Genomic DNA, 72089 nt, shown 5'->3' on the forward strand with positions numbered 1-72089 from the left:
AAGTTGTCTTTAATTAAAAGCGCATCAATTCGAGACTCTCTTTGTTAGGGAGTAATGTAGCATGTGTGGGTATTTCATGCATATCTCAATATTGGCACTTCGGGAGATTCATGTTACTCTGTTGAGAGTGAACACTTAATCGTCATGTCATGTCAATAATGAGAGTTCGGCTGAGAACATAGCATGGAAAATACTAGACAAATCATGCATTAATTAATAATGCTAATAAAATTCACAGAATATTTGGGATTGCCGTTGCAGCACCATTCGAGGTGAATTTCATGTTTATATTGAATTGCTTCAAATAAAGTGAAGAGGTTTTCTGCACTCATCACTTCTTAAACGGCTTTTCCCTTTGCAGGGTGACAGCACATAAAATACTGGTTTTACAATTTTAGCCCTATTCGAAAAACCACAATCAACATTAAGTCCCTTGCTTAGCACGTAACAATGACATTGTTGCGGGGTAAGCAATGGATGGTGACGGCTAAATATAAAACTTATGAGGCAAGGTAGACAGATGTTACCAGGATAGAGGTCGGCTAGGTCTTTGAGCAAGATACGCTTAACGAAGTATCAAGGCTTGCAGTGATCGTCCTCATATCATACGTCAATTTCCTCCAGGTAGATTTCGAAATTTTCTAAACTCCATTACGCTCTATTGTGAGAGTACTTGACTTAAGTTGCTTGGATTCCGGACTGCTGATTCGCAACGAAAATCTTCTTTAAAAAACTGAACATTGACCGGAATAGAATTGCGTTCATTCTGACCCTTTATCTCATAGGCTCATTGTTTCCCTTCTGATTACGATGGTGAAATGCTTAGAATGCTTGTATCGGCAAAATCTTCCGGAGTCCTTGAGTGAAATAAACAAGCTTAAAGGCGTTATGTGCTGCTATCAAGTCTTCAAGGACTTCGTTCTAAGAGACATCCTTTGAACCATCTTCTGAATCTTGAATGCTTGTATGGAATGAGATGCGAATGAGAAGTCCCCAGTTACACTTCATATTCGATGGCGTGGATGGATATGTGAAACCATCTTCGAATTGTACTTTTAGAGTCTTTAATGCACATGTACATCTTCATGTTGAGAATTTTCTGAGGCTCGTAAAGATTCAACAGTGATGATGCTGATATTATAAATAAACCGGTTGAGGAACGTGAAGGCATCCTGGCAGTCCCCAAGTGTAAATATCCCGAGCTTATTTTCTCTTGAAAGACGTACTTCCATTGCATTTGCTGGTAAGATTGGAGTGTCTTCAGCCTCTGAAGAGAGCGCTGAAGCGGCTTCGAGGGAGAGTGCTGAAGCAGCTTCGAGAGAGCGTTGAAGCGGCTTATTCTGGAGAGAGCGTTGAAGCAGCTTCAGGAGAAAGCGTGCGTTGAAGCGGCTTCTTCAAGAGAGAGCGTGCGTTGAAGCGGCTTCTGGAGAGAGAGTGTTGAAGCGGCTTCTTCTTCAGTTTGATTTTCCCTTGTAAATTACATGCTTCTTGATTGACCGTCTCTTGTGTTGAAGAGGTCCTTGACTGACTGAGAAGGAATTTCATGCTAAGCCTCAGTCCCCAAGCGTGATTTACCTATGTACGTCGTGGTTGTTGCTATGGTGAAGCTCTGGATGGTATCAATCAATGAGAAACAACGGTTCTTGGCAGCAGCTGTGATCAGAAGAGACTGGCAAGGATAGGCATGGTAGATACTTGCACGATCTTGGCAGTCTTCATATAATGGTAGAGATCGTCTCGTTATTAGAGGGAGAAGCTGATGATGGAACCGATAGCTTCCTTGATGTTTCCTCATGGAACAGAAAGGAGGGAAACAGTCCCCTGACCACGAGTATCTACTGAGCGTTCAACTTCATAGATGTTGTCACGCTGGGTTTCTGAAGAAATAATTTGGGAGAATTGGAGTTGAACCCAATGTTGATGAGGGTAGTACGAGTTGCTGATCATGAGGTCGTCTTTGTGCCTACGTTGTGTTTCATAGACATCCAGGCATATCGCTGATCTTTAAACAATACATATGATCCCTCGAATACGTCTACGTCTTTGGGCATCTTGGAATCATAATGACAGCGGGCTTGTGTCTCTCCAAATTCAGCATCTTTGAGATGGGTAGTGCTGAGCAGTCTCCAGCGACGCTCCTTGTCCTTTATCATCTTTGGATCGTGTCTTTGAGGAGTAGGGAAGTCTCCTCATGCGAATGACTTAACTAATAGGTTCTGCAAATATAATAAAGCTCTTGACATGGAGAGTCTGTGTGTACCTCTTAAGTCTCAGGCGCAACCTCCTTTGGTGACGCAACTACTTCTTCTACGGGAGATGAAATTATGAAAGCGTCCCTCATAGATGTTGTTGCCGTCGAGCCAGATATGGAATAAATTGGACGTTTTTTTATCATTGTGGCAGTCGTGCATGTGATGCTGGAGTTGAAGTTGGCGATTTTAGACGCGCAAGATGTTGTGTCTCCGTGGTTTTTCTCTTCCTGCTTCAGTGAAACCGCTTACAGAAGGTTGAAGGTTGTATTGCTTGTTGGTCCGACGTGTCGAAGAAGATTTATCCTCCATTCATGTCATGAGCAGCGTGATTGGGTACACTGTTTCTGAGGAGGTGGTTTCAAACTGGGAGTTCCACTGAGATGTGTTCAATGCTTCCTGGTTCTATGAAGGGTTTTCTAAAATCCAGAAGCTGCAAGATTAAACAAACGAAGTTCCCTCCATGGACTTCATTGCAAAAGGAGGAGATCGAGAGGCTATCCTTGGAATTGAAGCCGAAGCAGGCTGTTCTCCGCAAAATGAAAGGTGCTCTTTCCAAAAAGAATGAGTTGTTGCTGAAAGACTTCCCTTGAATACTTGCGCATTTTCTTTTATATTTCCCTTTTAGGTGTCTTGAGTGATGTAAGGAATTCCTTTCACAGTTTGATTTTCTGGTTTTTGAACTAGTAGGTGATTGAATTTTTGAATTGGTTTATTTTTGAGATGATTTTATGAATGACTTTCTGAAAGGAATTATGTTTGAATCGGCTGAAATCCGGCATTCTGGTTTTGAATACGATCATTCTGAGTATCTCGTAAAAATTGCAAATGTTGCATAAAAAGGGAAACATATAAAAGGAAGATAATGTGGTGTCTAAGAACAACTGCATCATTGACTCCCTTCCTCGATGTGGGACGCATGCGTCAAGTCTCCAGGCTTTTAAAATGTAAAATTGTTTATCAAAACTTACTTGATCACAAGATCTCGGTTGAACGAGACTTTAATTCTCCAAGGGTGATCGCTTCGAATCCAAGTTGTTATGGCACGCCTCAAGAAACCCGTAGTTGGTTCGATCACTTAGATGAAACTCGGGTCCGTCATCTCTTGATCATTTGGAGGACGCCATACGGGAGGTAATTGAACTTCCCCGTCTCGCACCCAAACTTCTAGTAATTCCAGAATCTTCCTTGTGGGAAATGGGAAGTGTGGGTATTCCAGATCTGGTTTCTCTTGCGTTAACGGATGGCGTCGTGAGAACTTCCGTGGACTTTGGTACGAAGCTCGTTTCAAGGGAGGAGTAGAGACGCGAGCGTATGTTGACGCAAACGCAGACAGTTTAGATCGGAGATCTTATAGACGCATAACTTTTATCAAGGACTCTGCATCGGTAACAATAGCACTATGAGGTGGTGGAACTAAGCACCGTTCATTAGTGCAATCTTTGTTTTCTTGAAGGCCTTGGTTGATTTCTCCTTCTTCAGGTGCTTCTATCAGAGAGTATGAGCAGTTGAGGCTGCGCATTGTTGAATAACCCTCCGGACTTCTGCGAGGGTCTATTGATACATATTTTTTAACAAATCTTCGTAAGCTGGGTGCTTATCTTTTATCTCGATGGTACCATGACTCTCTTAGCGAGTCGTTCCCCGTGAAACTGTTTCAGCTCCTTGTTGTTGGTTGAATCTTGTGGATTGTTTCCTTTCTACTCATATTTGATGGTTATTGGAGATATACTCATGCAAGATGACAGAGTTATCGCATTCTACAACAATCCACTTGGACCAAGATTTGATGCCTTATCCAATTATGAAAAAGAATTACTAGCTATTGTGGAGGTTGTGACTACATGGAGACATTACTTTCAAGGTCAACACTTCATTATTAAAACAAATCATCAAAGTGTAAACTACTTCTTGGAGAAAAATATTTCTATTGTCTTACAACAAAAGTGGCTCATGAAGCTACTTGAATTTGACTATGAAATAAAATACAAAAAAGGTTCAGACAACAAGGTAACTGATGCTCTCTCTAGAAGACCTCATGCAACTGCTGACTGCAACTCCATTTCCTTGTCACAACCTGCTTGGTCCAAAGAACTTATTGACAATTATGTTGATGATACTAAAGCAAAAAGTCTTATTGCTCAACTTATAATCACTTCAGAGACTGATCATAAATATTCCTCCATCAATGGGATTCTGAGATATAAAGGTAGACTATACGTGGGAGCTTCAGCAAAGATAAAAGCACAAATCTTGGATTCCATTCACTCTTCAGCTGTAAGTGGTCACTCTGGTATGCAAGTAACATATATTAGAGCTGAAACATACTTCTTATGGCCATCAATAAAGAAGGAAATCCTCTTATATGTCTCAACTTGTGATGTTTTCCAAACAAATAAAGGTGAGCACACTTTTCTTGTCGGGTTACTTCAGCCTTTACACATTCCAGATCATGCTTGGAAACACATCCCAATGTATTTTATTGAAAGGTTACCAATGAGTGAGAGAAGGTATGTTATTCTGGTGGTAGTAGACAGACTAACTAAATATAGCCACTCCATTGGCCTTCATCATCCTTATACAGCTTCTTCTGTTTCTAGAGAATTTATTCATCATGTCTTCAAACTTCATGGTCTACCTGCTTCCATTGTCTCTGATAGGGACAAGATATTCACCAATAATTTTTTCCAAGACCTGTTCAAGGAAATGGGCATTCAACTGGACTTGAGCACAACTTACCACCCACAGACAGATGGCCAAACTGAAAGGGTCAACTCTTGTATAGAAAGCTACTTGAGATGTATGTGTGGTGACCAACAAAAGAAATAGCCTTTATGGCTTCCACTTGAAGATGAGTCCATTTCAGGCTATTTGTGGCTACAATCTTCCACACCTAGATTTTCCATCTACTGCCACCACCTCGGTTGCTGTTGTTGAGGAGTAGAGATGATGTCATTATTATCTTGAAGGATGCTCTTCATCACTCTCAAGAGAGGATGGAATTTTTTGATGACCGGAAAAGAACAGAGAGAACATTTGAAGTTGAAGATAGAGTTTTACTTGAAGATGCGACCATGCAAGCTTATGTAGCTCTAAGAAAAAACTTTAAGCTTGCAGCTAAGTACTATGGACCATTCACTATTGTGCAGAAGATTGGAAAGGCAGCTTACAAGTTACCACTCCCCGCAGAAGCAAGAATTCATCATGTTTTTCATGTCTCACAACTAAAGAAACATATTGGTGTTCATCATTCTCCATCTCCTACAATGCTAATCCTGGATACTAATGGATAAGTGCTTGTAATTCCTGTAGCTACTTTGAACTCCATAACCATATCAAAAATGAAGTTTTTGTACCTCAGTTACTTATTCAGTGGAAAAATGCATCGGTAGAGGATGCTACTTGGGATGATGCTAGCGATATTGCACACCACTTTCCTAAATTTCATCCTTGAGGACAAGGATTTGGTGATGCGGAAGGTATTTTCATGTACCTGTACATGGTTGCCTTTACCTTAATAGAAGGGATAGTCTTAGGTGCCTTGAGTAATGTGAGTGTCTGCTTTAATAACTGACATATAGTTTAGTTATTTGGCAATTGATTGCCTAGTGAATTGTTGACAGGTGGCCAATTAGGATTGATTACTTCGTTAGGGTTTTATTCCACTTCCAGTTGCATTTAAGTAGCTGGTTCGGTAGATGGAACGGATTCTGGTACACTTGATGAGCACGAAAGTGCGACGCATTTTCACCCATAAATACGTTAGCTGGGACTCATTTTATCACTGATAAACTTGTTTGTATGTGTTTTTTTTAAATAAGCTCTTATGGAGAAAGTTGCTCGAAAAGTGGTTTTTGTACCCCGGAGGACACATGCTATTCGAACCCAACTCAATTACTAAGGGGCACCCAGTTGATATTCACACCCCAACTGTTGGATAAGGGTCGACCTTCCTAATCGTTTGAATTTCCTGTTTTGGCGGGAAATAGTGTTCATCACTAGCAAATATTAGGGTTTGTGTTTTGGAGGTGATTTAAGCAGACTCAATGGATGAAATTACTTGTGACGACTTGATTAAGATCAACAGGCAGGGTATGATCAATGGATTGGATTAGATTTGGCCGGAGGTTCAGATTGAAGAAATCAGGGACTTGCATGTTTCTTAAAAAACCGACTTTACTGTCTTGATTTTGGACGACTTCCAGGGAGATTAAAACACTACAATATATTGGATTTGGCCTTTTGCATCTGCACAGGACTGGTAAGTCCACCAGAACTGGTAAATTTGGGCTACATCGTCGTAGAGAAGAAATCAGGGAGTACGTGATGAGAAGATATTCTCCATTAAACCCAAGCAGAGTTGGTGAGATTTTATTTCCGTATTTGTTTGAGAACGAGCTGTCACAGTCAACAGAGGATGGTAAGATGTGTAGAATCGATAAATAAGGAATGGTACGTGGAGTTTTCATTCAACAGAGGGTTGGAGTTATTTTCTGTTATATTTAGAAGACTGGCGTATGCTGTGAAGGAGTTGACTGGTTCTGAAACTTGTAAGCAACGTACTAGAGTGTGCTAGATAAAATGAAGTTGCGTGGAAAGAAATAAAATCCCAGAATTCAGCTGCAGACACGGAAAATATTACCGAGATAACTATCATTACTGTGAGAATATTTGGAGTTATTGTCGTAAGATTTTGGCACTGCTGCAATATAAATAGGGGTTGGGAAGTCAGTAAGAGGATATCGAGAGTTGGGATAGGCTACAGAGAAGAATAAGAAGCTGCAGAGCAGATTTCTCTACTGCTACAGAGAAGGAGAAGCTGAAGAACAATAAACTGATAAGAACTGTCGTTCTTTCCCGTCACATATCCAATACATAAACGGCAGCTCTTCTGCGACACCATATAACAATAGTTCTTCGCAACAATTCTAACAGTGAGTTTTGTAACGACCTTGCAGCGTTGAAAACTCCTTGTTTATATTATTTTCCTCCCTTTTCTTCTTTGTAAACACCATTTGAGCTATAAAAATATATTTTGAGCGTGTTTTTCACTATGTGGAGCTAAACCTTTCTCTGGGACGACGAAAGAAACCAAAATTCGTCATGTGGTAAATTCATTTAATTATTTATATGATTATTTTCATTAAATTAAAATTAGAAAAATATTTTCGTAATTAATTGTCATTTCGTTTGATGGTTTATGCTTAGGATTAATTCTTTTGATATGCCATGCTTAAGATTAACAATTAATATTTTAAGAATCTACCTTAGGCTAAGAATAGAGTCAAAATTCTTATTGAATGAGCTATAATGGTTTAGAATAAATAGGTGAATCGCATGAATTTGAATATTTGGTGGAATCCTAGTCCCAGTAACTCTCTCTTTTGTTTATATTTATTATTTTCATTAAATCTTTAAAATTAAAATCTTCACAAGTCTTAGAGTTCGAATCTTATTTACAACAACGAAAATTACAAAAAATCAAATCAACACTCTTCCTTGCAAATATTGCACGAACAATTATTGATGGTGGCTTTTAGTTCAGGGCTAAAATTGTAAAACCCTGCATCTAATAGGCCGACACTTTGTAAAGAGACGGAGCCGTATGAAGGTGATGAGTGTTTAACCTCTTCACTGGAACACTTATTGAGCAACTCAATATTCTCTCATAAAATTTACCCGGAATGGTGCATGTAGCAACAATCCCAAGTATTCTGTAAATTTTGGCACCTTGCCTACATTCAATTAATATAAGTTTCTTTGAATGCTTCATGTGCTATTTTCCCCTGTTGAACCTTAATATTGATATGGCATGGAAATTTGTGTTCACTCGCAGCAGAGTAGCACGAATTTCCAAGTATCAAGGATAAGGTATTCAATCAGAAAGCATGCTGCTCTATGGCACTGAACTTAAAAGAACTCTGTGTCAACACATAGAGTTCAATCAATTATCATGACTAATTTGCAAAAGTTAGGGTTTTGCGCCTTGCGCAGTATATCAGACCTTGCTTGCCGAAATTAAGCCTAGGAAAACTAGGTAATTAATCCTCCATGGATTAGCGGGAACAAAATTTTGCCCAGAATAATAAAACAAGGAGCCGCAGGATGGGAGCAGCAGTAAAGGGAGGCGTGGCCATGCCTAAGGCCAGTCAGCGCCATTGTCCACGCACCATCCTAAACCGGCCCCATCTCCCTCGACCAATCAGGTTACTCTAAAGCCGCCACGCTCACACAAGAAGTGTAGCCACGCCCATGCTTGGACGGCCCCTCTCCTTTCTACCGACCAATCAAGTCACTTTAAAATGCGCCACGAGCACTAGAGGTGTGGATGCGCCTTATGTTTGGTCGGCCCCTTTTCTTGACCAATCAAGTCGCTCTAAACTCGCCACCATACAAAGGCCAAACGCACCTCGTCGCGCCACCATACTAACCGAAAATCCAAACGCGCCCTGCCACAACAACATATTAATCGGCACGCCAACATGCCATTCTGCCGCGGTAACATGCCAATGTGCCACAAATGACGCCACTACGTGCTAATCCACTTTCTATTCGTGTCCAATACCATAACAGACTCCAATTAGGATTTCATGATCGAAACAAAACTTTTGCTTCAGTAGCGTTAGCTGAAACCCTAATTTTTGGTCATAGTCCACAATATGCCACGAGCCATTTTAGCCTTGGCCATGCTGCCAAGCCCTAACTTTGGCCACGGCGCCAAATCCTGGCCTTGGCCATGCCGACAACCCCTAACTTTGGCCATGGAGCCAAATCCCAGCTTTTGCCATGCCACAATGCCACAGACGCGTCTATGCCACCATGTCGTAGGCGCATGCCGCGGCTATGCCATTATGCCACTAACAAGTGCCAACAGAATGTGGCCATAATCAACGACCACTCTCTCCCCTGGATTACAATCTCAGACATCCAAGTTTTCCACCAAATTTCCATACTTGTGTCAACTTTTAGGCGACCCGCTGCCTAAATCTAGTGGCCATGGCTACGCCAGGCGCCACTTGCACCACCGTGCCACTGACATGCACGAGCCATGCCAGGCATGCACCAAAGGTTCCATTGCGCTATTACCAGGCGCCAACAGAAGGTAGCCATAATCAACGGCTACCCTTCATCATGAGATGTAATCTCAGCCATCAAAGCTCGCCACCGAGCTGGCAGGCTTGTGGCAAGTTTCAGGAGACCAACCAAGACAAGCCTAATAGCATCACATGTTATTTTCCTGCGGTAAAGCCTCTTTATTTTAACTTTCCACATGTAGCAAAGTGCTACATGTTTTCCATGAAAATACTCAAGACATCAAACATGTCACAAACTGGGGGATACTCGTCAGGGTATTGGTCTAGCGGTTTACAGTGTGTGGCGTGCAATACGCCCGTTACAAGAAAGTGTCATGAAGAAGGGCGGTTAGTAATGGCAAGAAGTCATGGTGTAAACGTTTCCTTTATCATGGAAGCATAAATTCTGACGTTACACGTTACTCCAATCTTCCACTACTCAATCGTTTCCACTTCCTACGAGACCAGGGTACGTTTTACTACGACTTGTATAAATAGGTTTCACCTATTTCCACCAAACAACAAGTTTTGGTCAGGAGAGCAACACAGTATCCAGAAATCACCTAATAGATTTTCATTCAGCTATCCAGTCATACTTTCTGATACAAGTCGTAAACAACCACACCTTCAGAATCAACTATTCTGATCTCAACACTTTCTTCGCTTCCTTCCCTAAGACCAACCCTTCTCCTTCACTTTGTGACCGAAGCAAGCCTGGAACGGAAATTTCTTCGTTTAGGCCAGGGTTTTACAGATTGATATCTCGAATCAAAAGTACTCCCGTGCAGTACATTGTTTAGGGTCTAGACTCGTTTATCATCCACACACACGAATTTACCAAAACCAACAGAAACCGTTTTCACCCTCAAACAATTGGCGACCACAGTGGGAGATTAATCTTTCGGTTGCAATATCAATTTCCAATTTCCAATTTCATTTTTTAACACTAGCAAGAGCTCATACTGTGACTCACCCGGCAAGTCTCCTCCTCAAGCGTACGTACCAAACCGATCCATGGCGCCGATTTCGATAGTTTATGATACAAGCGACCTGAAGATAATTTGCTCAGACAATGAAGGATGACTGAGGACTTCTCACATCCAGGACGGCGTCACCATAAAGCTCAGATTTGCGCTATGAAGATCCAGTTTTGTTAAAAACTCTAAAAGCGACTTTTCTGGAATAATTGTGCTACTCACGGCGATCAGGGTGCCAATATCTTAAAAGTAATAATTCATTCAAAAAAAACACTAAGAAAAGGAAGTTCGGAAGACATAAGATATTCAAGGGAAATCATTCAACAATAGTTCGTTTTTCTTGGAGAAAACATCCTTCGTACTTTGAAGAGCCGCCTGTTTCAGCTTCAACTCCTGAGACAACCTTTCGACTTCTGCTTCCTGTTGGTTGATCACATCCGCAGAGGGACCTTTGATCGCTTCAGTCTGCAACTTTTGGATCTCTGGAAAACCTTCACAGAACCAAGAGACGTTGAACTCAAAGTCTACGCACACATCCCGGTGAAACTTCCAGCTCGAAATTACATCTCCCGAAATAGTGTGGTCGGTCACGTTGCACATGTCATGAATTGAGGACAAGGCTTCTTCTACACGCTTAACCAACGCAAATCGGCTGGTGATCTTTTTAGTTGTTGCGATATGTCCATACCTTTCCCATATTTTGGTATACAGCTCCGTGTATTTTTATTGGCACACTGAATCCTCCAATCAACACGTGACCCTCAAAAAGAGCCTCAAACGGAGGATCGAAAACAACACCTGCTGCTGGATGTGCAATTAGCAAAGATTCTTGGGAAACAATCACGCCCGTAGTCACAACATCTTTTTCCGCCATTGGGAGCACAGCAGCATCTTCACGACGATCAATCTCCATCTCTGGATTACCAGTGGGTACGACTTCCATGACTGGAGACACAGTTATATCTTCATTGCCATGAATCTCCATCTCAGGGTTATTTTCAGAATCGGCTTCTTCCTGTGATATCACCAATTGAATATTTGCTCCATATAAATAAATAAGTCCAAAAGAAAAACGTGTGAAAACTCACTGACTCACCTGTGGGCCCGCTGGAACTAGAAAAAGACTCGTTGCTGCGTTCTAAAGTGCTCTCCACGTCATCACTGGATTCTGAATCTTCTTCTTCTTTACTTTCCTCCTCATTGGACGAAGGCTCAGTATTACCGGACTTTTCTTCATAAGTCATTCCCTGACCATGTGCAAGCTTGGCGAAGGTGTCTGAACTGTCGAGACCCTGAGTAAAAAGAAGAAAATATTTTCAGTGGAAACAATCCAGAATGTTCACGCAATTCAAGAAGAGAATCATACGTACTTGCATGTTGGAAGAACTGAAGGTCACCGGAGCTGTCGAAGCCGATTGAAAGCCGCCTGCACGACTTTTCGACATTCGCTCCTTTTTATGGGGACTGTCTTCACTTGAGTTAGAATATTTCCGCTTACACGGAGAAGGAAATCTCAACAACTCGTGCTTCGCCAAAACTTTAGAGGAGGGCTTGCCGCGTGGATCCGTCACAACATTCTGCACGAATTGCTGGATAGAAAGGAACTCTCCCTGCCAGAAAGCATTATATTTAGGGATTGCCACCGATTTTCCCCTTGAAAGCAGAAAAGGAAGGCTCTTATGCTCTGCCAGGGCACTGCTATCAAAAACAACTGGCAACAGTTTTTCTGGAGGCGTTGATGGACGGCAGAATGGAACCCCACGATCTAAGCCCATATGACGAGCGGCCCTGTCAATATTATATGGGATCGCTTCCAAGAATTCCTTGAATAAGGATGGTACGTATCCAGGTATGCAGCTTCGCATGAATATGACTTCTTCAATGGTTATATCCACTCCATCAGAATGCAATGTTATGTCCGGGGAGGAAGCAAAAGTGTTTGGCTAAACTATGGACGCGTGACCGGAGCCCAGGGACGGAAGTTTATTGCATTCACGTTGTCGAGAAAATCGACGAGTTTCGAGCTAGGTCTTGGACGATTCTTCGACCACCGAAGTATCCTAGAGCCGCCATATGTGTCAGGAAGTGAAGTTATTGGATTAGGAGCGTAGTGCTTAAAATGCTCCCACAACCATGCTTGGAGAAAGGCGACATGGACATACGAGTCCACCTTCATGTACCCATTAGAAGCATACATGTCTACTGCTAAGAAATCCAGATGGGTGTACAAGGATCCAAGGAACAAGATGCCTATGGTAAGGGCCACGCCTTTCGCCAATTTGATAGCAAAGTTGATGAGATTCCGTCTTATTTCTTTCCTGCCAGAACCATCATCAAAAATATCTCTGGCTAACCACAAGGCTAAAAATGCAGCGACATGGAGCGTATCTTCCAGCACCAAAGCCGGCTCCGGCTCCTTGGGGAACCATTCAGACACCCGCCAAGTATAAAAGCACTTTTTCTCATTGTCCTTCCGAACATATTCTTCCGACTTCCTAACCATAGTAGCGTTCATTTCCTCTTCCTCCTCGGACAAGGCGACATCAAGATTCCCAATTATTAGAAGATTCAATAGGACGGCTACGCTCTCCAAAGTAATAATCATCTCTCCCCACCTACATATGGCAGTATGAGTCTCCATACACCACCTAGAGATGAAAGTGATCATACATGCAATGTCTTTCCTAATCTGAAGTACCGCAGACGCCATGACAACATTCATGATTTGTGTTGTAACCAGATTAGCCTTGACGTGGTCACGAATTATCAAGAATTTCATCCATCCTTCGTAAAAGCACAATGGGCTTTGGAAAATTTTAAAGTCGATAGAAGAAGCCGGATACTCTTTCTTCTGGAGACAAAACCGTATCACACGCAATGGTGAAATCGACTGGACCTCTCCTTCGTTCTCTGAGCCAGTCAGAAAAGTTGCCACATGACTGGGATCGGTCCTTACAACTGTGCAAGATTCTGTGAAGAATTCATCATCCATATTCGGCTTGTCCTTGGAGTTGTTAGCATTTCTCGGCACGACGGCAGAACTTTTTCCAGGTGACATCTTAACAAGAATCTCTTACGCTACTTTTCACTTTTGGAATAACTACAACGGAGCGAAAAAACAGGAAAAGGGTTGCTACTCTGAAGAAAAACCATGCGTGAGGATTTTATCAGAAAAATTGGATACAATGATCAAAAACCAACCACAAGTTTTCTACAGGAAAACTTTCTTTGGTCACATGTTATGACACTCACGGCTAAAGAGAATGGGGACTGACGCTTACTCAGCGCAAAGACATGTCTTGTCGCGGGAAACATGTTTTTGGCCAAGACCGTGCTTTGCCGCTGGAATGATGCTCACAGCCAAAAAAAAAAACCTAAAGCTAGGGTTTATGGAGGAAGGAGCCAATGGCGTCCACTATCCCATGCATGCTCGCTTTGCATAGTATTTAGCTTCGTTGTTATTAATGTTGTAGCTAACACTATTACATGCCACAATACTACTGGCAAAGAGGAATCATTCATACCGAAGTATTTCTACAAATTTATGGAAGATATACCTATGATTAGGGTTTACACCAATACAGAAGAGCAAGAAAAAGAAGAAACACTGGATACGTACCTGAAATATGCTCGCGTGCTTTATTGCTACTGCTCTGCCGCTAGCACCAATACGTGGAAATAAAGCCAATAATACGAGATAAAAAGGATATGTAACGCCTCTTATAGGCATAGCAATTTGGAGTTCGAGTGGAGGAAGGTTTCTTATTTTGGTATATACATGGAAAGAGGCAACCGGACCCGCGCTATCAAAGCTCCATAGCGCCAACATGCCGCAGCCAAGCTAGCGCCAACAGTCTGCGTCGCAGCCAGCGCAACACCCAAGCCAGCGCCATCAGTCCGCGTCCCATCCAACGCCACGTCCAGCGCCATCGACCTAGCCAACCAAAGCGTCTCCATCCACCTTTCCGAAGCCATCCAATGCCCATTCCGTGGATCAAGTTGTAGTGCCACCTCTGCCGATCAGTAGCCAAAGTTGCAGCGCTGACGTCAACACCCTATGGCCAAGCCGAATTTATGCAAAGCTGCCAATGGAAAGATCATAGACTACTTGTGCCTCCTGCCTAAGGTTATTCCCTGGCAATATCTTCATGTCTTGCCCTTTCGATTTTACTCTTGTCTGTCACCATCTCATGCTTACCCCACAACAATGCCACTATTACGTGCTAAGTAGGGGACTTAATGTTGATGGTGGCTTTTAGTTCAGGGATAAAATTGTAAAACCCTGCATCTAATAGGCCGACACTCTGTAAAGAGACAGAGCCGTATGAAGGTGATGAGTGTTTAACCTCTTCACTGGAACACTTATTGAGCAACTCAATATTCTCTCACAAAATTTACCAAGAATGGTGCATGTAGCAACAATCCCAAGTATTCTGTAAATTTTGGCACCTTGCCTACATTCAATTAATATAATTTTCTTTGAATGTTTCCTATGCTATGTTCCCCGTATGAACCCTTAATGTTGATATGGCATGACAATTTGTGTTCACATGTAGCAGAGTAGCACGAATTTACAAGTATCAAGGATAAGGTCTTTGCATAAGGTATTCAATCAGAAAGCATGCTGCTCTCTGGAAATGAACTTAAAATAACTCTGTGTCAACACATAGAGTTCAATCAATTATCCTGACTAATTTGCAAAAGTTAGGGTTTTGCGCCTTGCGCAGTATATCAAACCTTTCTTGTCGAAATTAAGCCTAGGCAAACTAGGTAATTAATCTGCCATGGATTAGCGGGAGCAAAATTTTGCCCAGAATAATAAAACAAGGAGCTGCAGGATGGGAGCAGCAGCAAAGGGAGGCGTGGCCACGCCTAAAGCCAATCAGCGCCATTGGACACTCCCCATCCAAAACCGGCCCCATCTCCCTCGACCAATCAGGTTACTCTAAATACGCCACGCTCACACCAGAAGTGTAGCCACGCCCGTGCTTGGACGGACCCTCTCCTTTCTACCGACCAATCAGGTCACTTTAAAATGCGGCACGAGCACTAGAGGTGTGGCCGCGCCTTAAGTTCAGCCGGACCCTTTTCTTGACCAATCAAGTCGCTCTAAACTCGCCACAATACAAAGGCCAAACGCACCTCACCGCGCCACCATACTAACTGGCAAGCCAAACGCGCCCTGCCACAACAACATATTAATCGGCACCCGAACATGCCACTCTGCCGCAGTAACATGCCAATGTGCCACAAATGACGCCACTACGTGCTAATCCACTTTCTGTTCGTGGCCAATGCCATAATGGACTCCAATTAGGATTTCATGATCGAAACAAAAATTTTGCTTCAGTGGCGTTAGCCAAAACCCTAATTTTTGGTCATAGTCCACAATATGCCACGAGCCACTTTAGCCTTGGCCATGCCGCCAAGCCCTAAATTTGGCTACGGCGCCAAATCCTAGCCTTGGCCATTCCGCCAAGCCCTAAATTTGTCCACGACGCCAAATCCTAGCCTTGGACATGCCGTCAATCCCTAACTTTGGACACGACGCCAAATCCTAGCCTCGGCCATGCCGCCAAGACCTAACTTTGGCCACGGCGCCAAATCCTAACCTTGGCCATGCCGCCAAGCCCTAACTTTGGCCACGGAGACAAATCCTAGCTTTTTCCATGCCACAACGCCACAGACGCGGCCATGCCACCATGCCATGGGCGCATGCCGCGGCTATGCCATTATGCCACTAACAAGTACCAACAGAATGTGGCCATAGTCAATGGCCACTCTCTCTCCTGGATTACAATCTCAGCCATCCAAGTTTGCCACCAAATTTCCATACTTGTGGAAACTTTTAGGAGACCCGCTGCCTAAATCTAGTGGCCATGGATACGCCACTTGCACCATCGTGCCATTGACATGCACGAGCCATGCCAGTCATGCTGCAATGCCGCTGGCATGCACCAAAGGTGCCACTGCGCCATTACCAGGTGCCAACAGAAGGTAGCCATAATCAACGGCTACCCTTCATCATGAGATGCAATCTCATCCATCAAAGTTCACCACCGATCCGGCAGGCTTGTGGCAAGTTTCAGGCGACCATCCAAGACAAGCCTAATAGCATCGCATGCTATTTTCCTGCGGCAAGCCTCTTGATTTTAACTTTCCACACGTACCAAAGTGCTACATGTTTTCCATGAAAACACTCGAGACATCAAACATGTCACAAACTGGGGGATACTCATCAGGGTATTGGTCTGGCGGTTTACAGCGTGCGGCGTGCAATACGCCCATTACAAGAAAGTGTCATGAAGAAGGGAGGTTAGTAATGGCAAGAAGTAATGGTGTAAACGTTTCCTTCATCATGGAAGCATAAATTCTGACGTTACACGTTACTCCACTCTTCCACTACTCAATCGTTTCCACTTCCTATGAGACTAGGGTACGTTTTACTACGACTTGTATAAATGGGTTTCACCTATTTCCACCAAACAACAAGTTTTGGTCAGGAGAGCAACACAGTATCCAGAAATCACCTGATAGCTTTTCATTCAGCTATCCAGTTCTACTTTCTGATACAAGTAGTATACAACCACACCTTCATAATCAACTATTCTGGTCTCAACACTTTCTTCTCTTCCTTCCCTAAGACCAACACTTCTCCTTCACTTTGTGACCGAAGCAAGCCTGGAACGACCATTTATTGGTTTAGTCCAGGGTTGTACATATTTATCTCTCGTATCAAAAGTACTCCCGTGCAGTACATTTTTTAGGGTCTAGACTCGTTTCTCATCCACACACGCGAATTTACCAAAACCAGCAGAAACCGTTTTCACCCTCAATGTTGCTTAGCCAATTTTCGAACCACAAAACTCTCTTCTGCAGTAAGAGTTACAGATTGAAATCCGACTCTACTCAAACCAGACACCAAGAATCAATCGGCGACACCAGCTACACCTTCATGCACCTCAAATGGTCCAAACCTAAGATGAAAAGCATACAACACCCAATGATCTCTCTCCCCCATCTGAGGATGAGTAGAGGATATGGGCATACCAGTAACATATCTCTTAACATCATCTTCACATACTCTATAAGAATCACCAATTTCCTCACCTGGATTATGTTGCTCACCAAATCCTCCCCTAATCTTCACGTCAGCAAATGGATTACTGATATCATGTCTAATTGGAGAGGGCTTTGGTTGATTGAAGTAATGACGAAGACGATCAACTGTAGAATCAACCAAAAGTTCATGGATGACTCCTGGTGGACCATCTATTTTCAAACACTCCTCAATCTTCACTTCGACATTATGCTGCATATCATTCAAATACCAAGAGAAATCCTCTTCAAAGTCAGGCGATTCACAACCTTCAGGAAAAGAAATTTCATAGGGCAGTCGAGTTATACAGTGCTCTCGAGGATACCAGTGAATTCGTGGTTCAACATCAACTTCAATCATCTTTCGTTTTCCCTTTCGATCAATGTTTTTCTCAGCGTCAGACATGGTTCTTGGATTAACAAGGATATCAACAGCCTTGATAAGGAAATGTAGAGAAACAAATCAAGAAATTAGAACATTTTTGTTCTCTAGAAGAGCTATTTATAAAGCAATCCATCGATTGGTATTGGGTCTTCTCACCGTTAAGTGGCGACGGTTTCCAAAGATCAAATACTTTCGTCTCCAATACCCTTCATCCTAACCATGTCCTTTCAAACTTCCCTCTACTAGGGAATCATTACCTACAGCCTAAAATATTAAACTGCTCTATGCTAAGGGTAACTAAACCCTTATTTCATTTCTTGACAGATGGTGTCTGGAGGATGGCATGCTTCACAACTGGTGGTGGAAAAAATTCGGTGCAAATAACTGCCAACCCTCCGCACGATTCAATCACATGCACACGTCTCAGACGAATTTAGTTTTGACAAGATGTCTAATCCAAGCTGAATGGAATTCTGAATCTCTCCAACTAAGGCCCAAGAGTGAGAGGCAGTGGGTCATTCCTTCTCCAGGCCCAAAGAAGAGCTAGCTCCGCTTGAATATACATACCAGATCCACAACCACGACTCAAATGATCATTATACGGCCTGGCACAAATTGTAAGATTATTTGGCACCATAAAGCTACTTTGGTGGATAACCTCGAACACAAAACACAGCTAAGTACTCCTATATCTCAAAGGCATTTCTCACTCATTTCCTGGTACATATCTGTGTTCTATAATTTTTACCAGCATGACATCATAGCAATAGGCCAAAACACTAAGCACAGTAGCTATCAATATTTCATTAATGATCATAGTAGTACATTTGACAATAATGCTAGCACGCTCATCATAAATGGTACTCACGGACTAACACCGTACTACCATAATTATATTTTGTATTGCATTGGAAATTATCTCTTTGACAGGTCCCTCTCTCAAAGACTGCCAGTAGTCAACTACATTAACTCAGTCAGCAGAGCCAATCATCACAGACACTGGACAAACTTGAATAACATATCGTACATGTACTTCACCTCTGATTACATTTGGATTATAGAACACCATAAGTACCACCCCCAACAAAAAAACAAAATACACTCTGAGTACAAACCTCACCTACACTACCAAATTCAAATTAAAGTTATTAGCTCAAGAGATCTTCCTACCACTATCCTCATATCATCTATATCATTGTCACAGACCCTGGAACTTATCTCATGGCCTCCTCCTTAGGAACTAAATCTTCTGATCAAGTTGAAAAACTTGTAGAACAAATGAACTCTTCTCTAAATATCCCTGAAGACCTTTTTCCCAAAGTTTTCATAAACTCTGAGAACATCTTACCTGAGAAGAAAAGGATTGGAAATGGGTCTTCATTGGCAGGTACTGCAGCAAAATATCGCATGAAACCAGGGAAATCTCAAGGTTTATCAACAACAACTGGGAGCTCAGGAGAAACGCTGAAGTAAATCTTTGGAAAAAGAGAAGGAACTATTACTCTATCAAACTGAATCATAGAAGATTACAGAATGTTTAGAAAAGGAGGCACTAGAGGAATTTTTGACAAGCCAATTGTCTTAACTGAAGTCCCACCTTCTGGTACAGACTTTATTGATGAAGCAAATTTCTACAGGGTTATGATTTGGGTTCTAGTTAAAATAGTTCCAAGGAACATCATTCCTGATATGAGTAACATCATCAAACCAGCTGGAATCTTTCAAGATGCTAAGAAAGCTTATGGGAGAGATGAAGATGAAAAGAATCTGGCAGTATTCTTAACCATTGATGTAACTAGAGCTATAAAGTATGGCATCGATGCTTATGAAACCCCAATCATCTCATATTGGCTTGAATTGGCATATTCTCTACAAGGTATTGCTTTCTGCAAAGTTTGCAGAATTCTGGATCACCCCGGCCCTCTCTGTGAGGAGAAGGAAGAACTTCCCAAAAAAGCTGCTCATAAAACACACCCATCTAACCTCAGTAACTCTTATCCCTCAAATTCAAACACCCCTACCAATTCCAATACCAGCAACCCTCTGAATAATATCAAAATAAGACATACACTAACAGAGATGCTGTTGAGGAGTTTTCTATTAAAATGAGGCTAGCACAAAGACAGATCCTTCTAAAGAATAGCACTGAAGAACTTGATGTAACATAGGATTACATCATCTTTAAAGCTGGATTGCATCAACCCATCATTGGAAAAATACCAACTACCAGCAAGGAAACCATTGCCTATCAAAAGAAACATAAAAAAACTCATGGATAGTAGCAGGATGAAGGACAAAATGATGAAGAAGAAAAACATCAATATCAAATCTGTTGCCAGAAAACATAATCCAAACCCTGAGGCTGGTATGGAGAATACTATCAATCCTGAGAATATTTTCCCAAAAACCAATACTATTAACCAGTACCCAAACACTAAGATGCCAACTCCAAATGTTTTTGAAACCACCCCTTCTCTGGCTGATATTCAAAACCAAATCAATGAAGATTTCAACAACCAGAAAAAGTTTCTCTGGGAAAGAAGAAGTCAGGAATTTAAACTTAAGGTTGTTGGTACTAACTTACATACACAGCTAGTTGATCCAAAAAGGAAGCTCTTCATTTTGCCTGCTATGTCTGGTCCTCTTCACCACCACTGGGAACAAAATCAACCAACCACGAGGAGCAATACTAATTCTTTACAAATGGAGGAAGACCATCTGACTGAGTTGATTACTGGCAATCTTGAGGGAGAAAATCCTTTCCAAATGCACCAGGTAACCATTATTATAACTCTTTATCTTACTCATTGTTTAATTTCAGTCTATATAAAGATTACTCAAATCCTCATAATAACTACCCATCATAGCTCTATTATTAACATTAATATCATGGACCTTCATAGTGTTATTTACTTAGGATACAAAATCACCATATTCACCTATCATAATGTCTCATATTTCTGGAAATTTTATTTTGTCATGTCTTGGAATTGTCAAGGTTTAGGACAACCAAACACTAGTAGACATCTGAATAACATGTTAAATAAACATAATCCTGACATATTCTTTTTATCTGAAACCAAACAGAAAACTAGGAATATGAAAGCTACCCTTAGCAATATAGGAGTCACTAATTTTTGGTTTGTAGAGCCCAAGGAGAAAAACAATACTGCATGTGGTTTAGTCTTAGCCTGGAAAACAAATATCAAGGTCACTGTACAAGATTTCTCCAATTATCATATAAATGCCATAGTCCATCCTACTATAGGGGAACCTTGGTTATTCACGGGATATTATGGCGGCCCATACACTACCTTTGACAAAACTCATTCCTGGAAAATGATTGAAAATACGGGTAAACTCAATACTCTTCCTTGGTTGATAATGGGTGATCTAAACTTTGTGTTGCATGATCATGAAAAATTCAGTCAACACCCTATTGATTCTTATGAAGCTAACATCTTTATGGAGAAATTGGAATATGCCAATTTTACTGATTTGGGTTACACTGAATGTCCATTCATATGGACTAACAGAAGAGTAGGCTCTCAACTCACTGAACAAAGATTAGATAGAGGGTTGTCTAATGAGGGATGGCTTGACATCCATCCAAATTCTACCATTTCCAACCTTCCTGCCATTGATTCTGATCATAACCCCATTCTCCTCAATACCAATCCTAATTGGAAGCAAGGTCATATCCCCTTTAAATTCTTTGGTCCTTGTTTTGATCATAAGGATTGTAAAGACATCATTGCAGAATGTTGGAAGACTCAACACAAAGGCTCTCTTGCCATAAAGATTGCTAGAAAGCTAAGAGATATTAAAGCCAAACTTAAGAAATGGAATAAGGAAATTTATGGTAATATCAAGACCAATCTTGAAAATTGTCTTCAACAACTGGATTGGATCACCAAGAATCAATTCAACATTAATAGAGGTCAGAGTATCAGAGAAGCCAAGAAGAAGGTGGAACATTGGCAGAATGTTCAGGAAAAGTTTTGGAAGACTAAAAGCATATATCAGCTCATCAAACTGGGAGATAAAAACACCATCTTCTTTCACATATATGCTAAGAGAACGTACAAAAGGAACAAAATTGTCTCCATCCAATATGAAGATGGCTCTTGGCTCCACAACAGTAATGAAATAAATTTATGCTTCACCAATCACTTTGCTAATATGGCCACTGCTGAACCAATAACCATCAACCAAGACCTTATAAACCTCATACCCACCACTATAACCAATTCTGAAAATAACAACCTATTAAGGACCCCTTATTTTGTCAAAATCAAGATTGTTCTTTTTAGTATGGCAGGGGATAAGGCTCCAGGTCCAAATGGCTTCCCACTAAATTTCTTCCAAGCCAACTGGGATGTTGTAGGTGAAGACATCATCAACATGGTTCAAAACTTCTTTACTTCTGGATATATTCTCAAAGAGATGAAATCCACCTTCATTTCCCTAATACCCAAAACTGAAAATCTTACTACCCCATCCCAATTCAGACCCATATCCCTTTGTAATACCACTTACAAAATCATATCCAAACTTATTGCTCAAAGAATAAAACCCCTTCTACCCAAACTTATATCCCCTTTTCAATCTTCTTTTATACATGGCAGACAAATCTTTGATAACATAGCTATAGCCCATGAACTTATTCACCATATGAATACCAGAAAAGGGAAAAAAGGAGCTAATGGTACTATGGGTATTAAGATTGATATGGTCAAAGCTTTTGATAGGGTCAACTGTGAATTCGTCATCAAAGTTATGACACGGATGGGCTTCAGTACTCAATGGTGCAACTTAATTCATCAATGCATATCCACCACTAACCTTGTTGTTTTGGTAAATGGTTCTCATGGAGATTTCTTTAAACCTTCTAGAGGTCTCAGACAAGGAGATCCTCTATCCCCTTATCTATTCCTATTCTGCATGGAGGCCCTCTCTAGATACCTGACCTATGTTGAATCTCAAAACCTTATTCATGGTACTAAAATCTGCAATGGAGCTCCTGCCATTAATAACCTCCTCTTTGCTGATGACTGCATGATCTTCTGTAAAACAAATATGAATGAATGTAATAATCTCATCAAGATATTCCAAGACTTTGGCCAATCCTCAGGTCAGCTGATAAACTTTTCTAAATCAGGAATCTTCTTCAGCAAAAACACTGCTCCAGACATTGCTGACAGCATATGTAATGTCATACAAGTCCAAAGGATCAACAGCACTGATAAATACTTGGGCTCTCCTTTCTTCACCAGCAGAATCAAGATTCAAGCTTTCAAGCCTTGTATGGACATTCTGAAACACAGACTTGCTGGTTGGAAAACTAATTTATCAACAGCAGGAAAAGTTACTATGATCCAAACTGTCACCTCAACCTCTAGCATCTACCAAATGAACTGCTTCAAGATCCCAAAAGCTACTTGTAAAGAGATAAATGCCATACAAAGAGATTTCTTTTGGAATAAGGAACAGGATAAATCTAAAGGCCCATACTTCATTTCTTGGGATGCTGTCAACAAGCCAAAGGAACTAGGGGGTTTGAGATTCAAAAATATGGAGTACTTTAATCTATCTATGATCTCAAAATTTTCTTGGAGATTAATTGAAGAACCAAACTCACTATGGAGCAGTACAATGAAGGCTTCTCACTATCCTAATCAACATGTTATCAGAATGGATACCAAGCCAAAATCTACTGAATCTTAGATTTGGAAAGGTATCCTGGAAAACATATCCTGCATACAAAAAATACTATATCTGGGAAATAGGGAATGGCAACAACATCCACATATGGGAGGATAGATGGATCCCTAACCTTGCTGATATAATTCAAAAACCACCCCAATGCCCCTCAAACCTCAAAACTGTAAATCAACTATTCAATACCTATGGAGACTGGGACACAACCATCCTAGCTCTCTGGTTTACCCAAGACATCCAGAATCTCATTCTCCAAACTAATCATAACCCTAACACTGAAGACTCTATAAGGTGGAGCCTAACTCATACAAGGAAATTTTCTGTCAAATCCTTATATGATAAGCAAATCAATGATAAGTGTGCTAATGACATTCCCATAGCTCCTTGGAATCAAATCTGGAATCTTGATACTACACCAGCTATTCAGCTTTTTACCTGGAAATGTGGTCATGGCATTCTGCCAACTAATGCCAAGTATGCTAGCATTCTGAACTACATTGATCCCATCTGCAACATCTGCAAGAATGCTTCTGAAGACACCACTCATGTTCTCCTGATTTGCCCTTGTGCTTTTGATGTTTGGGAAACTCTCATTGGGGAGAATCATCAACTTTTTGGTGGTCATTCCTCCTTCAATGATTGGTTCAACAGTTGGTTTCTCCCCAACAATCCCACTGTTAGCTGGAATGCTACTTTTGCCACTATCTGTTGGTTCATCTGGAAAGCTAGATGTGATTTGGTTTCCAGAAACATAAAACCCTCTACAGCTACTACTGCTCTGAAAATTACTCAACATCTATGCACTTTCTCTAGAGTGAATCATAACCCTGAGCATATCTTAAATAATCTATACTACCAAGAAAGTTCCAGTGATCAGAATCTAAGGCTAAGCAGTATAATCAGAAACAACAAAGAAAAATTTGAAATCACTATTAGCATACATATCTTGGAAGTTCACAATAATATGGATAATAGTGATCTACCATCTTATACTAACTTTGCTTTTATGGCTATGGCTTTCACAGGTCAATGTATGGGAGAAAGAAACATCAAGGACATTACAACCGGACTCAGCAGAGCAGACAGAGCAAGCAGGGGAGCTCATCTAGCACTGTACTGGAGCAAGGAAATGCACCAGACTAATATTGACTTTGCAGCAGAGGAAGACGAAGTCCTACATGCAATTCAGACTGAATACCAATTAGAAGTTCAGGAAAGATTTCAAGGAGACATTACTCACAACAACAATAGGAATTTTGAAGCAATTGACTTTGTTCTGGGCAAGCTTATCAAACTAGCCCCTCAACACAACACCATTGCAGCGAACTTAGATAGATCATCTAGTTATTCTCCCATTCTCCATAACTTTAACTGGAAAGGACCTAATCTCTAGTTACTTTTGTCTGCTTTACAGTTTACTCCGAACTCTGTCTTTAAGGATAACTGTAATAACTACAATGTCATTGTTAAGGGGTATCTAGGTGCTAGACATAGCCCAGATGACCACCCTGTAGATCCTTTGAGTAGACAGCTCATTTGAGATTCTCTTCTCTTTTCTTATTAAAAAAAAATGTTGTGTTTAAGTTGTAAGAGAAACCTTGTTTTGGGAAAGTTATGAATTAATGAAGCATACCAGACAGTACAGAAAGCAGGTTGATAATATGACTAGGTGGGTGTCCAGTTTTCATAGACGAAAGTGTGCAAGCCTGCCCAACTGTTGCACGCCAAATGGTTAAAGTGGTGGAAAAAACACAATTTGCACCTATCATAGTCATTTCTCTTGGGATTAGAGCTGGCAAACCAAGCCAAAACCCGCGGGTTGGCCCGTCCCGTCCCGTCCCGTGAAAACCCGCACCCGTCCCGGATGGTAACTAAACAAGACGGGCGCGGGTTGTACAATTAGTGGCTTGTGAAGAAACGGGTTAACCCGGCCCGTACCGTGAAACCCGCGGTCTGGCCCGTAACCCGTAATTTCATACCCTGCTGAAACTGAAACACGTAGCTTGTTACGTGTCACCTAAATTTCCATCGTATAAATCGGAAAAACCCTAAGCTTTTCTATCTTTCTTCTTCGGTTCTTCCTCTTTTTTTCTTCTTCCCTGACTCAGAGAGAGTCTCCTGAGTCCTGGCGGACAGAACAAAAAATTAAAGAACTATTAGATCTAGATATCAAAGGCAGTTACTTTGATCTAAAGATTCAAGGCTAGCATGTAATCATATTTTAATTTTTGTTTTCTTCTTTATTTTCTTCTTCTAGGAATCTAGGGTTTTACATAGGAATCCCAACAAATCTTTAATATTCTTAGTATTGTTGTGATTGTGATTCTGTGAAGATCGGTAATCTTTAATTTTCTTAATTTCATGATGTTTCAGTTCTTACCACAAAAAAAGGGTTTTTTCTTAATCTTTAAGAAGTTATTCGCAACAGAACACACAGAGCCGCTGCGGAGAGATTTCTCAAGTTGAGCTTCAGAGGAAGAAGAAGAAGCGGCTGCAAATCACAACATGGTAAGTCCCTCTTTCAATCAAATGAACCCTAAATCATGTTTCAATCTTCATGATAGATGTTGATTTATACAAGTTTATGATTTTGAATTTCTGGTGATTTTGTTTTGATTTCTGTAGACGTTTAAGCGAAGGAATGGTGGTCGTAACAAACATGGTCGTGGTCATGTTAACTTCATATGTTGTTCAAACTGTGGAAAGTGTTGCCCTAAGGTAACTAATTGATTTCATTTTCACAGATTTGATTTGATTTTTTCTTGGGATCTGATATGAATGGATATAGATTTTCTGATTCAGTAGTTGTTTTTTGTGGTGGTGGTGGTGATTTGGAATAGGATAAGGCAATCAAGAGATTTTTGGTGAGGAACATCGTTGAACAAGCTGCTGTTAGAGATGTTCAGGAAGCTTGTGTCATGATGGTATGTGTTTTTTGGAAATGATTTTTTTTGTTTTTTGGATTGATTTTGGGTGTTTACTGTGATTTATAGATTGATTTTGATTTTGGGTGGGTGATTGATTCTTTATGTGTAGGATACACTTTGCCTAAATTGTACGCCAAGATGCTTTACTGTGTGTCCTGTGCTATTCATTCTCTGTGTGTCCTGTGGACTCTGGTGAATTTTTTTAATGTGTAATGCCGATTTTGGTTTTTGGAATGCGGCACTGGGTTTGTTCTGAAGTAATTGGTAAATGCCAAAGAGGTGCATCTGAGAATCCTTGTAGCTATTCGTTCATGATGTACATTAAACTTAAACTGCTTCCATTGATCATGCATACTATTAGGATCTCTATGCTTTGTGTATTAGTGGTTTAACCAGTTAGTAGCCACAGTTGTGGACTATTGTGAAATTTTTTTATGTGAAGTGTCCAATTTGGTTTTTAGCATTATGCAATGTGACAATGGATTTTTGTTTAACCACACAATATATATTTTGTGCAGGAAGTGGTTATTAATATTGTCGCACTTGGTGATACAAATTAGAAACAATGGTATCTACAGTCTCGGTCTCGGAAGTTTATTTTCATTATTTATCAATTATCATCATGAACTGATGAAGTACTGTGTAACTGTAACTAAAGTACTTAAGTAAACTACTAATGACTAGTATGACTATGATAGTATTTGTGTCTGTGTTTCTTTAAATGCAAAATTAGTTTAGTTTTGCAATTTTGAGTTTTTGAATTGATATACCAAATAAATTGGATGAATGTTAGATACTTAGGTTGTAGCTTGTAGGTTAAGGAACTTTAGATGGCCTGAATGTGGAAGGAAATAGCCCAGAAATCGATTTCTGGCGAGTTGACTCAACAAAAACCAGGTAACCCGTGAGCACACGTGAACCTGCGAGCTTTATCCGGGACGGGCACGGGTTAGATAAATGACCACCCGTGAAGAATTTCAACCCGCAAGCTTAGGCTTGTATTAATCCGTAACCCGCGGGTTGGTCACAAGCCAGCCCCGTCCCGCCCGTTTGCCAGCTCTACTTGGGATGATTACTGCTAATCTACATTGAAACAGATGTAAACAAAAAACTTGAAGTACTTCATGATTAGATGTTCTACATTGATTCTACATTGATTCTACATTGAAACTTGAAACAGATGAAAACAAAAAACTTGAAGTACTAAGAAACGGAAATCAACCATTGAATCAATATTTGGAATTGATAGAAAAATAAGATATAGAGAGAAAAATCACATTACTTCATGATTTTCAATCAAGTGAAATGAACAAAGAAACGGAAATTAAAACACGTTTTAAATAGGTGAATAGGGAAGTGAAATTTTTTAAAGCTCGTGATATCCATCAAAATACTTCTCATGATACGAATTAAACATCACAGACTTTAACAATAACAGACCAACATATTTAGATGCTCATAATAAACCTTCAAAACTTCTCGTTTTCCATCAACAGATATCAAACTTTAGTCTCCAACTTAAACATATAAAGTTGTGCAAGCAAAGGTATCATGAGTACTTGTGAACATTTAACAACACACTAATTACCTAAAGAAAGTTTCATCAACTCAAAGCACACAAGTACCCCCAACCTAGCAAAATAGAGATCCATTGAGAGAAATTATCTAAGTCTTCTGGCCTCTCTTTCTGATTCGAGAAGAGTGAGATAGTCACCTTCACGAACAGGTCCTTTCACATTCCTCATGATCAATCGGTTTTGGTCATCCAAAAACTTAACTCTAACTTGGGTCACCTGTCCTCTTGATCCAGTTCGTCCCATAACCTTGACAACAACTGCTAGCTTCACACCGGAGTCCATTTTTTCCTGAAATAGCAGTTATTAAACACTGTTGTTAATTCCCCATTAGATTGTCAAAAATAACATAAACAAATATACATGATCTAGCAATGATACACAAGCATATATGGAGGACAAGACATTTAACAACACAGTTTACACAGTGCAGTCATTTAAGTTGAGGAAAGGAACTATCAACACCAAAATAACTCAAACACTTTATACAGTTAATAAAAGTGTAGCAAAAAGCACAAATAGCAAAGAATATAAAGAGCACAGGCTGTGCAACATTTTCAGACTCCAAAAAACGCTTCTAATCTTATTCCACAACATGAAATGATCCATAAGAAACACTATGACTGGTGAAAGACCAACTGAATTACTACATATCCAAACTCAAAAATAATATGTGACATCTTTATGTAAGATGTACTGCTCCAAAGGAACCCATGTATTTTAATTTATTTAATTTAAAGTGTGAACGTAAATAAGCACACAGTGTAGTTGACTCTGGAAATATCAAACACAAACTGAAGAGCAGATTAACAAAACAAAACAAAAAATCACTTCACCAATTTTAGCATCTAAACTTGTATCTCCTTACAGAACTCATTCATACACGTTTTATTTCAAGTTTCATATTGAATATGCCATTAACCCACTACAACCACAAGTCAAAACTTTGATAATCCAAATGAATCAGTATCTACATACAAACAAATCTATCACAGGTATAAGCAATTATCATCTTAATCATCGAAAGACTTTGAATGAAAATAAAAGTTCAACAGCAGTTTAGCATCACGTAAGGAGATCAAAATCCATTCACGCAGAAGATAGAAATAACTTTTTAACTAATCTATTCAAAACCTTATCAGAGAAAGCTAGAAAACCATGAAAAGATAGTTCAATCCTTAACAAAATCGCAACCAAATAAACACAAACATCAAATCAAACAAGTAAAAGATGAAGAGAGATTAGAGAAAGAAATAAAATTTACTTGAAGAAATTCGCTTGAAGAATCGGCAGATAGGGAGGGAGTATCCTTTTGCTGCTGCTCTAAGAACCCTCTCCTGCTTTGTGAACTTCTTTAATAAAACCCTAACCCTAATATTCAACTCCTTGTTTTTATACGAGGAAAAGAAGATTCAGGTCTATAATCGAAGACCAGCCGCGTTGGTTACTCATGACCTTACGATCCCATCAATGCTAACAAACGGTCTCAGATTAGTTTGATATATGGATCGGGTCAAGTATTTGATATCATCACCCATATCCCTCTTTTGACTAGCCATGACTTCTTTTTGCTCGATCGGCCCATCACATTTCTTCGACTAGGAAACTAGAAGATTTATGAAGTTGGAGGATGTCTATGTTGTTTTATTGTTATCTTGAAAGTTTCTGATTTTGTATTTAAAGAACGCAAATTTCATGATTCGAAGAAAATAAATAAAGCTTTCATCAATTTTAAAAGTTACGACACCAAATCCAGAAGTGCCGTTTATCAATTTCAAAAGCTTTCGTCAATCAATAAAAAGGTAATGGAGAAGACCAGTGGCTTTTGATAAGAACAAAGAGTTCACTTTCACAATTAACCCAAGCATTGAAAAAATACGGTAGAATCAGTCTATCAAAATTATGGATAATCACTCTATCAAAATCATAATGTAACATCCTTTGTACAAGTAGCCAATCTTCTTTGTGATGATGCCGCTGAGCATTAATGGAGTTGCACCATTTAGACAATTCCTTCATAATAAGCATTGATGGAGACTGTGAATAATATTAACGAGTATTCTGAGAGGGTCCAACTGAAGGCTTGAAAACATACCATACAGAAAAAATTGAAAAAGAAGTCAAATCCAACAAAAAGGTGTATCTGCCGAAGAAGATGAAGACTGGTGCAGCTACTTTACACACACAACTAAGAACCTGAGAGATTAACTACCATGAGGTAATTTTCTTTCAGATACAAAGTCCATACTACTTTAGAACCTGCCATTGGCCAAACCCAAATCTCTTAATTCCCACAGAGGCTTATTTTCGCTCTTGGCGTCATTCCTGATAGCACTTTGAATAGGTTTAACAACACCAAAATACTGCATCAAAGCAAAGACAGTTGAGAAAATAGTTACTAAACATTAATAATATTCACATTCAACCTGAAGTAGCTAGATGTGTTGCTCATCACTTGCAACATGCTATCTAAAATCACCACCTTCATGCTGAAGAAAATTTACCTGGAAGGCCAAAAGGAGAGGGATAAAGAACTTGAATCTTTCATTCGGATTAGGTCCTTCAATTAACTTCTTGTCAACTAAAATTGATTTGCTTCCGTTTGACACAATATCTGTTATCGTCTGTACCAAATGAGGAATCCATGCAATGCCATTTGGAAGAATCTGCATAGGCCAGTCAAACTCAAGTTAATAAGGCTTCACTTTTCGAGAAAAAATAGCATAAATAAAATCAAATGATGACAAAGAATGCACAGTGATAAAAGAACACTAACCTTTTCACCACCATCATTTGTATTGCACCTCCCGCTGTTCTCAACCAAAACAACTGGAATTTGGAAGTCCTGTAAACATCAAAAACAAAAAAGATCAAGACATCAGAATATTGATTGATTCCGATCAAGCAACTTAGTGACTAAAGTTACCAATTCGAAGATAATTTTAAAAAGCAACCCAAAATACCTCACAATCATCAAATTTCAAACCACTTGATTTTCTTGTAAAAACTTCAGTTTTTTAAAGATAAACCTTAAGGACTAGAGTAACATAAAACCATACAGGACTGATCGCCGGAAACAGAAGAGAACGATAAATGACATCACTGGGAATCAAGGAACTACATATTAGTAACAGAATCCATAGTAATAGAAGTCAGAATAGTTTATTGCTAACAGCATTTAAAGTTTTGTCTCACAGTAGCCTAACACTTCCGTCAAATACCCCTTCAGTTACCATCTGCACCTTACCTGATTCTCTCAGATGACTACAGTGCTTGACCCCAAGTCTTTTGACATTTTTTATTTTTCATCAGGCCTGTTCTCCCAGGTGACTCTTGTTCAGTATAGTGAGACCAGTCCCACAAATTCGGTGCACTGAAACTGAATATGCAATTATTTCTCATGAAATACAACATTATAGAGGAGCCGAATGTACAAAAAGTCTAGTTACGTTTAGGCAGTTCGATATATGTGGACTTTCCCGAGATTGAAAAATTCCAAATGTTTCGCATTATGTTGCTATGCCTAAGTCTATAAACTACAGTAGTTCAGCGTGCAGTTTTACGATATAACTCAAATTCTCATACTGTAGTCAAAGACATGCCTTGAAACGAATTATTTTGAGGTCTTAAAACTAAGTGGATTTTTTGTTTTCTTACTCTAAAACCTCCCATCCCTAGCGGAACTTATAATAAAATTTTGAAAGAAGATTACGGATAAAACAAATGAAAACAATGAACAGCACCACAGGGTCTACACTACAGGTTCATAGTAAAAGAATACTGTAAGCTCGGATCAGTTGTTTATAGCAGAATAAGAATACTATTCAGCTAAGCCACTTCAAACATCAGGGAAACAACTAGTAAAAGACTTTTATCATTGGGTAGTAGGTACTGATTGTCTAGAGGGTATGCCGTATCATTGGGTTGTAGGCGGCTAGATAGATTCTAAATCACCAGAAGATTACACAACTTCAAGTTACCCTTTACTGATTCACTTCAGTAGTACAGTCTCTAATATACCACATAAGTTGCATTGTCTTACTCACATCAAAGACAACCCATAAACTGAATTCTTTCAAGACCTATAAACTAAGCAATGTTGTACCTGGTATTCTTGTTTTTTTATCCGAGCTCCCATGTGGACAACGTTCAGAAGTGCATCTGATCTTTTTTTAAAGAAGTCATCATAATTCAATCCATCAGGCGGAGAGAGCTGACCATGTGTCAGGACAACCACACCTCGACGCCATATTGCTTTACCAAAGCTATCACTAATAGCCTTAATAATTTGTCTATCCAAATTATCCACTCTATAGGCGTCCAAGCGGTCTACAGAGAGCAAAACATCAATCGTCTTGTTCAGAAGAAACCTGTAAGATTAGGCAAATCAAAAGCATGGTCAACCTTAATGGAAGGAAAAGAAAATGTGAGGATGAAGATTATAAGTTATAACTATGAATACAATGTTTCATAAGCTGCATCTTAAGTGGTCAAATAATACAAACCGTTTTATAATCTCAAGAGCTTGATCATTGACATATCCTCCTTCTATAAGCCCAGGGGTGTCAATGATGTTCAATGTGAACCCTGCCCTTGATCATGATACCATAACAGGTCGCGATGCTTCGGACTGCATAAAAATAATCCCAGAGAAAATGGCGATGCATAAATTACGAGCATAGAAATTTAAAACTTCAATATTCACCAGAAAAAAGAAACGTCATTGAAGCATTGTATGAGATAACCAACCTGGAATGCACTGACAGCTACAACTCGTTCTCCAACACGGGAATTCACAGTGGAAGATTTTCCAACTCCACCTTTCCCCATTACAAGAATTGTCAACGTGCTCACTTCCTGAAAAAATACATTGTCTTAGTTAACCCACATATAACATGCGACTGAAGACGACAATAATTTAACACTTCCATAGAACAAAAATAACCAACGAATTATCAATATGATAAAGAGGGGTCAAACCTCTTGCTTAAGCTTCCCAAGTAACTCAAACAATTTAGTCTGTGTGGCAGCAGGGAACTGCTGAATACCGATCCATTCACGGACTAGCTGGGATGCCATTGACAACTTATCCTGACAATTCACAAAATTATTAACAGTTCATCATTACAGTACAACTTCTGGACACGAATCATTTGTTTTGTATGGTTTATAACACCTTCTGCTAACAATAATTTGATTTTCCTTCCAACAGTGAACCTAAAGAGCTCTAGGTATCATCAACAGAAATCGTTCCATAAGAAACACTAGGAATGGTGAAAGACCAATTAAATCAGTATCAGTTTGTGACATTTTTATGTAAGATATACTGCTCCAAAGAAACCCATGTGTTGGAATCTGAAAAATAGGTTTATCAGCTTATAAATTTAGCAAACCATGAAAGGCGGCTAAATCTTTTAACATAAGCGCAACCCATAAAGAAAATAAACCTAACATCCGATCAAACAAGTAAAAGACGAAAAGATTAGAGAAACAGAAGAAGATTTACTTGAAGTAATTCGATTGAAGAACCGGCAGATAGGGAGGGAGTATCCTTTGCTGCTGCTCTGAGAACCCTCTCTTCACAAGTAAAAACCTTACCCAAAATGCCAACTACTTGTATTTATATACGAAGAAGAGAAGGTAGATTAGTTTGGTATGTGAATCGGGTCAAGTATCTGATTACATCACCCATATCCCATTTGAATAACCCATGTATGACTCTGTTTTCTCATCAAATAAGACTTGAGTTTTGTAATGCTTTTAGTTTCCAAAAGCACTTTCAAAAGCTAGAAAAGCACTTTCAAATATGTCAATAATATTTGAAATTGGTGTTTGGTAAAAAAATATCAAAGTACTTTCTATCCAAAACACTTCTCAAATTCCTCAATTTTTAAAAGTTGGGGAGGAAGAGCTTTTAAACCTGACTAGTTTGGGGCCTATAAGGATTATTTGGGGCCTACGACTGCGAGACAAAAAAGGGTCATCATGAAGTAAAATGAAAAAAAACGGTATCCAACTATTTTACATAATGGCTAATTTATCCCTGATTAATTAGTATTAATCGGATGATTAATTGAAGTTTAATCATGTTAACCTATACATCAATTAATATATTTTTTTGATGGAAACAGGGGCTTCAAAAAACCCCTAAATTTTATTTATTAGAATACCTCATTCAAATTGAGGTTTGAAGGATTACATTGATCAATTACATCAATAAACAGGACAATACAGATGTTACAAGATTTACAATCGAAACTTAAAGAAACGATATATGAAAATCCTATTAAACTTCTGCAACCCTTTGAAGGATTGACAATCCTTATAATGGTTTTAAACCATTTTGTTTCTTGATCATCAAAGATATCAGATGCTTCCATAAAAGGGAAGTAATATGCCCAAATTAATTTCTTTAAAAACAATCTCCACATCTGACAAAGTATATCGTTTTCATCCAGAACAATGCAAATCCAAATCCACCAAAAGAACCTAATTAGAGAATATGAAAACAAGTCATGATAGTTTTGTGGAACCATCAGACTAATCAGAAAACCATAAAAGTTTAGAAACAATTTTTTTTTATAGGAAAATAAATATATACAAAGAAACAGACTCGATCCGTCCGGTAGATCTGAAAAATCAAACCAAAACCGGAAGGATCAAGGATTTAAGTTTTTGAAGAAAGTAGTTTTTTTTTTCTTCTTTGGTTCAGAGAGAAAAGGGGAGAGAGAAAGGAGAGAAGAACCCCAGTTAATATTACTTCATCTTCAAAACATGAAAAAAAAAATTGAAAAAAATAAATCCAGAATCGGGCTATGTTTATGCTCTCATAAACCGATTGTAAGAATCGGTTTTTAAGACTTATGTTAGAGCATTGCTCGGTCGAACTCGCATGTGTTGCCATCTTAAGCATGTATGTTAATGTTAGTGATCAAAACTATAAGTCTTGATTTCTAGTCTACTATAGCTAAGTCTCGGACTAGTATAGAAAGTGTAGTTGAGCTCAAGAACTCCATGGCGATCATCATACAAGACGAAGAACTACTCAAGGAACTGGTGGAACTTCATCGACTAAAAGGTATGTGGAGACTTTAACTTATCTATCACTCAAAAGTCTATCTACTCTATCTCATATCTTGAGACAAAAGTCTTTTTGCTATATAGACTTTGATTATACACATTTGCTATTTCGAGCCGAGTTTATCTCGCCTATCTATTTCTCGAAATATGTGTTGGTAAAAGCTTTTGCTTTGGCCAAGTTCATCTTTACCTAGTGACGAAAGTCATGTTAAGTTTCAATCACTTGAAAATGGCTTTGACGAAAAATGGTTTGTGAATAACAACTGTATAACGTCCTCTAAGAATGTTTCAATAATTGAAATGAGAGTTTAGATTATATAACTGTTGTTGGATATAAGCATTATGTGGTAACACGTATATGTATATGTCCTTATTCCTTGAACCAAAGTATGCGTACTTTGTTGATCAGGAAAACCGGAACAGAGTCCGCAAACCCAGTCCGCGAACTGTCGGAGGTTTTCTTCCCGATAAAATCTGCTGGAGTTTGTAAACCTTTTACAAACTTATTCTGGGTACTTAAGTCCGCGTACCTAGTCTGCGTACTTAGGTTGGTTATTTCTAATAACGATTATTCGTGAACTTATCTCCCTTATAAAGCATAGTTTGGACAACTTAGACAAGTTAAAGAGTGGTCCAGATTTCTACTAGGGAAAGCTAAATCTACGGTTGTATAATGATGAGTTTAATTAAATATCAACAATAAATGCTCTATTAATGTTTCATAATAAATGTTTGTTTAATTAATCAAATAAATATGCTTTAGTTAATACAATACATAATCAATTTATATTATATTAAATCATTAAATATTAATGGTGGTTGTGATGACGAGTGGGGGTGGTAGATCAATGGTGGTGATAATGGTGGTGGGTGTTGGTGAGAATGGTGGAGTGATGACGTTAATGGTGGTGGTGGTGGAAGAAGTAGTGGTAGGGGATGAGAAAAATTTCTTAAGGTAGATAAATTATTTAGTTACCCTTGATTAATTTTTTTATTTGATTTTTTTTAATTTAAAATAATACTTTCGTTAATACAGTACATAATAAAATTATTTTCTATTGAATTAGTGGGCATTAATATTGGTTGTGATGGTGGGAGGGGGTGGTGGATCACCAGTGAGGATACTGGCGGTGGGTGTCGGATGTGAAAATGTTGGAGTGATGACGTTAATGGTGGTGGTGCTGGAAGAAGTCGTGGTAGAAAAAGCTAAATCTACGGCTGTAAAATGATCAGTTTAATTAAATTTCAATAACAAATATTCTATTAGTATTTCACAATAAATATTTGTTTAATTAATCAAATAAATATGTTTTCATTAATACAGTACATGATAAATTTATCTTATATTAAATTAGTAGACATTAATAGTGGTTGTGATGATGGGTAGGGATGGTGGATCAACGACGGGATATTGGTGGTGGTTGTTAGTGAGAATGGTGGAGTGATGACGTTAATGGTGGTGGTGGTGGTGGAACAAGTAGTGCTAATGGGATGAGAAAGGTGTTCTAAGGTAGATAAATTACTTAGTTACTCTTGGTTTTTTTTTTTATTTGATATTACTTCATTTTTTAAGAAAAATTTAAAATAATACTTTCATTAATACAGTATATAATAAATTTATATTATATTAAATCAGTGGACATTAATATTGGTTGTGATGGCGGGCGTGGGTGGTGGATCAGCGGTGGGGATAATGGCGGTGGGTGTTGGATATGAGAATGGTGGAGTGATGACGTTAATGGTGGTGGTGCTGGAAGAAGTAGTGGTAGTGGGATCAGAAATGTGTTCTAAGGTAGATAAATTACTAAGTTACTTTGGTTTATTTTTTTTATTTGATATTAGTTTTTAAATTTGTTTTTTTTATTCTTTTAAATTTAAAATAATACTTTAATTAATATAGTACATGATAAATTTATATTATATTGAATCAATGGACATTAATATTGGTTGTGATGGAGGGCGGGGGTGGTGGATCAGCGGTGGGGATAATGGTGGTGGGTGTTGGACTGAGAATAGTAAGTTATGACGTTAATGGTGGTGGTGCTGGAACAAGTATTGGTGATGGGATGAAAAATGGTGTCCTAAGGTAGATAAATTACTTAGTTACCCATTTTTTTTGTTTGATGTTAGTTCTTAAATTTATTTTTCTTTTATTTTTTTAAGTTAAAATAAATATTATGGGCCATATATTTGTCGGGTCGGGACACGAAAGAAAATGAACGGTTGAGAACTATAAGGAAACCAAGCTCATTCTGAAAGTTAGATACCAAACCAATATAAAGCGCGGTTATAATTGAAAAAATTATTTTGCACAAAAAGATGCCTCAGAAGGCTTTATTAGAAAACAAAAGAACAAATGTTCACACTGAGTTAATTGGTAGTCGAGCGACAAGCTGGGCCCCAACCCTTTTTGACATCTAAAAAATTATTTACATGTATACTCTAAATAATGTTTTATTCTGCATCCATACCAAAAAAAACCGTAATTTTTTTTCTTCGTATTAATCTAAATTTTGCATTTGGACAAGTTAGGCAAGATAAAGAGCGGCTGAGATTTATTTAGGGAAAAGATATATCAATGGTTGTGGTTGTTTACATCATTATCGTATCATTAATTTCACATAATAGATAATTTACTAATCTCTAATTATAAATGAAACATATTTTCATTAAATAATTAAAAAATTTGTTAATAATCATTACGGGTGATCGGGGTGGTCGTTGTGAGCGGTGGTGCATGGAGCCGGTGACAATATTGTTGGTAGTGGAAAAGGTAATGGTGATGAGTGGTTCAGGTGATGGTAGTGAGGTGCTCGGTGTGTTAATGGCAATAATATTTATTCTATGTCGTTAAGACATAAGTAACATTTATTATGAAAGTTGTGGTTAATTTTATTAATGTGAAAATAAGATGGTTATTAATACAAAATAAAAAATTGTACAGGCTGACCACAATTTTTTCCGAAAAATAACCCCTGAAAAACCCAGCGATATGGATAGTAAAGGTTAAAAGTTGGTCTCACTATATGTTTCGCCCGATGATTTTTTCGAGAAAAATATTTAGGTCAACCTAGGAATTATCAGAAAGAAAACATAACAATTAAAAAACATGGAGAATAGTTATCATTTGATATAGAGCCAACAAAAAAAATGTCAAAGATTAAAATTGACATAATTTTTTTACTTACTACGGAGACCGTGCCGTTACGGCACGGGTGAAGTTCTAGTACTTATATAAACTAAGGAATGCAAATTTGCAAACCGTGGATATAAAGTTCATGAATCGATTCGATTGAATTAAATCGTTTTTGCTTCGATTGTGTCTTGTATACTTCTATGAGATCTAAGCAATTGAACAACTCTCTAACTAGTTCATTTGAGTCATTTGAACTAGTTATGGTAAAGAAGAATATGGTTGATATGAAAGTGCTCATATGGATAACCATTTGGTTAACTATTGTTGAACCAACAAATGTACATGTTTGGGTACGGTTACACAAACCTAAAATCGTGCATTTCATTTGTGTGTAACAAGCTAAGTTTTCGATATAACGGTTGAAAGTTATTAGCTTGGTTCTAATCAGGTTTTTATCTAACAGTGAATATTGAATACTTTGTTATTAAGTTGACTTGGATTACAAACCCTGATTTGAAAGACTATATAAGGGAGAACTCTATCAACTGGGAAACCTAATCCCCACACCTCCTGTGTGTTCCTAGTTGTATTAGCTAGAGTCGATTCTCCTTTAACCTTAGGTTTCTTCGAGACCCTGTAGGTTAACGACTTGAAGACTTCATTGGGATTGTGAAGCCAGATCGATATTACTTTCTTGTAGTTGTGTGATCTGATCTTGATGATTTTATCGTATTTAGTACAATCGTAACGATTGGCTTGAGATTGATATCTCCGATAGGCAAGATATAAAAGTAATCACAAATATCTTCGTCTCATCGTTTGTGATTCCACAATAACTTCTTTCGCCGCGTCGATTAAGATTATTGTGAGGTGATTGATAATACTGAGTTGTTCTTCGGTAATATAAGTCTGGTTTATCAATTGGTTCATTGTTCACCTTGATTTATCAAAAGACGGAACAAAATTCGTAGGTATTTATGTGGGAGACAAATTTATCTATTACCGTAGACTTTTCTGTGTGATACAGATTTGTTTATTAAAGTCTTTGACTTTGGGTCGTAGCAACTCTTAGTTGTGGGTGAGATCAGCTAAGAAAATCAAGTGCGTAGCATCCTGCTGGGATTAGAGACATAGGAACATAATTGTACCTTGGATCAGTGTGAGATTGATTGGGTTCAACTACAGTCCTGACCGAAGTTAGTTTGTAGTTGGCTAGTATCTGTAGTGGCTTAATACAGTGTGTGTTCAATCTGGACTAGGTCCCGGGGTTTTTCTGCATTTGCGGTTTCCTCGTTAACAAAACTTCTGGTGTCTGTGTTATTTCTTTTCCGCATTATATTTTGTTATATAATTGAAATATCACAGGTTGTGCATTTGAATCGATCAATTAGAATATCCAACCTTTGGTTGTTGATTTACATTGATTGATACTTGAACATTGGTCTTTGGTACCATTCAAGTGATTTCTCTTGTATTCAATTAGACTCGCAGATTTCTATTTGCTAAAGTAAGAATTGAATCAAGAAAGAGAGATATAACTCTTTGATATACTTTATTAAGATTGAGTCTAGTTGATTCTCTTGAAAGTATATTGGAGTTAGTCCATACAGATTGTTAAGCGAAATATTGGGTGAGGTTGTTGTACCCCCACTTTTTCAATTAGTATCAGAGCAGGAAAACACGTTCAAAGACCTTACAAGTCTGTGTTTGTGGCAATCTGACTCTATGGACAAGAGTACTATCTCTGATAAACGCGTCACCAGAAACAAAAGTTCTGTGTCTACTATTTCTATTAAAGAGAAAGATTCTTCAATCTCAAGAATAGACGAACCTTGTATTCTAACGAGACAGACAGACACTGACATGTGTTATTCCGATTACCCTTCAAAAGAGTCCATCTCTATTAATGAACGGGAAACAGCTGAAGAGAGTGAATTGATTCTAAATCTTGTTAAAATCCAAGCTGATATATTTAATCGGTTAAAACACCTTGTTAATGTTCTTCTTGGTGTTGTAAGATACTGCAATTTCAAAGAAAATACTGAAGATCACTCTTCACGTATATCTCTTGAGGCAAGCCTTAAAAAAGATGTTTTGGAAATTGAACATCGCTTGAGTAAACTCTCAATTCAATGATGCTCTAAACAGTCTAATATGCCATGTACTTCTGCTACAACTGAAACAGTTCCAGATCTAGAAGTGAATTCAAAATCCCTTCCTATCAAAGATATGTTAGTATCATCCTCTAATCAAGGAAGTTCCACATCACATGGAAGGAAGAAATCTCCTAACGAGGCTGTTAAGACTGTATTGTCTAATCACTCTTGTGATCAGAAAGTATGCCTCTTTTGCGAAGCAAAGGGTTCTGCTAAACAAAAGGGGAACTCTGGGTTGAATAAAAATTCTCTTGTTCAACTTCAACACACCTTAGACTTAATTCTCAAAATTCGTATGTCTAAACCAATTGGTTTTCGTACTTACCCTGTGTATGCTACCAGGAAAGTCAGTTCAATGAGTTCCTCGAATGCTCAGAAGCTGAACAGAAGTCTTAACAAAAATCGTCTAAGGAAAGAACAAGTCTCTTCTCTTCTTCCGTTAAAAGAGAAGATAACGTTGTCTTTGATGTGAATAAAATTCCAGGAAAAAGGAAGAAAAATGATGATATGAGAAACAACCTGAAGGAGATGATTAAAGGTTATAAAGAGACTATCAACAGGTTGTCAATCCCCTCAAGTCAAAAGTCTTCTGGTAAGAATTCATACTATGTCTCGTATTTTGATGACAGTAAGTTTTATGATAATTTTTCACATCAAAAGAGATCTCTTTTTAGATTTGAATGAAAGAATAAACTCAATCATAAACACAATTCTCTTAATGAACTCAGAGCTCATACTTGTGTTAATTAATCACAAGGGTTAAACAACTTGCTCGTAAAAAAAATAATCATGTTGAGCAAGTTGTGTCATTTTCAGGTATATATGGCAAATCGGTGTTCTGTTTAGTTGATTTGTCTTCTTATCGTCCATAGCTTAGCTATTGTCTGTAGACAACGCTGCCTAAAAATTATTGGTTATGTCTAGTATCGATTTTTTCTGTTAATGCAATTCTCTTTGCATCTTCCTTCTCTGCTACCTTTGTGCTCTAAATTGCTTCTCTGAAGTTATGAAATTTATTGAGCCATTTTTTTTTGTAGCAAGAGTTTTTAGTTTTGAAGTCTTTGTTTGGGTCAAGTTGTATTCGCACGGATACCCGTGTTCTGGTACGAGTCAACTGTTTGAAAACCCTAAAAAACTTCCTTCCCTGGGAAACCTTTTAAATACCAATCCCATGAGTCTTATACGCATACTCTGGGTGTTATTTTCTGTTTGTCAAGAATGTCATTCTCTCCACCTTCATGTTCATGTGGGTTTGCAAGAGGGTTTCTTGATAAAGGTATAGGTTTCGAGTCGAAAGGAAGGAAGAAAAGAACCCTTGTAGAAGAAGATCATCTCAATACCTCATGTTACTATGCCTATACTCGTGAGGATGTTGAGAAGGAGGATATGGTTTATTCCGAAGTGGTTCATGATTTTCTTAAATACTTTGAGGAATCAAAACTGCAGCTCGTCGATACTTTGAAAAGTCGTGATGTGTTAAAAATTGAGTTGAAAAAGGTTACCTCTGACCTTGGTCTCATAAAATCTCACATCAATGATCTTCTAAAAGAGAATCTCTTCTCTGAAGATGCAATGGATGCTGTCAATCACAAGCTCAAAGACCTCAAGACTCGTGAGGATCTCGAACCGTCTATTTGACTCAAGTTCGTGTTCGACTTTGGCATAGAAGTTCGCTTTGTTTATTAGCTTGTTGATTTTCGTCTAGTAAATATTCGGATAAGAATTTTATTTTCTTGTTTTGTTTAGAAGAATAACTAGAGTTTGGATAGCCATTATTGTGATTACACATATCTATATCCAACGTTTTCATCTTCATGTTTTTAGGTTTATTTGTTTAAATTCTAAAATCGTTTGGAAGATGATTCTTGAAGTATTAATATTTATGGTTTTATATATTGTAATATGTTATCGGATATGTGTGTTTGCATCCGTGAACTATGATTGTCCCATACTTTGTCAAAAGTTAATTCTTTTCTATGTCGATATGCATGTATTGATAAAAGAATGAATGAGCTTTTGACATTACAAAAGTTTGAAGCCTATTATGTCATTTTTGATGGAAGATAGGATGAACTTTGTTTACGAGGATTGTGTCTTTTTTATGTCATTGTGCAAATAGTGATGGAAAATAGAATTAATCCTTGTCTATTCCGCAGTATTTGGTTGATCTCCGATCCACAATCTTTGTGCATATACTGTGTTGTTCCATAAGGTGTCTTATGTTGAGCACAATCAACTGAGTTGATTATTTTCTTATGATTAACTTAGTTGTTGCTTCGTAAGTTCGCTTATTGATAGACGCATTTATGTATCTAATTTGTCCTCAATGTTTCGTATTGTTAGTACTTGTTTTCGTCCTTACTATGGTGTTTTGTGTGTTTGTAGGTATTTTTGGAAAATAATTATTGTTGGAAAATTCGGCTCGAAAAGTTGCACGGAGCGCCCCCGGAGGACATTTGTTATTCGGACTCTCATCATTGGTTAAGGGGCACTCAATTACTAAGGCGCAACCAAGGTCACCCAAAAATGCAGATGTTATTCGCACCCCAGGATCGGATAGGGGGACACCATCTTCAAAAATTTGAATTTTCATTTTGGCGGGAAATTTTCTTCTTCAACTGGCAGATGTTTCGATCGATTTTTGGACGTGATTTTGTGCGATTCAATCGCTGAAACTTTGTGGAAAGATGTGATATAACCATATTAAGCTATTTCAGGTGTTATCTCGGGCAAGAATCGGCTGAATCAAATTGTGGAGCAAAACAGGGAGCACGTCATTGTATGGAAACTGTCACGGGATTTGCATGAGTTGGAATGAGTTTGCGTATGCTAGGATGACTCTAACAACCATCTGGAGTGTGAAGGAGATAAATATAGTAATTTGGCAGCTTCAGAACTCGTGGAGAAATCAAATATCTAAATTATTTCCTAAACATACAGTGAAGAATAATGGAAGATTATATGAAGTTATGGCGAGATATTTGGGCCCTGTGGAGTATATATTGGGTGTTGGGAACTCAGAGAGGGGCTGTCGAGACTTAGGGAGGTTTAGGGAAGCTCAGAAACAAAGAAAAAAATTTACAGAGAAACTGCCGAGTTGCAGTCGGGGAAGAAGGTGAATAGTGAACTCGATAGTTGAAAACAGTCGCAGAAACCATGGCCTAAACTTTCAATTCCAAACTTTTTGTAACAGTTTTGTAACAATTATTCCAACAATTAATAAAGTTTGCAACAGTTCACTTTCGTTCTTCCGTTACAGCGAGTTTTGTAACAATTATAACTGTTACAAACTCACAGTTTCATACCTTTTTACTCTTTTGATCATCTTTTGAGCCATAGACCAATCTTCTGAGACCATGATTGATATGAGGAGCTAAACCCATCCTCTGGGGCAACGGAGGAAGCTATTCTGACAATGAAAAAGTGGTAATTTCTATTTTAAATAATTTATGCAATTTAAATTATGATTTTTTGCTTAGAAGAAAAGAGTTTTTCCAATGATTTTTATTAAGCAATTGTTATTTTAATTGATGGTATATGCTTAACTTTGAGTTCTTGATATTCCATGCTTCCAACTTACAATTGCTCTTTTATAAAATCTATTTTTGCAATAATTAGAATCACTTAAATGGGAAATTGCATAATAATAATAATAATATCACTTTGGAATTGATAGAATAGTGGAACCCTTAGCCCCAGTTTCTCCAAAATCTTGACATCACTTTTTGAATCAAATTTGCAATATTTATCTAAATCTAAAAATTCTTTCCTTCACAAGTCTGAAAAGAACCTATTATTTACCACTATTACAACAACTTTGAGAACACATCAAATTTTTGGCGCCGCCGACGCGGACTTGTCTTTAGGATAGAGTTTTTAGATTTTTTTTTTTTTTTTAGTTTTTTTTGTTCTTCTTTACGTATTTGGGTTTTTGTCTTTTCCTTTCAGATTTTGGGAATTTGGAGCGAAAGAAATTTTTGCCAAAGCTTTTGGCGAATATTTAAAGACTTGAAGTAAAAGGCAAAGCGAAAGGAGCTAAAGAAGAAGAAATTTTTTTTATAGAAAAAGAGAGTGTTATTTTATTAGATTGTATTAGGAATTCTTTTTATTTTGTATTTTTTCTTTTTCTTTTTGCACTTTATTTTTTGGACCTTTATTTTGGACTTTGGACATTTCGACATTAATTTTTTTTAAACCCTACGGAAGGGTAGATTAAATATTAAACTGTTTGCAGAGAAGGACGGTGATTACGATATCACCTCGGCCCCTCGGGTTCCTACACAACATAGGAGTTGTGGCCCGAGTCGACGACAACGGTTCACCCCCCGTCTGGAACGGGAGGTAAGTCTGTCGAAACACTCGCGAATCCCCTGTCAACGAGTTACTGTATTCCTTCGTTTGCATATATGCTGAGGAACTGAAAACGGTTTTTTTAAATTCCTAGTAAAGGGCAAGGACTGGCCACACAAGATAAGGGTTCGGATTTCATCACCGTTCTCTTCTTGCCCGCCTTAGGAAAACAAAACCAAACGCGAACCTAAGCTTTAAAATTTGGAATAGAACGAGACCTATAGGGTAACGAGCTTAGTAGGAAAGTCGTTCGAAAAATATTGGTTACTCTTTTAGCATACTTCGAAGTTCATGATGGTTTCTGTGAGTTGAATGCGTGACTGCGCCACCTTGTGATAGCGGTGAGGCCTTGGGTATCAAAGATCCACTGAGCTTCCCTCGCCTCAATTCAACTTACTTTGACTTGGATTGATTCCAGAGGGGTTTGCTTAAATTGTAACGAATTCCTTTTCGAAGGATTAGAAGCTGGTCTAGAACAATCTAAGTGGAACCATCATGCTTTTTGTTTGCTAGAAATCAGTAGGTTTGTTGTCGTGGAGTCAGCCTTGTTTGTGTTTGCATAGAACTTCCCTTCCTTTTAGAACTTTTCTCTTTATTTTGTTTTTTTTAGTGTATGCCCGAAAGGGATTGGAAAAGAAATACTTTTGGTCGTTTGATTAGTGACGAGCCTAGAAGTTCTTCTTGTGAAAGCGGGGAGCTCGAAGACTCTTCTTTTGAGAGCCCCGTTTTTGGAAACTTCAGTTTTGAAAATCTTTCTCTTCGTGAGGAAGGTACCTCTAGTACTTCAGTTGTGCCAGCGATGGCAACTTTGAAAGATTACATGTTCCCAACTAGGACCAACTGAGCTTCGTGCATTAAATTACCCGCCAGTACGGATAATTTCGAGATAAAACCTAGTATTCTTCAGATGATCCCTATGTTCTTAAGAAAAGATGATGAGAACCCTTATTTTCATATTAGGGACTTTGAGAAAATCTGTGGGACAGTTAGAATAAAAGACCTCGCTGATGAAGTTTTGAAACTTAAGATGTTTCCCTTTTTCTTGAGAGATAAAGCCAAGACCTGGATGAACAACCTACCACCTGAGTCCATTGAAACATGGCAGGAACTTGTTGCTGCTTTCTATATGAAATTCTACCCTAAGCATAAAACTGCAGCTGTTAGGCAGAAAATTAGTGTTAGTGTGCAACAAGAGGGAGAGTCTCTTTATAGGTTTTTAGAGAGATTCAATGATCTCCTATCCCAGTGTCCCCACCATGGATTTGATAAAATGAAACTTGTTGAGATTATTTATAATGGTTTAGACTATTCGACCAAAGCCATGGTCGAGTCTATGTGCGCTGGTGAGTTCACCAGTAAAAATGCTGATGATGCTTTTACCTTCTTAGGAGCTATCGCTGAAAAATCCCAACAGTGGGAGTCTAATGTTGAACCCCATAAAAGACTCTTGGTCAATAGAAGTAGCACCAATCTGGTAGATACAAGCTTCGAGTCAGATGCTAAGTTTGTTGTTTTGTCTAGAAGGTTAGAAGCTTTGGAATTGAATCAACCTAATTATAGGTCTCTTGTTGAACCTGATGATAGGATTAGAGCCGCTCAAGTCTCTAGTTGTGGAGTAGAGCCCAATAACTCGTTTTGGGAAGGTCATGTTAGTGAAGAACAAGCCCATGATGTCTATAACAACGCTAGGTTTGAGAACCGTCAGAAGTTTGACCCATACTTAGAAACCTACAACCCTGGTTGGAGAAACCATCCTAATTTTTCTTGGTCTAAGGGCCAGAATCAAGGTCAGACTAGTAATTCTCAGCCTCCCCCAGGTTTTGGTTATGCTAAGAACTCTTTAGGTCAACCCCATTTTCAGAACCCTTCGGATAAAAAGATCACAAGTTTAGAAGACACTCTAGCCTCGTTTATTAAAAACTCTGATAAGATCAACCTAATGGTTGCTCAAGGGATAGAAGAAAGTAAAAATATAGGTTATGCTAACTCCCAAGCTATTTCTGAGTTAAAAAACCAGGTTAGTCAAATAAATGAATCTTTGAGGGAAAAAGGTAAGTTTCCTAGTCAAACTCAACCCAATCCTAAAGCAGAGAAATCGTACAATCATGTGAACTATATTACAACCTTTAGGAGTGGAAAGAAAGTTGACAATAAGGTTTCCATGCCTGATAGTGAACATGCTGTAGTTCACCCTTCTGAGCCAGAAAATGAGGAGACTGATAGGGTCTCTAAAAAGACCAATGAGGGTCCTGATGAGCCCAGCTTTTTTCCCAGAGCCCCGTTCCCCCAGCTGCTAGTTCCGACTAAGAGGGAGTCCAACTTTAATGATATATTGGAGGTTTTTAAGCAGGTAACTATCAACCTTCCACTACTAGATGCAATTAGGCAGATTCCCTCTTATGCCAAGTTCCTTAAGAACTTGTGTACGCGAAAGCGTAAGCTCAGTGTACAAAAGAAAGCCTTCATAGCTAGTCATGTGATTTTTATTATTCCGAATACCACTACTCCTGAGTATAAAGACCAAGGGTCCCCTACCATTGCTTGTACAATAGGTAAATACCGTGTTGAGAAAGCGTTGCTTGACTTAAGAGCCAGTGTGAACTTACTTCTGTACCATGTGTACCTTAAGCTAGGACTTGGTGAGATGAAACCTACCCAGGTAACACTTTAGTTAGCTGATAAGTCCGTTAAAGTTCCTTGTGGTGTGATCGAGGATGTTCTCATAGAGGTTGACAAGTTTATTTATCCAGTGGATTTTATTATCCTAGATACCCAACCTGTCCCTGACCCAGAGAACCAAATACCAGTGATTTTAGGTCGCCCGTTTTTAGCCACGTCTAATGCGATCATAAACTGTCGAAATGGTATTATGAATCTATCTTTTGGTAATATGACTATTGAGTTGAATATTTTTAATGTCAATAAGCTACATTCTGAGCTAGATGACACGTGCATTGAAGAGGTCAACATGATAGGAACCTTAGTTCCGAAGTCTGTACCAAACACCGAATCGGAAGATCCATTAGAGAGTTGTCTAGCCCGTTTTAGCATGGATTTCGACGATGATAGCAACATTGAACAAGTAAATGCTCTGTTGGATTCCATTCCTATGTTAGATACCGATAGATGGAAATCTAGTTTTGAACCATTACTAGCTACCGAATCTACCTTAAGCCCTTATTTCGAAGAGCCTAAAGATCCTCCTAAGTTGGACCCCAATTATGCATTTGTAGGCCCATCTGAGATTTTTCCTATAACTTCCGATTTGGATAGTGATCATGAGATTAGGCCAGTAACCGTGCTTCAACACAATAAGGAAACTCTAGGGATGACCATAGAGGATATGAAACATATAAGTCCTATAGCTAGTATACCTCAAAAGAATTTAGAGGATGAACCACCTGATTATAACTCAGAGAAAGCAATTGACCTTTTTCAGGAACCGGATGGTCTAGAAATTAGGAATATTGTGACTAGTTTATCTAGAGACACCCAAAACTCTAAGTTTGGGGGTAGTGAACTAGAAGAAGCTCTAGAGTATTTTAAATACTCTCCGGATCCGGAAATTCAAGCCATAGTTAAAGGTCTTACGGAGAATAGTGATTACCCTAAATTTGGGGGTAGAGATTGTCAATTATCCCCAGTAGAAGTCCCTAACTTGGGACTCAAGCCTAGTGCATCTGAGGTATCGCTTGAGTCTATTCAGACTCCACAACCTGATCCGCCTGATACTGTTCAGGAGGAAATCCATATATTAGAAACCCGTTTTTCGGATGAATCTATTTTTCAAGACACTCTTATGAAGCCCAACTGGAGGCTCTGGATAGATCCGGTTGTCTTGCAAGAAACCTTAGATGAGGATGTGATCCTTCTGTTCATTTTTCTGAACCAGTGCAGTTGTCTCATATTGGTGTTAGCTCTATTTGGTATTATGGACCCACAACTTTTTCGGCTATTGGTATATAACTTTGGAAGGTGAAGATCCTTTTTGAGGTATTTGATGTCTAGCTGAAGACTTTAAACTTAGCACTTCTTGGGAGGTAATGATAGACACATTTATGTGTCTAATATGTCTCAATTGTATGTATTGTTAGTACTCGATTTTCTATTTATTTTGTTATTTTATGTCTTTATAGGTATCTTTAGAAAAATAAGCTCTTGCGGCAAAAATTGGCTCAAAAAGTGGTGTTTTACACCCTAGGATAAAGTACTAAAGACACTCCAGAAATGCACCGGAAGAACCCGATAAATGTCCCAGAGGAACCCCAGAAAAATTATTGTTTCAGCCCCAAAAATTACTATTTCCGCCCCAATTGCTAAAGGTACCCCGGGAATGGATTAGGGGAGGTCACTTTCTTCCCAGAATTTGAAAATATTTTTGGCGGGAAAATTATTTCATACACTGGCAGATTTTACGGGCATAATTTGAAAGGGTTATGAGTAGACTAAAGAGCTGAAATTCAAGGGATAGACTCCTTATGGGTATATGAATATATTTTGAGTGTTGGAATGGCCTGAGTTGAGCCCAATCGCCGGATATTTTTCACAACAGTTAAAAAAGGAAAATAGGATTTCAAGTTGATTTATGAAAAATAAAGGAGACTAAAGGCAAGAAAAATAATTCTGAGGATTCATATACATATTTAGAAGATATTGGAATGATCGAAACATCTCAGAAACGCGTGGAGAAAGAAAATATAGAAATTATTGCCCGTGGAAAATATTTGTGTTCAATGAAGATTATTTGGAGTTATGACGAGATTCAATGCGTGATATGGGTATAAATAGTCTCTTAGGGTGATGCAGAAGCGGTGTCGAGAGTTGGGAGGAGAAGAGAGGAAGCTGCAGAGGAAGAATCACGAATTCTCTCTGCTGCTGCTGCTGTTCGTGATGAAGATGAAGAACATGAAGAACGGACATGCACCAGCAGTCGTTTATCAACAATGAAACAGACTCACAGCCGTGGGTCGTAGGTGTGGGTCTTAGAGCTACAGTAACAATAGCACTTCTTCTTTGTCGTTTATTTTGGACGCTTTCTGTGGGTCACACATTCACTGTTTTATTATTTCATCTCCATTTTCATCCTTGTAAACACCCTTTGAGCAATAAATAAATATTTTGAGCGTGTTTTTATCATGATGAGATAAACCCAACACTGGGACGACGGAGGAGGTCGAATTTCATCCATGTGGTAATTTCAATAATTCTTTTATTTACTTTTTGCACTAATTTTAATTGAATTAAGATTTTAAAGTAATTACTTGTGATTTCATTTGATGGAGTATGCTTAGTCCTAGGGATTTTTGATATGCCATGCTTAAAAAATACAAGTAATATTTTAAAAAATCTATCTTGGCAATAAACTAGAGTTAATATTTGTTTTGTTTTGAACTATAATCTCCTAGAATTAAATTCTGAACCACTTGAAAATGAAAAATGGCCAAATCTTTAGTCCCAGTTTCTCGCACCAGTGTTAATATTTTTATTGTATATATTTATCTTTTTTATTAAGTTTAAAAAATTATCCTTCACAAGTCCGAGAGTTTGAACCTCATTACTACAACCCCAGAAAAAACATTAATCATTTTGGCGTCACCGACGCGGATTTGTGCTTAGGTAGAATTTTTAGGTTTTTATTATTTTTTTTACTATTATTTGTTCCTTTTTACGTTTCTTTTTGTGTCTTTGATTTACAGGTTCGAAGTGGAATACTAAGGACTTGGGAACAAAAAGCTTAAAGCTAAAAGCTAAAAGAGAAGAAAAAAAAGACATAATTTTTTTTTTAGGATTTGTAAATAGGCTTTATTTTTCATAATTTTTGTAATTTTTGGACTTTTTATTTGGACTTTATTCTGGACAATTGGACTTTATTCTTTTTTTTTAACCCTACGGAAGGGTATTAGTATTAAAAAAAAAAAAAATTTATATAAACTGTGTGCAGGGAAGGACGACGATTACTATATCGTCTCGGCCCCTCGGGTTCGTACATGACATAGGAGTCGTGGCCCGAGTCGACTTCAACGGTTCATCCCCCGTCTGGTACGGGAGGTAAGTCCATCGAAACACTCGTGAATCTCCTGTCAGCGGGTTTACTGTATTCCTTAAGGTGATTCATTGATTGAGGATGAATTTGGACTGTTTTTAAATTCCTAGTAAAGGGCAAGGCCTGGCCAATACAAGACAAGGGTTCGGATTTCATCACCGCTCCGTTCTTGCCCGCCTTAGGAAAACGAAACCTAACGCGAAACCAAGCTTAAAATTTGGAATAGAACGAGACCGATAGGGTAACGAGCTTAATAGGAAACTCGTTCGAAAAATATTGGTTGCTCTTTAAGCACACTCCAAAGTTCATGATGGTTTCTGTGAGTTGAATGCGTGACTGCGCCGCCTTGTGATAACGGTGAGGCCTTGGGTATCAAATCTCCACTGAGCTTCCCTCGCCTCAATTCAACTTACTTTGACTCGGATTGATTCCAGAGGGGTTTGCTTAAATTGTAACGAATTCCTTTTCGAAAGATAGAAGCTGGTCTAAAAACAATCTAAGTGGAGCCATCATGCTTTTTGTTTTCTAGATTTTATAGGTTTGATTTGGTCGAGTCAGCCTTGTTTGTGATTGTGTAGAATTCCCTTGCAATTAAGAATGTCGAGCTGGTATGATAGAAGACGATACAATGAATATCGACCTGAATTTGAATATGGACATCATCAGTTTTATTACCATGGTGGGAATAGTGGTTGGGAACGCCAAACTTTTCAAGGTTATGGTTCATACCATGGTGAGCCCAATCACTATCCTCACAACCATCAGTCATACGAGAAAAATTCTACTAATTCCTATTTACTTGAGTCGACACGTAAGTTAGCTGAGACAACACGTAAGTTCGCTGAAATGAATAACTTAGTTATGGACGAAAATAATGCAATGAGTGAACTTTCTTTACCTGATTTCCTAGATTACGTCAGGAATTCATGTGAGTCGGCCCAAAAGTTTTTGTTAGAGACCCAGAATAGAACTTCTCTAAAAGATCTAAATTTCCAAAATAGTGTTTCCAATTTTACCCTTGATGTAAATAGTGAATATTTGCCTAATTTAGAGGATGAGGTTAGAATAAAAGACACTACTTATTTAGATAAGGTTCAATCATCTTCGTACTATGATGATGAGGATAGCAGTAATGAAGAATCTGAAATATGTAGGCATAGTGATCAGGAGTCTAGTAATCCAATTGAGCTGTATAGTGATTATATTATTTCTAGTTCAAATCCAAATAATTTTTATGATTATTCACCTATTCAAAAGGACGAGGATTTGATTAGGGATACCACCGTTTTAGACGATGTAGTTTTTCCTTTTGATTACGAAGCCGATAGTGGTTTAGAGGAACAGGTTCATTTCGAAAATACTGTTTTAGAGTCTAGCGACTTAGAAACAATAGTCTTGGAAGAAGAAGATAGACCCGTAGAGATGAGTAAAGATGCACTACCTGATAATAACTTAGAAGAATCTCTTGAATATTTTAAGGACTCTGAAGATACGGAAATTCAAGAAATAATTAGAGGTCTATCTAGAGACACTGAAAACTCTAAGTTTGGGGGTGATTATCACTTCCCTAGTGCCTTACCTTTAACTCTCAGAAATTCCCCACACTTAGGACTTGATATCTGTGCCTCGACCATTTTACAAGATTGCCTTCATACTCGTTTTCCCGAGCCTAATGATGTCCATGAAGGAGTGCAGTCGTTAGAAACCCATCCTCTGGTTGATGTGGTTTGCCCAGGCTATGATCCCCAGATTGACTTTGTTTTCCCACCAAATAGTTTTCTTCCAACTGTGGGAACGTTTATATTCCAAATGTGTCGAATATTAAGTTGTGAGACTAAACCTAAATGCTTTAGGAAATTAGAATCGACACATTTGCTTAAGAATGACCACTACTCTCATTTTGGTCAATATTGTAAGTCAAATCTTATTGACTTAGAGGATCCTCAATTATTTAGGTTATTATTGTGCGCTTCTAAGATCATATCTGAGTTTTTCCAGACTCTAGGACCTAATGATTCGGATCCCACCTATGAAGAAACGCAACCTATGAAAATATTTTATTTAGACCCTTTCTTAGAACCTGAACCACAATTAAATATAAATATCTTAATCAGGAAACTAGATAAGGGCATGTTATCCTTGTTCACTTTCTTGGGTTATTGTAGTTTCCTTTGGTCAGCTCTTTTTGGTTTTGAAGACCCACAGTTATTTCGGCTGTTACTTTTTGATTCTATGAGGTGACTAATTCCTTCCGATGTCTGGCTGAAGACTTTAAACTTAGCACTTCTTGGGAGGTAACCCAATCTCATGCAACACGGTAATATCTTTCCTTATCTCTTTTGCTTCAAATGGTAACAGTTTCTCCTTGTTCATGCTTTTAATTTCATCTTTAGAACGTTGAGGACAATGTTAGATTTAAGTTTGGGGGTATGGGAGAAACTTTTTAGTTGCAGTATGAATAAATAAACTCCAGATCCTAGAAATTTATGCGTATTTAGGATGGCACTAACCAATCTAAGTGGATGGAAGCATTTTGGTTGTAGGAGTTGAGGAACCAATCTGAATAGATGGAAACATCTAAAGAGTCTATTCATAAAAGCACAGAGCTCAGGTGTTAGAAATAACATGATAGTTTCACCATATCTCGTTGAGTCCTTTTCACTTCTATTTTTATTTTATTTTGTTTTTAAACCATGTTTCTCTAAGTGATAGGTGGGGCCCATGATTCAAGTTGTTACCAATGCTAGGATGAATTAGAGTGATTGAGTTACAAAAAGTTGGAAAAAAAAAATTGAGACCAGACCATTCGACCAAAAGGAAAATTCAATAAAGTCGACCACTGGTACCCTTGTATATGCCAGTTGTGTTGACCTAGAGTTAGGTTATCGACCACTGGTACCCTTGTATATGACAGTGTGTTGATATTAGTCAGACTAGTATCTCAATCCATTAGGATAGGTTCATTTTGGCGGAGGCCTTCAGACAGATATGGGAAACGCCGTTCACTTAGTAAACATCAAAACCATCTATGTTTTTCTATATCCATCTCTTAATCTTTCCATGTGATTAGTTTGACTCCGAGTATGATGTCCATAATGCAACTATCTGAGTAGAGCTCTGTCACTTATATATGAATTTTAGTATGCTTGAGTGCAAACTCGTGTACATCAATTGGAATTTCGCATCAGGGTACTTCCTCTTGTAGTCAATAAGTATGCCAACCAAGGAGATTCTTTAGTGCCTTCCAAGTTTCGTTGTAGATAGCTAGGGTCTGGAGTATTGGTTTTGTGGGTACACCTCTGGTAAACCCTCCCGAGATTAACTCGGTCACTAGGGACACCTAGTGAGTTAGGATTTTATTTTCAATATTAGTTTTGCTCGAGGACTAGCAAATAATAAGTTTGGGGGTGTTGATAGACACATTTATGTGTCTAATATGTCTCAATTGTATGTATTGTTAGTACTCGATTTTCTATTTATTTTGTTATTTTATGTCTTTATAGGTATTTTTAGAAAAATAAGCTCTTGCGGCAAAAATTGGCTCAAAAAGTGGTGTTTTACACCCTAGGATAAAGTACTAAAGACACTCCATAAATGCACCGGAAGAACCCCATAAATGTCCCGGAGGAACCCCCAAAAAATTACTGTTTCAGCCCCAAAAATTACTATTTCCACCCCAATTGCTAAAGGGACCCCAGGAATGGATTAGGGGGAGGTCAATTTCTTCCCAGAATTTGAAGATATTTTTGGCGGGAAAATTATTTCATACACTGGCCGATTTTACGGGCATGATTTGAAAGGGTTATGAGTAGACTAAAGAGCTGAAATTCAAGGGATAGACTCCTTATGGGTATATGAATATATTTTGAGTGTTGGAATGGCCTGAGTTGGGCCCAATCGCCGGATATTTTTCACAACAGTTAAAAAAGGAAAATAGGGTTTCAAGTTGATTTATGGAAATTAAAGGAGACTAAAGGCAAGAAAAATAATTCTGAGGATTCACATACATATTTAGAAGATATTGGAATGATCGAAACATCTCAGAAACGCGTGGAGAAAGAAAATATAGAAATTATTGCCCGTGGAAAATATTTGTGTTCAATGAAGATTATTTGGAGTTATGACGAGATTCAATGCGTGATATGGGTATAAATAGTCTCTTAGGGTGATGTAGAAGCGGTGTCGAGAGTTGGGAGGAGAAGAGAGGAAGCTGCAGAGGAAGAATCACGAATTCTCTCTGCTGCTGCTGCTGTTCGTGATGAAGATGAAGAACATGAAGAACGGACCTGCACCAGCAGTCGTTTATCAACAGTGAAACAGACTCACAGCCATGGGTCGTAGGTGTGGGTCTTAGAGCTACAGTAACAATAGCACTTCTTCTTTGTCGTTTATTTTGGACGCTTTCTATGGGTCGCACATTCACTGTTTTATTATTTCATCTCCATTTTCATCCTTGTAAACACCCTTTGAGCAATAAATAAATATTTTGAGTGTGTTTTTATCATGATGAGCTAAACCCAACACTGGGACGACGGAGGAGGTCGAATTTCATCCATGTGGTAATTTCATTAATTCTTTTATTTACTTTTTGCACTAATTTTAATTGAATTAAGATTTTAAATTAATTACTTGTGATTTCATTTGATGGAGTATGCTTAGTCCTAGGGATTTTTGATATGCCATGCTTAAGAAATACAAGTAATATTTTATAAAATCTATCTTGGCAATAAACTAGAGTTAATATTTGTTTTGTTTTGAACTATAATCGCCTAGAATTAAATTCTGAACCACTTGAAAATGAAAAATGGCTGAATCTTTAGTCCCAGTTTCTCGCACCAGTGTTAATATTTTTATTGTATATATTTATCTTTTTTATTAAGTTTAAAAAATTATCCTTCACAAGTCCGAGAGTTTGAACCTCATTACTACAACCCCAGAAAAAACATTAATCAGGTAACCCAATCTCACGCAACACGGTAATATCTTTCCTCAACCCTTTTTTCTTCAAGTGGTAACAATTTCTCCTCGTTCATGTTGTTAATTTTATTATTGGAAACATTTAGGACAATGTTAGATTTAAGTTTTGGGGTATGGGAAAATCTTTTAGTTACAATAAATAAATACGCTCCAGAGCCTAGAGATTTATGCGTATTCAGGATGGCACTAACTAATCTAAGTGGATGGAATCATCTTGGTTGTAGGAGTTGAGGAACCAATCTGATTAGATGGAAACATCTATAGAGTATATTCATAAAAGCACAGAGCTCAGGTGTTAGAAATAACATGATAGTTGCACCATATCTCGTTGAGTCCTTTTCATTTCTTCTTTTTATTTTATTTTTTCATTTTAAACTATGTTTCTCTAAGTGATTAGGTGGGGCACACGATTCAAGTTGTTACCACTGCTAGGGTGAATTAGAGTGACTGAGTTACTAAAAAAAAAAAAAAGACCGGACCAGTTAGACCAATCGGAATAAGTATTAACACTTGGATAGCAATATGCGTGTGTTCTCCCTGTTTCCGTCGCCTAAGCAAGCGTGGAATGCAGGACCCGTGGGAACTATCGTGTAATCTGCTGACAAGAAGCATGCGCTTGGATCAAAAAGATCTATTCATGCCATTAAGTTAAAAAAAAATAAAAAAATAAAAAAAAATGGTTATTGTTCTGTGTAGTCAACTGCTGGTTCCCTTGTATTTTCCAGTTTGTTGATCTAGATTTTAGTTATTGACCACTGGTTCCCTTGTATATGTCAGTTGTGTTGATATTAGACAGACCGGTATCTCAGTCCATTAGGATAGGTTCATTCTGGCAGTGGCCTTCAGACAGATATGTGAAACATCGATCATTTGCTTAACATCAAAACCATCTACATTTTTCTATTTCCATCTCCTTTTTCTATCCATATGATTAGTTTGACTCCGAATATGATGTCCATAGTGCAACTATCTGAGTAGAGCTTTGTCACTTTATATGAATTTTAGTATGCTTGAGTGTAAACTCGTGTACAACAATTGGAATTTCGCATCAGGGTACTTCCTCCTGTAGTCAGTGGTTGTAAGCCAACCAATGAGATTCTTTAGTGCCTTCCAAGGTTCGACATAGATAGTTAGGGTATGGACTAATGGTTTTGTAGGTACACCTCTGGTAAACCCTCCCGAGATTAACTCGGTTTTATTTTTTATTTTTGCTCGAGGACTAGAAAATAATATGTTTGGGGGTATTTGATAGACGCATTTATGTGTCTAATTTGTCCTCAATTTTCGTATTGTTAGCACTTGTTTTCGTCCTTATTATGGTGTTTTGTGTGTTTGTAGGTATTTTTGGAAAATAATTATTGTTGGAAAATTCGGCTCGAAAAGTTGCACGGAGCGCCCCCGGAGGACATTTGTTATTCGGACTCTCATCATTGGTTAAGGGGCACTCAATTACTAAGGCGCAACCCAGGTCACCCCAAAAATGCAGATGCTATTTGCACCCCAGGATCGGATAGGGGGACACCATCTTCAAAAATTTGAATTTTCATTTTGGCGGGAAATTTTCTTCTTCAACTGGCAGATGTTTCATTCGATTTTTGGACGTGATTTTGTGCGATTCAATCGCTGAAACTTTGTGGAAAGATGTGATATAACATATTAAGCTATTTCAGGTGTTATCTCGGGCCAGAATTGGCTGAATCAAATTGTGGAGCAAAACAGGGAGCACGTCATTGTATGGAGACTGTCACGGGATTTGCATGAGTTGGAATGAGTTTGCGTATGCTAGGATGACTCTAACAACCATCTGGAGTGTGAAGGAGATAAATATAGTAATTTGGCAGCTTCAGAACTCGTGGAGAAATCAAATATCTAAATTATTTCCTAAACAGACAGTGAAGAATAATGGAAGATTATATGAAGTTATGGCGAGATATTTTGGCCCTGTGGAGTATATATTGGGTGTTGGGAACTCAGAGAGGGGCTGTCGAGACTTAGGGAGGTTTAGGGAAGCTCAGAAACAGAGAAAAAAATTTACAGAGAAACTGCCGAGTTGCAGTCGGGGAAGAAGGTGAATAGTGAACTCGATAGTTGAAAACAGTCGCAGAAACCATGGCCTAAACTTTCAAATCCAAACTCTTTGTAACAGTTTTGTAACAATTATTCCAACAATTAATAAAGTTTGCAACAGTTCACTTTCGTTCTTCCGTTACAGCGAGTTCTGTAACAATTATAACTGTTATAAACTCACAGTTTCATACCTTTTCACTCTTTTGATCATCTTTTGAGCCATAGACCAATCTTTTGAGACCATGATTGATATGAGGAGCTAAACCCATCCTCTGGGGCGACGGAGGAAGCTATTTTGACAATGAAAAAGTGGTAATTTCTATTTTAAATAATTTATGCAATTTAAATTATGATTTTTTGCCTAGAACAAAAGAGTTTTTCCAATTATTTTTATTAAGCAATTGTTATTTTAATTGATGGTATATGCTTAACTTTGAGTTCTTGATATTCCATGCTTTCAACTTACAATTGCTCTTTTATAAAATCTATTTTTGCAATAATTAGAATCACTTAAATGGGAAATTGCATAATAATAATAATAATAATAATAATAATATCACTTTGGAATTGATAGAATAGTGGAACCCTTAGCCCCAGTTTCTCCAAAATCTTGACATCACTTTTTGAATCAAATTTGCAATATTTATTTAAATCTAAAAATTCTTTCCTTCACAAGTCTGAAAAGAACCTATTATTTACCACTATTACAACAACTTTGAGAACACATCACTTATATGGAGCATGACCGATTAAATTGATCATTTTTTTGTGATTAATTTGGTTGAGCATTTCCGATTAGATTAATCATGGTTTTTCTTGTGGTTAATTTAATTGAGTGTTTTTGGATTCAAATTCATATTCGTATGTGATTTACAAAGAAATCCTTATTTTATCTTGAAATTAAGGTTGCTCTTGTTGTTCTTTCGAAAATGACATTTTATGGAGGAGAGTTCTTAATTGAACTTGTGCTTAATTGCCAAATCTTTGTGGGGAGTGCGGATGTGGAATATTATAGGGGTAATCTTGTATCTTTATAAACTCCTTGATGAAAGCATTTAGCTTCGGCTTTATGCTTGCATCTAAATAAGTTGATATGCTCTTGCTTTTGGTCATGAAATGTCTCTATGGAAATTTTCATTAGGATCCCGTTTTCGTACCTTTGCCAATTTTATTGACAAAAAAGGGGAGAATTAATGTTTAGTTCACGCTACAAATACATATGGTTTTCGGATCATTATATAAGGGGGAGTGGTTTCCATATGAGATGGAGTATTGACTAAGGGGGAGTGATACATATCACCATAGTATTGTTGTCGAAGTTGTGAAACAATTGAACTTTGATGATGTGTAATAATACTATGACACTGTGTAAAAATGATTGAGAATTCTTGTTTTGTCATTATTATAGCTACGGATTTTCAACAAGGATGATGCTAAACTTACAACCTTTAACCTTTAGAATCGTTGGAGTACCTGAAAGTGACGAAAATTTCGAGTAAATGTTGAAGATTAGGCATGTGGAATAGGAGTAACAAAAAATTATTTATTTATTTTGGTATTCCATATGTATTAATAGTTTTATCACTAAAATTGACAAAGGAGGAGATTGTTAGAGCACTGCTCGGTCGAACTCGCATGCGTTGTTATCTCAAGCATGTTTGTCAATGTTAGTGATCAAAACTATAAGTATAAGTATTGATTTCTAGTCTACTATAGCTAAGTCTCGGACTAGGATAGAAAATGTAGTTGAGCTCAAGAACTCCATGGCAATCATCATACAAGACGAAGAACTACTAAAGGAACTGGTGGAACTTCACCGACTAAAAGGTACGTGGAGACTTGAACTTATCTATCACTCAAAAGTCTATCTACTCTATCTCCTATCCTGAGAGAAAAGTCGTTTTGCTATATTGTGACGGAACAGAGAATCTGGACTTCCAAGAAACCGGGTTTCGTCCCGCTTGGCAAGCTCCGACTCCCTAATACGCCACTCAAGTAAAAATTTTGTTCTTTCGTATCTTGCACACAGTAGAAATTTCATTAGTCTCAAGGTTAGAATTCTATGAGCATATGTCCCATACCATAATACCCATAAAATTCCACTAGGGATCCAATTTCCGAAAATTAAATATACGAGTTGGCCAATAGCCTAAAATAAAATTTATCCAGTTGCCAACCCAATAACTTAACATGACAGCCAGTTGCCAAAATTAATATGGGCCAATTGCCCAAAAATAACATACGGACAATTGCCCAAAAATGACAGACGACCAGTTGCCAAATTAACACGGGCCAATTGCCCAAAAATAACAGACGACCAATTGCCAAATTAACGCGGGTCAATTGCCAAAATGGGAGATGGCCAGTTGCCAACTCTAATAATTCACCAAAATGGGAGATGGCCAGTTGCCAACTCTAATAATTTACACGGCCAGTTGCCTAACATGAGATATGGTAACAATCATCTCTCACTAGGTAGTATGAACAACTAATACTGCAACTACCTCTTACCAACGATACATCATGCCAAAGTTGTAATCATCTCTGAATAGGCGATGTGAACTGCGAAGCAGCAACCAACCCTTTTCAGATGATATGAACAACCTTGTTGATTTATGTTGAACCGCATAGCGGCTGCCCATGTACCCTCTCCGTTGCTCGAAAGGGTCAAGCACGACCATAGTTCGTCAATTTCTTCTTAGATAGTATGAACTACCCTCAACAGTAGTAACTATCTCTTGTTAAATGATATGAACTACTCTGTTGCAGTAGCAATCATCTCTTATTTTCGATAGTACGAACGTTTTATCTAGCAGTAACTATCTCTAGCTTTAGGTAGTGCAGAGAGTATGAACTACACAACAATACGCACCCCAAACTTATATGGTCGAAATATTCTGCCGCATTCTATGTAGTACTATGCATTACAATTTTGTCTTAGCTAGCATTCATTCCACAAATAGAACTTGTCATCCTAGAAAATATTTCCAAATATCTACGACCATGATTTATATGAACAAAAAACTACAAGCACAATCCCAAGTTTAATATTAACAAGGAGCTAGCACCAAAGATTTCACGAATTAAATCTCATTGTCCCAAAGAAACTACAACAGTTTCAATATACAAGTCCTCAACTAATTTATACCAAAGTGAACATTTATCTTATTTCACACACATCCCTTAAAAGAGAATAGGAAACATAAGACATCAATTACTATGACAACGGAAGGTATACAGTTCAATTAAAACAAGATTAGATACACGACACATTTAAACAATTTATTAATACTTATACCACTACTAACAGTTAAAGATGAAGAATTGGTATTACGGAGGTGTTCATAACCAACCTGTAATCTTAGCAACAGAAAGATGTTCAAAACTTAGATATGTTCGAAACTAAGATTTTTATCAAGTATGACCTTGACCTTTGCCACTACCTTAACAAGCAAAATGCTAAAAGTCTCTTACGTACGGAACCCTTACATCTAGCACAACTCGAGATTCAATCTTACCAATGCAATTTGTCCCTGTTTGCATACTGGAAACATGCATTTCAAATTTGCACATTGGTAATATAAGTGCTAAAAGTGCAAGTGCCCATGTATTCCACCACAATGTAATGAATTCTAAACAAGAATTTCAATACTCTTTCGAGTGTTTTGTATAAAGAGTTTAAACTCAAAACCACTGCTAGACTTGGATTCAATTTTTAACAGCATGTACAACATCGTAGAGAGATGTTGATAAATAAGTACCACAAATTAACATATCCACCACCCATAAGAATATTATAAAGCACTTCCAGTGGCCTGACATGATGAGTTCATTCTCATAACAATCTAAGCATTGAGAAATTAAGAGAAAATCAAATTATTATGCTTCACAATTGTCATCTCAATCATAACCCAGAAAATATTGATCCGTAGATCAGAATATAACGGTATTTTAACCACTACTTCATGACTATAACAAATACACTGTACAAAAATATTAAAGAAAAGTCACGGTTAGATGTTAATTTGTGACTGATTTCATACGCTCAAGCCAAACTGAACTACACAGGCGCAACTGGAGAAAGTCCCCTACTTGGTGTACTTATCATAGTCCATTTGGTTTGGACTTTTTACAGCTCAATCAGCACAAAAAAGGGTTTCTTGTGTCCAAAAATCAGAGGAATCCATGCAGCCTAAGTGCTAAATTAGGGGTCTCGATGTCTCTCCATGTTATACAAATTCTGTAGAATGGTTCTCTGTAATGCATCAGTTTCTGCCACTTACCCTAGTCCGATTATCCTAAAAATTTAGTTGGGTTTTCCTGACATACTAACGTATAACATATCCAAATATCAGAACATTCCCACGGCTAGAACTCAACTTACAGTTCCCACAGTGATTGCCTTGAATATCAAAACACAAGTTCAAAATTCAGGCCAAGTGTTCATTACCTCAAGGTCCACAACTGAACTTCCAAGAATAAATGATACAAGAATGATGATTTTATTTAGTAACTAAGTTCTCTAATAAGAACAAGAAGGGATTCATGGATTCTTAAAACACGATTTAAATGGATCCTTAAATTGAATATTAAGGTGACCAAAAGAAGAAAGGGTTAGGTTCCAATTCAACCACACATAAGTAAAACTTCCACCATAGTTTCAACCATAGAGAATAAAAGGAGCTATAATCCCAACCAAAACATAAATTAGAGGGATTAACACCAACCCATATAATTTTCTTATGCAATTTGAAGAACTGACATTGAGTTTGAAGAAAAACCCCAATTTCCAACATGAACCCTAAGTTCATTCAATTAAGTCAAGTATATTTGAACATGAAATTAAAACATGCAGTGGATGAAATTGAGCTAATTATTGTAACATGTCATGAATTGAAGAGAACAACACAAGATTGGGCAAAATCCCCAAATTTCATCAAGATCCCTAAATTATAAACTTCCAAACTAATTTACTAAAACGTTAAATTGAATATGTTGATAAATTACTCAATGTTTTACATCCATCTAACTTCAGGAATCTAAGCTCACTTTCCTCAAAACTTCTTAGAATCAATTTTGGCATGATTGAATAAAAATGAAGCTCACATACCTTTTTTTTTCTTTCTTTCTATTAAAGATTCATAGCCAAAATCCTTATCAATTCCAAGCTCAACTTCTTTGATTTCTCAATAAATTTTTCAACATTCCCTCCCTTTGAAAACCTCCTGAGAAATGAAGAATAAGAAGAGAAAAGGAACCATAAAAATTGAATCCCCAAACCCTTCATTTTCTTTTCTTTTTACCATATACATAGATTATGTAAAAGACCAAACTAACCCCAAATCATCTCAATTGTTGACACATGTGTCATGACGTGGTGAGGTGCATGTGGAGATATTTAGGCACCCAGGGATTTAGATTAAAGCAGACTTTTCTATTAAGGACTAACTTTTATTCTTGGGATAGCGCATAAGTGTTGAAGACACTTGAGTAATAGAGTTTTAGCCATTCTAGGTGTGTAATTTGACTAATTGGTTTAGTTAAATCCGAGAAAAAGATACGGAAGGTCACACCATTACCCCTTAAAAAGAACTTCGTTCCGAAGTTCAAAATGTAATTATAAGAAAAGACACTTACCTGTAGCCAACTGCACGAGTAGAAGATTAGTGGGTTCCAAAAGCACAGTCCCGTTTGAACTGGAACTGCTCTGATACCAACTGTGACGGACCAGAGAATCTGGACTTCCAAGGAACCGGGTTTCGTCCCGCTTGGAAAGCTCTGACTCCCTAATACGCCACTCAAGTAAAAATTTTGTTCTTTCGTATCCTACACACAATAGAAATTTCATTAGTCTCGAGGTTAGAATTCTATGAGCATATGTCCCATACCATAATACTCATAGAATTCCACAAGGGATCCAATTTTCGAAAATTAAATATACGAGTCAGTCAATAGCCTAAAATAAAATTTGGCCAGTTGCCAACCCAATAACTTAACAAGACGGCCAGTTGCCAAAATTAATATGGGCCAATTGCCCAAAAATAACAGACGGCCAATTGCCAAATTAACACGGGCCAATTGCCTAAAAATGACAGACGTCCAATTGCCAAATTAACACGGGCCAATTGCCCAAAAATAACAGACCGCCATTTGCCAAATTAATGCGGGTCAATTGCCCAAAATGGGAGATGGCCAGTTGCCAACTCTAATAATTTACACGGCCAGTTGCCTAATATGAGAGATGGTAACAATCATCTCTCACTAGGTAGTATGAACAACTAATACTGCAACTGCCTCTTACCAACGATACATTATGCCAAAGTTGCAATCATATCCGAATAGGCGATGTCAACTGCGAATAAGCAACCAACCCTTTTCAGATGATATGAACAACCTTGTGGATTTATGCTGAACCGCATAGCGGCTGCCTACGTACCCTCTCCGTTGCTCGAAGGGATCAAGCACGACCGTAGTTCGTCAATTTCGTCTTAGATAGTATGAACTACTCTCAACAGTAGTAACTATCTCTTGCTAAATGATATGAACTACTCTGTTGCAGTAGCAATCATCTCTTATTTTCGATAGTACGAACGCTTTATCTAGCAGTAACTATCTCTAGCTTTAAGTAGTGCAGAGAGTATGAACTACACAACGATACCCACCCCAAACTTATATGGTCGAAAAATTCTGCCGCATTCTATCTAGTACTATGCATTACAATTTTGTCTTAGCTAGCATTCAGTCCACAAATAGAACTTGTCATCCTAGGAAATATTTCCAAATATCTACAACCATGATTTATATGAACAAAAAACTACAAGCACAATCCCAAGTTTAATATTAACAAGGAGCTAGCACCAGAGATTTCACGAATTAAATCTCATTGTCTCAAAGAAACTACAACAGTTTCAACATACAAGTCCTCAACTAATTTATACCAAAGTGAACATTTATCTTAGTTCACACACATCCCTTAAAAGAGAATAGGAAACATAAGACATCAATTCTTATAACAACGGAAGTTATACAGTTCAATTAAAACTAGATTATATACACGACACATTTAGACAATTTGTTAACACTTATACCACTCGGTAACAGTTAAAGATGAAGACTTGGTATTACAGAGGTGTTCATAACCAACCCGTAATCTTAGCAACAGAAAGATGTTCAAAACTTAGATATGTTCAAAAGTAAGATTTTTATCAAGTATGACCTTGACCTTTGCCACTACCTTAAGAAGCAAAATGCTAGAAGACTCTTACGTACGGAACCCTTACATCTAGCACAACTCGAGATTCAATCTTAGCAATGCAATTTGTCCATGTTTGCATACTAGAAACATGCATTTCAAACTTGCACATTGGTAATATAAGTGCTAAAAGTGCAAGTGCCCATGCATTCCACCGAAATTTAATGAATTCTAAACAAGAATTTCAATACTCTTTCGAGTGTTTTGTATAAAGAGTTTAAACTCAAAACCACTGCTAGACTTGGATTCAATGTTTAACAGCATGTACAACATTGTAGAGAGATGATGATAAATAAGTACCACAAATTAACATATCCACCATCCATAAGAATATTATAAAGCACTTCCAGTGGCCACATGATGAGTTCATTCTCATAACAATCTAAGCATTGGGAAATTAAGAGAAAATCAAATTATTATGCTTCACAATTGTCATCTCAATCATAACCCAGAAAATATTGATCCGTATATCAGAATATAACAAAATTTTAACCACTACTTCATGATTATAACAAATACAATGTACATAATTATTAAAGAAAAGTAACGGTTAGATGTTGATTTGTGACTGATTTCATACGCTCAAGCCAAACTGAACTACACAGGCGCAACTGGAGAAAGTCCCCTACTTGGTGTACTTATCATGATCCATTTGGTCTTGAATTTTTACAGCTCAATCAGCACAAAAAAGGGTTTCTTGTGTCCAAAAATCAGAGGAATCCATGCAGCCTAAGTGCTGAATTAGAGGTCTCGATGACTCTCCACGTTATACAATTTATGTAGAACGGTTCTCTGTAATGCATCAGTTTCTGCCACTTACCCTAGTCCGATTATCCTAAAAATTTAGCTGGGTTTTCCTGACATACTAATGTATAACATATCTAAAAATCAGAACATTCCAACGGCTAGAACTTAACTTACAGTTCCCACAGTGCATGCCTTAAATATCAAAACACAAGTTCAAAATTCAGGCCAAGTGTTCATTACTTCAAGGTCCTCAACTGAACTTCCAAGAATAAATGATACAAGAATGATGATTTTATTTAGTAACTAAGTTCTCTAATAAGAACAAGAAGGGATTCATAGATTCTTAAAACACGATTTAAACGGATCCTTAAATTGAATATTAAGGTGACAAAAAGAAGAAAGGGTTAGGTTCCAATTCAACCACACATAAGTAAAACTTCCACCATAATTTCAACCATAGAGAATAAAAGGAGCTATAATCCCAACCAAAACATAAATTAGAGGGATTAACACCAACCCATATAATTTTCTTATGCAATTTGAAGAACTGACATTGAGTTTGAAGAAAAACCCCAATTTCCAACATGAACCCTAATTTCATTCAATTAAGTAAAGTATATTTGAACATGATATTAAAACATGCAGTGGATGAAATTGAGCTAATTATTGTAACATGTCATGAATTGAAGAAAACAACACAAGATTGAGCAAAATCCCCAAATTTCATCAAGATCCCTAAATTATTAAACTTCCAAATTAATTTACTAAAACGTTAAATTGAATATGTTGATAAATTACCCAATGTTTTACATCCATCTAACTTCAGGAATCTAAGCTCACTTTCCTCGAAACTTCTTAGAATCAATTTTGGCATGATTGAATAAAAATGAAGTTCACATACCTTTTTTTTTCTTTCTTCCATTAAAGATTCATAGCCAAAATCCTAATCAATTCCAAGCTCAACTTCTTTGATTTCTCAATAATTTTTTCAACATTCCCTCCCTTTGCTTCGGTTGTGTCCTTTATGCTTCTATAATATCTAAGCAATTGAACAACTCTCTAACCAGTTCATTTGAGTCATTTGAACAAGTTATGGTAAAGAAGAATATGGTTGATATGAAAGTGCTCATATGGCTAACCATTTGGTTAACTATTGTTGAACCAACAAATGTACATGTTTGGGTACGGTTACACAAACCTAAAATCGTGCATTTCATTTGTGTGTAACAAGTTAAGTTTACGATCTAACGATTGAAAGATATTAGCTTGAATCTAATCAGGTTTTCATATAATAGTGAATATTGAATGCTTTGTTACTAAGCTAACATTGATTGCAAATCCTGATTTGAAAGACTATATAAGGGAGAACCCTAGCAACAGGGAAACCTAATCCCCAAACGTCCTGTATGATACTGGTTGTATTAGCTAGAGTCGATTCTCCTTTAACCTTAGTTTTCTGACAATGTAGGTTCACGACTTGAAGACTTCATCGGGATTGTGAAGCCAGACCGATACTACTTTCTTGTAGTTGTGTGACCTGATCTTGCTGATTCTATCGTGCTGAGTACAATCGTAACGATTGGCTTGAGATTAATATCTCCGATAGGCAAGATATAAAAGTAATCACAAACATCTTCGTCTCATCGTTTGTGATTCCACAATATCTTCTTTGCCGCGTCGATTAAGATTATTGTGAGGTGATTGATAATACTGAGTTGTTCGTCGGGAATATAAGTCTTGTTTATCAATTGGTTCATGTTCACCTTGATTTATCAAAAGACGGAACAAAAATCGTAGGTATTTTTGTGGGAGAAAGATTTATCTATTACCGTAGACATTTCTGTGTGATACAGATTTGTTTATTAAAGTCTTCGATTTTGGGTCGTAGCAACTCTTAGTTGTGGGTGAGATCATCTAAGGGAATCAAGTGTGTAGCATCCTGCTGGGATCAGAGACATAGGAGCATAAATGTACCTTGGATCAGTGTGAGATTGATTGGGGTTCAACTACAGTCCAGACCGAAGTTAGTTTGTAGTAGGCTAGTGTCTGTAGCGGCTTAATACAGTGTGTGTTCAATATAGACTAGGTCTCGGGGTTTTTCTGCATTTGCGGTTTCCTCGTTAACAAAACTTCTGGTATCTGTGTTATTTCTTTTCCGCATTATATTTTTTTATATAATTGAAATATCACAGGTTGTGCGTTTGAATCAATCAATTAGAATATCCAACCTTTGATTGTTGATTTACATTGATTGATACTTGAACATTGGTATTTGGTACCGTTCAAGTGATTTCTCTTGTATTCAATTGGACTCGCAGATTTCGATTTGCTTGAGGAAGAACTGAATCAAGAAAGAGAGATATAACTCTTTGATATACTTTATTAAGATTGAGTCTAGTTAATTCTCTTGAAAGTATATTGGAGTTAGTCCATAAAAATTGCTAAGTGAAATATTGGGTGAGGTTGTTGTACCCCCACCTTTTCAACTTAGAACATAAACCTATTTTAAAATTCAAGAGTTATTCTGTGATATTTTTTGTTAGAATCGGTTTATGTTAATGCCCACATAAACCGATTGCTTGTAACATCAACTACAATCGGACTAATCCTATGCACACATAAACCGATTATGGGTTTATTTTGAGAAAATTATATGAGTAAATTTCAGAGATTTAGAGTTAAATCATTGTTGAGTTTCTTTTAATATGAACGAATTAAAGGGATTAACAATATTCTAGTACTGATGAAAAAGTTTACTCATATAATTGTTTGTCCATGAAAATGAGAATTCAATTGTTGAAGATTCTAGTTGTTGAGTTTCATGGACTCAACAATGATTTAACTCTAAATCGGACTAATCAGTTCATGAATCTTCTAGTCCGAAAATGAGAAAATGATTCTTCAATCGGACTAATCATTTTCTTCAACAGTTGAAGATTCATGAAAATGAGAATTCAATTGTTGAAGATTCTAGTCCGATTATGATCCTTCAACTCAACAATTGTTGAAGATTCACTTGAATTGTTTGTCCATGAAAATCCTTCAGAACCCAAGAAAATGAGAATTCAATTGTTGAAGATTCTAGTACTGATGAAAAAGTGGGTGCATCTTATGATCGCCCAATATGGAAAAAAAATCAAAACTTTAATTCAGATTCGATAGGACCACATAAACCGATTATGAGTTGAATTCCCAAACTGGGGACGACAATCAGTCGTTGTTCATATTATTTAGTCTAATTGTGGAGACAAAAATTATACAGGAAAATGCGAACATAAACCGGATTACATGTTACTCAACAAGAACCGATTGTTGTTTTGGGGAAATTTTCTCTAAAACCATCAAATCCTTAATCGGTTGATATCCTTAGATATAAAAACCGATTGTTCACAACCGGTTTTTTCGACTGGTACAAATATACCGAATCTTGATATTTGTACAAATTCAAAAATGGTTCCAGAATCGGTTTATTTGTGCATTAGCATAAACAGATTATGGTTGATGTTCATCACATCAACCATAATCGGTTTATGTAGGTGTACCATATCTACCGATTATAGGGAACATTAACAACAAGCGGTTTACATTAATGCTTATATCAACCAATTCTGGTTTGGTTTCAGAAAATTTTTATGAAAAATTTCAGAGATTCATAATTAAATCATTGATGAACCCCCCTTAAAAGCAACGGATTACAGAGATTTAACTCAATTACCTGAATATGTTTGTCCCTGAAATATTGTCCGAAAATCAAAAAATAGAGAATTAAATTGTTGTTTGTGATTAGGTTTTAGTTTTTGATTTTGATGGATTGGGTTTTAGTTTTGATTGAAGATTGTTAATAAAAATGATTTGGGTTTTAGTATTTGTTTTAGATAGTTGGGATTATTAAATTTGTGTAAGGGTAGTCTCGTATTTTAACACACTTTAGACACCCCTTATGCTTCTCTATTGGGTGGATGAAAAAATCTATAAGCCCCATATGAATTCCCTAGGTCCCAAACTAGCCAGACTTTTATAAGCTTTGGTCCCACCAAAATTTAATGCTTGATTTATCCTTTTTGTCCCTATTTAATTTTTGTAAATGACAAAAATTACCCTTAAATACATATACAATCAATTTTTGATTTCTTATATTTTATTTTTTAAATATTATTTTCAAACTATTTTATGATACCATTTCATTTAATTTGTCAAAGAAAAATATCAAAACTACTTAATTTTATTTTGACATTTTGTTTGAAAATTATATATTAATAAGTGGTTAAGTAATATATTTTTTTTTAACAATCATAATAATAGTAACAATTAGTAAATTCAATATTTAATAGTAAAAAAACTAATTATTTTTAAACCCAATAAAATTGAATAAACTATTTTTAGAAATATGCATATTTTTGTCATTTGCCAGAACAACCATGGTTGAATCTGATATTTTACCAAACACACTTTGATTATTTTTTTAATCATCTTTAACTTTAATTAATATTTTACCAAACGTCTGACTGTTTTTTTTCTACAGCAATGCACAACAGAAAAACATATTTATAAAAACCGCAGCAATACCAAACTAAGCCTAAAGCTTTTATTAATTATAAAAAGTTTTACGCCAAATGTTTGAAAATGGCGTGTACATTAGAAATTTCATAAATCAGTGTTGTTGGAACCAAGGTTTGAAAAACACCTGTTTTTATCGAAAAAACTGCCGTTAAAACGGTCACACCCATATACCGTGGCCGTGAGGGTCCCCGAACCCTGTGCCTTTATAATGCCGATAAATAGGAAATAACGACAGTTTTTTAGGACAGTTTTTCAGTTTTCACACACAGTATAACCGTTAGTTTGAATGACTTTTTATTCTAAATAACATTTTAACGTGCGTTTTCTAGAACTGTTTTCCCGTTATCACGCATGTTATAATCGTGCAGATAACTTTATTATCATTTTTTTGAGTTTTTTTTCTTCTCTCGATTGAAGGCTTAAAACTTAGAATTAAAATTTTAAAATAATACAAAAAAAGTAAACTAACATGATTAAAATTTTCAAATTTAAAAAACAAGATTATTAAACTAGTATTTATCATTTAAGAAGTTACGCGAACCAACTACGATTACCAACCTTTTTCGACCTATTCATGTATTATTTATTTTCTCGGCAGTTCCTTTCCTCATCATAGTCATCTTCGTAGGGATACTGGTTATCTTCATTCGCATAAGTATCATCATCATAATAACCTTCATTATCATCATCATTGTTACCTACTTCATTATTGTTATCAATATTAAAATTAAATCCTTCGTTCATATGTTGGACACCATGGTCAGAGCGATCGGTAGTGTAACAAAAATCATATGTAGGATTCATATTCTCATAACCTTGTTTATTATCTCCAAATGAAAGATTACCAAAGTCATAAATAAAGTCACTCACCGGTAACCTTTCATATGGGATTTCGACTTCGGGATCATGCCAGTTGTATGGTAGAGGGACAGGCTATGGATTATTAACGGCTTCCTCTTCTAGCATATTTAACCATTGTTCTTCTTGAGGTAAAACCGGTGTTTCGTCTTCCCCCGCTATCCAGTCAAGCATATAATTATCATCCCTTATTAGACTATGAACGTCGTGAATATCAATGTTATGTCGCCTTGCTTTACCTTTAATTCTCTATTGCTCCAACTTCAAATTGTATTGAACATACACCAGATCATGTATTCTCGATGAAAATAAACGATTGCGTAGTTTGGTGTGGATTCTTTCAAACACACTCCAAATCCTCTCTTATCCAAATGATGTATTTGTTTGATTTAATATCTTTACTGCAATCTTCTGGAGTGATGGATACTCAGAACCATAAGATAACCACCAACTTACAGGATCACCACGTTGAGCCGCAATACGTGTTGATGGTGATGCAAATTGACCATCAACAAATTGACCATTGCCTGCTTCCCGCCTACAAAGAAAAATATAATTGTTACTAGAAATTCAAATTACTTAGTTAAACATATTTGGAGATAGTATTAGTAATTTTGTACCTCTAACATGCATGTTGCTTGTTCTTGAGGGCCACTAACCATTTTTGATATAACTTTCTTAAGACAAATTTGGGGCTGAGAATTTTCATTATTGATGAGATTGGCTGATGGGTTAAAGATGTAATAAGGATTGAGAAAATGCGTTGCAACATGAAGAGGAGAACTCAACTGACTTTTCCATCGTTTCTTTATTACACCTACGATAGAAGCATTTCGATTTGATCCCAAACCCATTTGTA

At 37.5% G+C, this 72089-nt stretch overlaps 2 protein-coding genes and 1 long non-coding RNA gene across 3 annotated transcripts; 1 reads left to right on the forward strand and 2 right to left on the reverse strand.

Annotated features, from left to right (window-relative positions):
• Positions 1 to 25937: 25937 nt before the first annotated feature.
• Positions 25938 to 26440, forward strand: LOC113321740. The gene is made up of 3 exons (XR_003346866.1): positions 25938 to 26011; positions 26129 to 26221; positions 26344 to 26440. It is a non-coding gene; the product is annotated as an uncharacterized LOC113321740 (long non-coding RNA).
• Positions 26441 to 27771: 1331 nt separating this feature from the next.
• LOC113325445 (40S ribosomal protein S28) lies at positions 27772 to 28295 on the reverse strand. Its single transcript, XM_026573654.1, has one exon. It carries the CDS (start codon positions 28287 to 28289, stop codon positions 28092 to 28094), a length of 198 nt encoding a protein of 65 aa, XP_026429439.1. The 5' UTR covers positions 28290 to 28295; the 3' UTR covers positions 27772 to 28091.
• Positions 28296 to 30031: 1736 nt separating this feature from the next.
• On the reverse strand, positions 30032 to 33590 carry LOC113320405 (translocase of chloroplast 34, chloroplastic-like). Its single transcript, XM_026568320.1, has 8 exons — positions 33511 to 33590; positions 32985 to 33095; positions 32754 to 32861; positions 32510 to 32634; positions 32110 to 32374; positions 30781 to 30849; positions 30509 to 30670; positions 30032 to 30367 (listed from the first exon to the last, which is right to left on the reverse strand). Exons 5-8 carry the CDS (start codon positions 32140 to 32142, stop codon positions 30257 to 30259), a joined length of 375 nt encoding a protein of 124 aa, XP_026424105.1. The 5' UTR covers positions 32143 to 32374; positions 32510 to 32634; positions 32754 to 32861; positions 32985 to 33095; positions 33511 to 33590; the 3' UTR covers positions 30032 to 30256.
• Between the last annotated feature and the right edge of the window lie 38499 nt (positions 33591 to 72089).

This window comes from Papaver somniferum, chromosome 11 (assembly GCF_003573695.1).
Source record: "Papaver somniferum cultivar HN1 chromosome 11, ASM357369v1, whole genome shotgun sequence".
NCBI classification, from domain to species: Eukaryota; Viridiplantae; Streptophyta; class Magnoliopsida; order Ranunculales; family Papaveraceae; genus Papaver; species Papaver somniferum.

Excerpts from the sequence above, each read along its gene's own strand:
- LOC113325445 (XM_026573654.1), bottom strand. The coding sequence starts at position 28,289 with ATGGACTCCGGTGTGAAGCTAGCAGTTGTTGTCAAGGTTATGGGACGA.
- LOC113320405 (XM_026568320.1), bottom strand. The coding sequence starts at position 32,142 with ATGGGAGCTCGGATAAAAAAACAAGAATACCAG. Across the intron at positions 30,671-30,780 it reads CAAATGATGGTGGTGAAAAG|ATTCTTCCAAATGGCATTGC; the intron begins GTTAGTGTTCTT and ends TGGCCTATGCAG. Across the intron at positions 30,368-30,508 it reads CTCTCCTTTTGGCCTTCCAG|TATTTTGGTGTTGTTAAACC; the intron begins GTAAATTTTCTT and ends GCTTTGATGCAG.